Source organism: Somniosus microcephalus, chromosome 6, assembly GCF_052327205.1.
Source record: "Somniosus microcephalus isolate GS21.2 chromosome 6, FLI_Smic_1.0, whole genome shotgun sequence".
NCBI lineage: Eukaryota > Metazoa > Chordata > Chondrichthyes > Squaliformes > Somniosidae > Somniosus > Somniosus microcephalus.
The window spans coordinates 90,749,103-90,803,474 of NC_140992.1; the positions used below are offsets into that span (position 1 = coordinate 90,749,103).

A 54,372-nucleotide genomic window follows, 5' to 3' on the forward strand; every position below is an offset into this window, starting at 1 on the left:
TGGCATCAAACACCTTCCGGCGCCATGCGACTGGCACGATAGGTCGGAGAACGCCCATGGAGACATCGCAAAGGAGCGTGGCACCTGCAGCCTAGAAACTGACGTTTGTCGCTTGGAAACTAGAGGGGACGTTTCTGTATGATTGGACCTCTGGGTCCGAGGCCTGATCCGCAGCCATGAGGGCGTAGTCAATCCCCAGGTAAACCGCATGGACTGTCGCACGGGAGAGGCAATCCGCCACCAGATTGTCCTTACTAGACACATGTTGAATGTACGTGGTAAATTCAGAAATAAACGTCAGGTGACGTTGTTGACGAGCGGACCACGGTTCGGCAGTCTTGGCCATGGCGAACGTTAGAGGCTTGTGGTTGACAAAAGCCGTGAAGGGACGTCCTTCCAATAAGAACCGGAAATGGCAAATGGCTAGGAAAAGGGCCAGTAACTCCCGATCGAAGGTGCTGTATTTTTTTTCATTTTTCCGTAGTTGACGGCTGAAAAACGCCAGCGGTTGCCACGTGCCGTTCACCCACTGCTCCTGCACTGCACCGATGGTGTAGTCTGATGCGTCTGTGTTAAGGGCGATGGTGGCACCTGGAAGTGGGTGCGCCAGCATGATTGCGTTGGCCAAAGCGCTCTTGGTGTTGACGAACGCCTGGTCCATCTCGGCCGTTCAGCTGATTGGATCCTTACCGGACTTGCCCTTGAGGGCCCCGTACAAAGGTTGCATTAGCTGAGCCGCCTTAGGGACGAAACGGCGATAGAAGTTGACCATCCCCAGGAACTCCTGCAGGGCCTTGACGGTTGGCGGGCGCGGGAAAGAGGTAACAGCTTCCACCTTCGTCAGTAAGGGGATGGCGCCATCTGATGTTATGCGGTGTCCCAAGAAATCGATCCGCTGCAGGCCGAACTGGCACTTGGCCGGGTTGATGATTAAACCGTGCTGGCTGAGGCGTGTGAAGAGGGTACGCAAATGGGAGATGTGCTCTTCCTTGCTAGCGCTGGCGATGAGAATGTCGTCAAGGTAGACGAAGATGAAGTTTAGGTCTCGGAGCACGGAGTCCATTAAGCGCTGGAAAGCCTGTGCCACGTTCTTCAAGGCAAACGGCATCTGCAGGAACTCAAAGAGGCCGAAAGGGGTGATGACTGCGGTTTTCGGGACAACTTGCGGGTGCACGGGAACCTGGTGATACCCCCGGACGAGGTTGATTTTAGAAAAGATAGAATTTCCCGTCAAATGGGCCGAGAAATCCTGAATATGCGGGATCGGGTACCGATCAGGAGTAGTGGTGTCGTTCAGGCATCGGTAGTCACTGCATGGCCACCAGCCGCCGCCCGGTTTCGGAACAATGTGGAGAGGCGAAGACCAGGGACTATTCGACCAGCGAATAATCCCAAGCCACTCCATCGTGTCGAACTCCGCTTTCACAGCCGCGAGTTTGCCGGGTTCGAGCCTTCTAGCCCGTGCATAAACCGGGGAGCTAGTAGTGGTGATATGATGTTCAACACCATGCTTCGTGGCCGAGGAGGAGAAAGTGGGCCTTGTCAGCTCCGGGAACTCTCAGAGGAGCCGAATGAAGTCATCCGGAGAAGGGAAAGTGCAGGCGATAGAGCGCGCCACGGTGGTACTGTGGTAGCATGGAATCGAGTGGAAGGTGGCCGCGTTGATCAATCGGTGGTGCCGGACATCGACGAGGAGGCCGTTGGCACACAGAAAATCTGCCCCTAGGATGGCCTGCGAGACTGGGGCCGTGACGAATTCCCAATGGAAGCGCTGACTGCCGAAACAGACTTGGACCCGCTGCTTTCGGAAAGTTCGAATTGCTGCGTCATTAGCCGCCACGAGGGAAAAATCGTGGTTCCCAGCTTGCACATCGAGATTCGACGCAGATAGGATGCTACACTGTGCCCCGGTGTCACAAAGGAAACGTCGACCCGATAGAGAATCGGTGATGTAAAGAAGTTTCCCCGTAGATCCGACGGCCATCGCAACCGCGGAGCGCCCGTTAGACCCGGTCCTCCTTTGCCAGGAACGCTGCAGGAGCTTTGGGTTTTTTTTCGGGCGAAAAACTGCAGGGAGAGCGGCAGCGTCGTGCTTTCGTGCCAAAACGGGCATGGTAGGAGCACCAGCCTGCTGCAGGAGGAGCTGGAACCGCGTCTGTGGGGGATAGGCGCCTCGTGGCCGCGCAGCACTGGTGGGTTACTGTGAAAATCTTATCTGTTTCGGCAGCAAGCTCGGTGCAGTCTGTAATCTCGGATCTGGCTAGGGCAGCCTGCACCTGCTCCGGCAGTTGGCAGAGGAATAGCTCCCAGAAGAGGAAGCATTCCGGTTCGGCACCCAAAAGCGTGAGCATTTGGCTCATGAGCTCGGACGGTTTGGAGTCTCCGAGGCCAGGCCTCATGAGGAGCCGGCGAGCGCGTTCTGACTTTGTGAGCCCGAAGACCTGTAGCAACCGCGCCTTTAACGTATACTTGCTGTCAGTAGGAGGACTACCGAGGAGGCTAACGATCCGCGAGGCAGTTGCGCTATCATGGGCGGAGACCACGTAGTAATAACGGGTCTGATCCGCGACGATGTTACTGATGGCGAACTGGGCTTCAGCCTGGATAAACCAGGCGTCTGGTTGTTGCTCCCAGAACTGTGGCAGTTTCAGAGTCACGGCGTTCGTGTCTATGCTGAAGATCTTCCGCAAAAACTGTTCACGAAAGTCGGGGTCACCAATGTAGGAACGTGGGTTCCTAACTAAAAGACTGAGTTCTACTCAGGCGATCAAACAAAATGAACTTTAATGAAACAAACAGGCTTTAATAAGAAACTGCAGGATAACATCGAATGTAGGTCTGCTCTCTCTGGAGGCTCCACGAGGACTGCCCCTGCAGTTCTGTGGCTGACGTCATGACGTCATCACGTTTTAGCCACGCTGTTAAAGCAACCACACTCTGTACAGTTAAACAGCATGAATAAAGATACAGACTCAGACTGTAGCTAACATGTTGTTAAAGGAATTATGTACAAACGATCTGAGTCCTTTGGTGGCTCCGCCACACCATAACATTGATGCTTAGAGGGAGACAAAGATGGAGTGAGGTACCAAAACCAAGGTGCCTCCCTGTGAGTTGTTTGTTGTTGTCAATGCATAACAGTGAGAGCGAGTGTGAGGGGTGCATAGAGGGATGGTGAAGTGATTCTGTACATAGAGCGAGGGATGGCTAAGGGTGCAAGGGATGTAAGGGTAAGTTGAGATGTACAGGAGTAGGTTGCCAATGCAGAGTGCTGGTGATGAGAAGAGATGGGAAGCAGAAGGTAATTGTGATGTGATACTCACTTTTGCTGAGCGCATCAGGTCATCAAACCTTTTTCTGCACTGCACCCAGGTGCTTGCACACAACGATCGAGCACTCACCTCCACAGCAATTTGCAGCCAGGCTGCCTTTGTCTGCTGAGGGGGCTTCCTCTGGCCATAGAGAGGGAACAGAACCTCCCTGCGCCCTCTTACTCCCTCCACAAGAGAATGGAGGGAGTCATCATCAAATCGAGGAGCAGCCTTTGATCTTACAGCTGTCATTCTCAGAAGATCCGTTTTGAGAAGCAGCATAAACCAAATGAAATCCAAAGGCTACATGGGCTCCTTAAAAGCTCCAGAATGGAAGACATCAGCAGAGACGAGCAGCACACCCAAACCCACTGATTGAAACATAGAAACATAGAAGATAGGAGCAGGAGTAGGCCATTCAGCCTCTCGAGCCTGCTCCGCCACTCAATGAGATTATGGCTGATCATCCAAATTCAGTACCCTGTCCCTGCCTTCTCCCCATATCCCTTGATCCCTTTAGCCTTAAGAAATATATCCAACTCTTTCTTGAATATATTTAATGAATTGGCCTCCACTGCCTTCTGTGGTAGAGAATTCCACAGGTTCACCACTCTCTGGGTGAAGAAATTCGTCCTCATCTCTGTCCTAAACAGCTTACCCCTTATCCTTAGACTGTGACCCCTGGTTCTGGACTCCCCGCCATCGGGAGCATCCTTCCTGCATCTAGTCTGTCTAGTCCTGTTAGAATTTTATAAGTTTCAATGAGATCCCCTCTCATTCTTCTAAACTCCAGCGAGTAGAAGCCCAATCGACCCAATCTCTCCTCATACGTCATTCCTGCCATCCCAGGTGTCAGTCTGGTGAATCTTCGCTGCACTCCCTCCATGGCAAGAACATCCTTCCTCAGATAAGGCGACCAAAACTGCACACAATACTCAAGATGTGGTCTCACCAAGGCCCTGTACAACTGCAGCAAGACATCCTTGTTACTGTACTCGAACCCTCTCGCTATGAAGGCCAACATACCATTTGCCTTCTTAACCACCTGCTGCACCTGCATGCTTACCTTCAGCGACTGGTGCACAAGGACACCCAGGTCTCGTTGCACTTCCCCTTTTCCCAATCTATTGCCGTTCAGATAATAATCTGCCTTCCTGCTTTTGCCACCAAAGTGGATAACCTCATATTTATCCACATTATACTGCATCTGCCATGTTTCTGCCCAATCACCCCACCTGTCCAAATCACACTGGAGTTTCTCGGCATCCTCCTCACAGCACAAACGCCCACCCAGCTTTGTGTCGTCTGCAAACTTGGAGATATTACATCTAGTTCCCTCGACTAGATCATTTATATATATTGTGAATAGCTGGGGTCCTAGGACCGATACCTGCGGTACCCCACTAGTCTCTGCCTGCCACTTGGAAAAAGAGCCATTTATTCCAAGTCTTTGCTTCCTGTCTGCCAACCAGTTCTTTATCCAAGTCAGTACCTTGCCCCCAATCCCATGTGCCTTAACTTTACGTGCTAATCTCTTATGCGGGATATTATCAAAAGCCTTCTGAAAGTCCAAATACACCACATCCACTGGTTCTCCCTTATTTATTCTACCAGTTACATCTTCAAAAAATTCCAGTAGATTAGTCAAGCACGATTTACCTTTTCTAAATCCATGTTGGCTTTGTCCGATCCTGTCACTGTTTTCCAAGTGCTCTGCTATTACATCTTTTATAATGGACTCTAGCATTTTACCCACTACCAATGTCAGGCTTACCGATTGGGCCGGGTGCGCAGTTTTGGTCGCCTTATCTAAGAAAGGATGTTCTTGCCATGGAAGGAGTTCAGCGAAGATTCACCAGGCTGATACCTGGGATGGCAGGAATGACGTATGAGGAGAGATTGGATCAATTGGGCTTGCACTCGCTGGAGTTTAGAAGAATGAGGGGATCTCATTGAAACTTATAAAATTTTGACAGGACTGGATAGACTAGATGCAGGAAGAATGTTCCCGATGGTCGTGGAGTGCAGAACTAGGAGTCACAATCTATGGATAAGGGGTAGGCCATTTAGGACAGAAATTAGGAGGAATTTCTTCACCCAGAGAGTGGTGAACCTGTGGAATTCTCTACCACAGAAGGCAGTTGAGGCCAATTCATTAAATATATTCAAGAAGGAGTTGGATATATTTCTCAAGGCTAAAGGGATCAAGGGGTATGGGGACAAAGCAGGGACAGGGTACTGAATTTGGATGATCAGCCATGATCGCATTGAATGGCGGAGCAAGCTCGAGGGGCCGAATGGCCTACTCCTGCTCCTATCTTCTATGTTTCTATGTTTCTATGTAGCGCGCATAAGCCCAGTTAAATTAAAATCGTGATCTCGGAGCGGCTGAAGCTGGCAGTGGGACCAGAAGCCGTCGACCAGTCAACCTGACTCCAACCCGCCGCTGCTGGGAAAATCATGGTCTACATCTCACAAGTACCATTTATGCATTTCACCTTACCTTGTACATTTTTTCCTCCTTTTCTCATTCCAAGCTTTCTTGTAAGACAAGTCAAATCTCTCTTCAAATTGTGGGCAACAGTCTCTTCTTCAAACCCCCACCCCCCACCTTCCCTAAATTCCCTATGTTAGGAATGATGAATACAAACCTACGGCCAAGTACTTTATGCAATACAGTGGTCGATGCACATTAGCTTTGTCTATTTAAATTAAACAGAGGTTCTCATGGCATGATATCTTCAGTTTACAATATAGAAAGAAAACATAGGCGCTGCAGCATTATCTTGGTGTTATCAGACCTTACACAGATGAACCCATTACATTTCATCTTGTAATTCCAACTGAAATTTCCAAATTCAAATTGTTTTATTATCTGTCTCAAGAAAGTTGCATAATTAAATCCTGTGCTGTTTAGTTCCACTTTAGTCCAATACAATATATTACAAATCTTGCATCTGTGCACACTTCTTGTCAACTTCACCCATAATTAATTATTTTATCCACATATATAATGGAAACTGCCTATGTAAACTTGTCACACTGTAATTACAATCTCCTGTCAATTATCTTGCCTGTGTTTTGTTGACACTTCGAAAAGGTAATTATTGTTAGATCCGTGATTCTTTAAATAGGATGTTTCCCCAAGAACTACACGGAGGCTGTAACTTAACAATCAACAGGTGTTTACTAGAGTAGAGTAGTCTCATGACTGAAGTACAGAAGCTTGCTCCGGCTTTATATACAGGTGTGGTCACTGCCGGTACTATACAGTATACAGGAGCTGTAAAACAGTTCTCTCTTAAAGGTACATACACAACAATTATTGCTTGCACCTGTGAGACAGTATTATTATTTGCTAACATCAGAGAGCAAGAGGGGAGGGAGGAAAGATGGGAGAGGAGGGAGGGAGGACAAATGGGAGTGGTGGAATGGATGGAGAGGTAAGTATGAGATGAGTGACAGCAGAGCAAAGAGGAGTACTGGGGGTTGGGTCAGTAATTCAGAGAAGAGATAGGAATATTAATGGGAGTAAAGGGGTGATAGGAAGGGGAAGGGGGAATGGAAAGATGAAGGGGTATAGGACATGATGAGATCAAGGGAGCAGAGAGAAGCATGAATGATTGGGTGAGGAGATGGGAAGGGAGCCACTGAGAACCACATTTTCCTTTCAACCTCACCCCAAATGTAGCCTGCAGTCATTGGTGACTACTTTCCCCACCACAGCATGTCATCTACCCATCACCTCCCAACCAGAAGGAAAGAAGGAAGGAGAAAAAAAGAGCAGAGAAGTATTATGTCCGTGTATAATTGAGACACGGACTGCAGGAGTTGGTTATAACAGGTCTTTACTGAATGGAGGCAACCTGGAACTACTATGCAAATGTTACTACACAGGCTTATATACAGGGGTGGTCACTACTGGTACTGCAGTATACAGGGGCTGCAGAATATAGTTCCTTCTGCAAAGTACATACACTACAAGAAGAACACAGAAGGAAGCAAAAGGAGTTAGGGAGAGAATAGCAGAGGTGAAAAGAAAGAGAGACATAGAAGCAGAAGAGGAGAGACGGAGAGAAACTGCAACACAAGGACAGCAGAGGCAGGCAAGAAAGGAACATAAGAATTAGAAGCAGGAGTAGGCCATACGGCCCCTCAAGCCTGCTCTGCCATTCAATAAGATCATGGCAGAGCTTGACCTCAACTCTACTTTCCTGCCCGATCTCCATATCCCTTGATTCCTCCAGAGTCCAAAAATCTATCAATTGCAGTCTTGAATATACTCAATGAATCAGCACCCACAGCTCTTTGGGGCAGAGTATTCCAAAGATTCACAACCCTTTGAGTGAAGGAATTCCTCAACTCAGACTTAAAAGGCCAATCCCTGATCCTGAGACTATGATCCCTAGTTCTAGACACTCCAGCCGGGGAAACAACCTCTCAGCATCTACACTGTCAATTCCCCTCAGTATCTTATATGTTTCAATGAGATTACTTTCCATTCTTCTAAACTCCAGAGAGTATAGGCCCATTCTACTCAATCTATCCTCACAGGACTACCCTCTCATCCCAGGAATCAATCTAGTAAACCTTTGTTGCACTGCCTCTAAGGCAATTATATTCATCCTTAGATAAGGAGACCAAAACTGTGCACAGTACTCCAGGTGTGGTCTCACCAAGGCCCTGTACAATTGTAGCAAGACTTCCTTACTCTTGTACTCCACCCCGCCAGCAATAAAGGCCAACATGCCATTTGCCTTCCTAATTGCTTGCTGTACCTGCATGCTAATTCTCTGTGTTTCTTGTACTAGGACACCTAAATCTCTCTGAACACCAACATTTAATAGTTTCTCACCAGTTAAAAATATTCTGCTTTGCTATTCTTCCTAAGCAGAGTGAATAACCTTGCATTTCCCCACACTATACTCCATCTGCCACCTTATTGCCCACTCACTTAAACTGCCTATATCCCTTTGCAGGCTCCTTACATCCTCCTCACAGTTTGCTTTCCACCTAGCTTTGTATCTGTGATGAAATATATGTCTTCATCAGCCCCTGTGTTTTACCTGCATTGTATTGTGTGTACCGCCCCCTTTTCCCCGATTGTGTGTATTGGCTCTGCCCCTGTCTTTTGTCATATAAAGGTCTCAAGAGCTGTATGAGTCATTCTGCCAGACGAATCCGATGTGGAATGACGTGCAATGTTCTTAGCGATTAAAAGCCTTCAGTTGAATCCTTTAACTTCTTGTCCTTGAGTTATTGATGGCACATCAGTATCGTCAGCAAACTTGGATATATTGCACTCAGTCCCATCATCTAAGTCATTAATTGAGGCCCAAGCACTGATCCTTGTGACACCCCGCTAGTTACAGCCTGCCAATCTGAAAATGACCCGTTTATCCCTACTCTCGGTTTTCTGTCCATTAACCAATCCTCTATCCATCCTACTCCGTTACCATTACCATGCTACCATTACCCCCAACCCCATGTGCGCTTATATTGCGTAACAACCTTTTATGTGACACTTTATCGAATGCCTTTTGGAAATCCAAATATACAACATCTACTGGTTCCCCATTATCTACCCTGCTAGTTGCATCCTCAAAAAACTCTAATAAATTTGTCAAACATGACTTCCCTTTCATAACACCACATTGACTCTGCCTAATCATATTATCTGATTTTCTGACTTATGCAATGCCACAGGAGATGAAGTAATGCATATACACACCAAATATCTTAAACATCTTTCATATCTCTCTTTTTATTTAAAAAAACGGTAGTCTAAGTGAAGGGATAAGGACCACAGTACAGGATACCATCTAGATTGAAAAGAGTGGGGGAGAAGGCCAAGTCAGTCATAGCAAGCTTGAGTTGTGAAAGCTGGTAAATTATAGGAAGAAGGGAATACTTGGAGTTAAGAAGTTTTGCAGTATTGAGACCCTGAGATAGAAAGAGTTTTAGTAAGAGATGGTGCAATGCGTATAAATTTCAACATGATGATGGAGCCATATCAAATCAAATATTAAACATTGAGCACAGGTCAGAAGCATCTGGGAAATGGGTAATTTCCTTCAGCTCCAAATATTAATTGTGTTTGTACTGTAGACTTTGGGCACTGAAAAATGTCCCTTTTTTTCACTTAACTGAAAGCGAGGAGCTGGATGTAGCACGACGAGATCACACCAAACATTTTAGCATATTTAATAAAATGAAATCAAAGAAAATAAAATGCCCACATCTTTGACACACTAAGCCTTGAAATCCAAGACCGCAGTTATACTGCCACTTTCATGTTGATAAGAAGTAGCATCAATTGGGCTCCTGAGCACACCAGAGATCAAGATGGGAGGCTACCTCTCATTGTTTGGAGACCACAGTGAGTACAGTAAAACTCCTGTGTGCTGCAAAGGTGCACTTTAAAAGTTCAAGCAGTGCATTAGGCCTACTAGGAAATTTATAAAAACTTATTTTCCCAATCTTTTTAATGTCATAAGAAAGCCCACAGCTCCGTTTGCCGTCAAAGCTTGGTGCCGAGCTCAGTGAGTTTGTGCAGTCAGCAGCATAACCCAAGCTGACCAGCTGTACATTAGACTCCAATGATACCAGTCTTACATTGGTATCTGTAGTATAACTGCATCCTTACTTCTTGCAAAATAGTAAAAGTGTCCTGAAAATCATGTGGCAAACGTATGCTAAAATACAGTATTTATTATTCAAAACATTTGGACCCATACAGACAATGTGGGGTCAAGTTTAACCACCTTTGCCCAGCGAGAATGGTGCTTGGAAGAAGTTAAGTCAGGGCGAGTCCATTTGCCGCACCATTCGCGCCAGCGACATTTTATCTTCACCGATTTTGAATTCGGCCGAAGCTTCCACTGCAGGCAGGCGGGAAGCTAATTCAAATCAAAGTCGCAGCCCGATGATGTTATCGGCGCCGCAACAGCATTTTAACTTCCACATTCGGAAGACCCGCACGAGACAATCTCAGACATCTCAATCATGGTGGAACTCCACGGAGTGCCCAGAAGAGGACAAGGTAAGTTCGGCAAAATAATTTTTCTATGGAATCCTTGTGGGCCAGGAGGTGCAGGATTACTCCTGCAGGCCCCGAAAGGTTACCCTGGGCTTCCCCTGCCACGAGCTTCACCCCCCATCCCCACATCTGTGATCATTCCTAATTCCCCTCCCTCCTGGCTTACCTTGGCGGGGACCATATCCATGGGTCCCCGATGGCGGCCCGATGATCTGCCACTTTCCTCGCTTGCCCTCTGGCATGGACATAATTGACGATGCCTTCAGGTGGGAGGCAGTTTCGGAGTATTCAAATTAAGCCAGAGGGTTAAAATCTTCTGGGCCTCACACTCCAGGCAGCCAGATCGCTGCCACTACACCCTTGATTCCCGCCCCAACTTAAAATTGTCCCCTTCATTTCTGAAAATATTAATGTAGCATTGGACCCCCGAGACTCTGGTAAATTGAACCCTTGGTAAGTCTGAATGCTTTTGCATAACTTTATCAGGGAGTATTTGGCTCCTAAACTAAAAACTTTAAGGAGCAAAGTTAAAAACATTTTCTTTGGAGTTAATGTCAAAGGTAACCATGAGTCAAAGATTCAATGGCAACTAGGTATTTAAAAATGCATTTTTCTGCTCAAAACTTCAGGCACGTTAGTAACTAAAATGGTAGGAAAATTTGAGGCAAGAAAGCCTGAAACCCCAAAATATTCAAATTACTTCAGTGAACCCAAGGGTTATATTTTCAAATAATTTAACTTTTAATTGTTTAGAGTTTACTTGCCTGAGACAAATACAGTATTTTCACACAGAAAAAATCTCACTCTCACTTGTAGTACCAGTCTCGTGATCTCAGAACATTTGACTACAGCAACACTTATGAATAACACCTGTTAACTGCAGCAGGAAGTAGTTTAAAGGTGATCGGTTATTGGCAAGCTTTTGTTACCTCCAGACTTGACTATCCCAGTGCTCTCCTGGCCAGCTTCCCATCTTCCACTCTCCATAAACTTGAATTCATCCAAAGCTCTGCTGCCCATATCCTAACCAGTACCAAATTTTACTCACCCATCACCCCTGTGCTCACTGACCGACATTGGTACCCGGTCCAACAATGCCTCAATTTTAAATTTCTCATCCTCGTGCTCAAATCCCTCCATGGCCACCCCCCTCCCTATCTCTGTAACTTCCTCCAGCCCTAAAATTCTCCACGAACTCTGCGTTCCTCCAACTCTGGCCTCTTATGCATCCCCCCCAACTCCCATCGCCCCATCATTGGCGTTCATACCTTCAACCATATAGGCCCTAAACTCTGAAATTCCCTCCCTAAACCTCTCTACCTCCTTTAAGGCCCTCCTTAAAACCTACCTCTTTGACCTACCTATTATCTTCTTCTTTGGCTTGGTGTCAATTTTTGACCATTTACACTGCTGTGAAGTGCCTTGGGACATTTGCCTACGTTAAAGGCGCTATATAAATGCAAGTTGTTTTTATTGCTGGAAAACGTTTGGACTTAGCGCTAACAATGAAGTTGCTAGTATTACTGTTATTGTAAAACACAACAGCACCACCTAATGTCCTATACTATGTAAAACAAGCAAAGCACATTCACTATATTACAATTTAAAAAGGGGTTATCATCTAATGGACAAGTTCTTGGGCAGGTTTTATTCAGGAAAAATCTCATTCTATAAACACTGTTACCTTGTTGGCAAATTGGCATATTTGGATGATGGGAGCTGTATCTAATGCAGTACAAACTTTCTACTTTTCTCAAAATTTATGGTTAAGTTCTTCAAAGTACTCTCCCTTTTGTACAAGAAAATGACACTGTTACATATGTTTATTCAATATTTTTAAATATGAATTTGAAGCCCAACCTGGTGACCCTTGGGTAGACACCAACTAATTAGCCACTCTGTTGACATCAGTTATGAGGTTGGTCTTAGCGTTGCTCCATTGCAAGCAGCGAGGGTATGTAGCATGGTTTCCTGTGGTCAAGTTGTTCTGGAGTGGTCCGTAGGTAGTTCTGAAGTTGCAAGCCAGCTGTTTGCAATAGAGCTGCTCCAGGGCTCATGGACTGTTCCCTATAATTAATGCGACTGGAGCAACCAAGTGAGGAGGTGAGATCTTTGTTGGCAAGACACTGAACTTTTAAAATTCACATTTAAAAAAAAACATACATTTTTATGTTCAAATGGTCATCGGACTATAAATGTGAACATCTGGTTATGCCTAATTTATAGCTTACCTCTTCCACTCACCCTTCCTAGGAGATGTACAAATGCCTCCAGAGATATATGAAAGGCTCCAAATTGTCTCTAACATTGTTTAATTTTTACAGAACAGATTCATTCCCAACAGTTTCATAGCGCTGCTTGTAAGCGGACCTTGTCCCCTATGATCTGAAGCTGGACTTTATCCGTCCAATGATAAAATACCCCTTAATGTATTTACAATTACACTGAAGTACAAAGCATGTAAGGATGCAAATATTGAATTTAACACAGTAATATAATAGGCAAAGAAATATAAGCGAAGTCTGCAATGGGTTAATTGCGGTTACTTTCTAAGAACTTTTGTTTAAAGGCCAATTATCCCTTTAAATAAAAGATTTTTTGAAAGTATACATTTTTCTGGATTGGCCAATTCTACCCGTCCTCAACCTCTCGTGCCCCTTGTCTTAGTGTCAAATGGACTTCAATTACAGTATACAAGTAGACAGTGCAAGCTTCTTCTAATGGAGACACCGCCCCCTGCTCTCTGATCAAATCTCAGAAATGTAATGAACTGAACTGAAAAAAGCTTGCAGTTTTTAAACTCTTAGCGTATCGGAGTCATTTGTCTTTGGAAATCCCCACCCTAAGCAGTGATGGAATGGTCTGCACCCTTTTTGTTAACTTGCATTTTTTCTGCTACTAGGCCATAGGGCTACTAGAATCTGCTTTGACAGTTTTTCTATGATTCTCTTTCACCTACCTATCTTCTATCCTCTTAGCTATTAACACATTCTCTATGTCCCATATACATCTTTTACTTTTTTGCTTTCTCTCAATATACCTTCTATTGTCTCATACTTATACCACTCCTGCCGGTTAACCAGCTCCTGTTTTCCACACAAGCAGGTCATGCTATTTCGATTCCTGTACGTGTGTGTTTTCCCTTCTCTTTGTCCAGTTCGGATGTAATATCTAGCAGTTCTGACAAAGAGTGCTCACACTCGAAATGTTGTTGTGTTTGTTCTCTCCATAGATACTGCCTGACCTGTTGAGTGTTTCTAGCATTTTCTGTTGTTTCAGATTTCCAGGATCTGCAGTATTTTGCTTTTTGTTCACATTGATTGTTGTGTTTGAATTTTTAGCATATCATCTGGTCACATTAAACATAAAAATATATTGAGAAGACTTATATTTGTGAAGTTAATTGCTCTTTGGATGTCCGAGTCACTGCACAGTAAGGAAAACAGATGCTATTACCCACCCCCTCCATTTAGACAAAAACACTCAGGTGAACATTTTTATAGATCAAGATATATTTTAAAGTATTTCTAAATAGTTTTATCATAAAGTAACAGAATTTACAACACAGAAGGAGGCCATATATCTCATCACACCTGTGTTAAAACTTTCAGCAGCGTGTAACTATTTCAATTATATAGAAATAGATTATCGACTTTGTGAAGTTTTCACTTAATTATCAGCGCAAGAAAAGACATTGGAAAAAGAAACAAGTGATACAAATCAGCACCTTAATAAACATGACTGAAAACTGGATTAATGGAAATATGTTCCTTAAAGTAACTTTATTTAGAATAACTATTATAGCAACCTATCGAGCTGAAATCATTGAAGGGGATTGTTACTGATATTTTTGAGGCTCACTGCACATGGGAACTAAACCCTAGTGAAGAAGTGATGCATTTCACATTACTCCATTTAATTTTGGTGATTCCCTTTCCCTCAATCTTTGGGCATTTTTACTTTAAGAGTACCTGCACATCTAGGTCATCTTTTCCTTGCCAAGAATTATGAATAATCCACTGACTTGTGGAGTGTGTGTAATTCCTGTTGCCTTTGACATCATTGGGATAGGCATTAAAAGAACTATGAGCCTTAATTGCAACATTCTATCCTAATTTTTAATTGATAAAACAGATGCATGTAGATTATATCAAGGGCAGCAGGGAAGGGCATCAGGTTATGAACAAAACATTACGGGCAAAAAACAAATCCCTTACACATCTATAAAGTCTTCAGGAAGTTTGAAATAAGTAAGTTTTTCTCCATAATATTTCAAAATTGAATACTTTGCAAGGAAAATATCATGGAGAAGCACAGCAATTTTCTGCACTAATACACCACACTACAGAACATTAGGATGCATGTGTGTGTCCTTGTGCTCTCATAGCAAGAACGCCCAAACTCATTCAAGCTGTCAAAAGGTGCCAAGCAAATGTGAGGCAATGCTCATAAGGAATAAACGTTTGAGGGAAAGTTTGGCTCATATGCCTTTAATGGGCATGCTCATGATTGGGACAAGCAGATGTCTAGGAATAGGTGATTTCCTCTCACGGTCAGGGAATGGCACATGGTGTTATCAACAGAAACAAATTGGGATTGGGTTAAAACACAGAAATGTCCCTTTTTTGGAAATTATATAACCATGAGTGTGGTTGACCTGATCAATTTTTCCAAAATAAGCACTTATTTATTTTCTGAATTCCTTCATTCTATAGTGCATTAATAAATTGTACTCCAGGAAACAGAAATCATTGGTTGACAATAAAGTACTTTTACAAGTTCCATTTAAAAAAATGTGTTCGCAGGATATGGACAATGCTGGCAAGACCATATTGCCCATTCCTAGTTGTCTCGAGAAGGTGGTAGGCCTGCTCCTTGAACTGCTGCAGCTCATATACGGCCAGTGTCTGGCAACCAACACAAGTCTCTAATTGGTTCTACTAAGTTTTTTGCAGATCAGCTACATCTCCTGAGGAAGTGCCTCAGGGCAAGAATCAGCTACAGAGGATTACAAAGTCAGGCCCTTGCTGCACACAAGTCAAAATAATGGCAGTTAATAACCATCATTCTTAACACAGATAAAGTTGTTCTATGAAGCTGTAATCCAGTTTCTCCTAGTGTTAAAATCCACCAGCAACACTATTTTGACAAGTGCTGCACAGATCAGATAAATGCGTCACCACCATGAAGCTATTTCACATTGAACTAGTACAATAAGACTACCCATTAACCATCACAGGGTCACTGAGAATTAGACAACCAACAAATAAGTAAAACGTAAACTTTACTTTTTTTGACCCGACTGAAGTCATGGATAGCCACTCAGCCAAAGAAAATAACAGCATAATCAAACTTCCAAATAATTATACCAGCTTTTCAAAAGGCAAAGTAACATTTATTGGCACAGACCTTTTAGCAGGATTATCACGACTCCAAGCCTCTATCTTGCAGCTACTGGCTACATTTAGGAGAGCAGACATCAGACATGTTAAAAGACATCAAAAGATTTAGACAATACCGTAAACCACAACAGCAAAGCTTGTGTCATTAATTCTATTTGAAATTCAGCATGTGTTACTGCCTTAAAAAACACACTTTATGTATTTCATTTTAAAAAAGGAATAGAGAGAGAGCACAAGCTGGATAAATGCATTTAGAATGATAAGGAGCTGAATAGTAGGTAACATGCTTTAATCAAAATTGATGTGCAATGTTGTCTGACTAGGAAATGTGTTGTATTATAATTAGACATTAACTAGTGAACTAAGAAAGAACAGTTCAGATAATAGAAGGACAGAGCCACTCACCAACAAAAAGCTATATTGATGTAGTATTAATAGTGCCTTCTATAATTTAATTCAGTGCAAAAGAAAAATACACACATCCAACCATTTGACTTGCTGAACACAAAATGAATGATTTATTCTTTAGAACAAGATTAAAGTGGCCCATGTTTAAAGTGCACTAGTTAGTGATGAAAACCAAATCATGTAATTCGACTGCTAATTTTATTTGTCAAATGGATAATATCAAAGATCACTACACAATGCATTCCAATTACTTAGAATTAGTGATACTGCTAACCTACATACTTAACAATCAATCTTATAAAATTAATATCCTTTCAGTGACATATAGTCTATCAAATTATAAATAGGTCACTTACCAACCAAGAATTACAATAACACCTATTCCTCTTTAGGCAGAACTATGCCGGCCTGCTTTTTTGGTATTAAATAATGATACATTAGGCATCAATTGGATGTTTTTTCCAATTAGTGGAGGCATCTACATCATCAATGAAAGGGCCCAGATCTCATTCGATGGAGGGGATTGAAACGGCAATAAAGTATTTATAGTTTAAACCTGTTTGGCTGAAATGTTATATATAAAACAGATACAAATCGTAACTAATCAGGTAGGGAACAGGCCAATGCACAAGTAGCACCTTAAAAAAATGTATATAGCATTTTATTTACAAACTTATCTGAGCAATAGTAATTAGCCTCTAAGTAACCTCAGGACGTACGATAGAACAAGGGTATGGTAGCATAGTGCTTATGTTACTGGACTAGTAATCCAGAAGCCTGGTCTAATAATCTGGAGATGTGAATTCAAATCTCCACCATGGCAATTAGTAAATTTAAATTCAGTTAATTACATAAATCTGGAATAAAAAGATAATATCAGTAATGGTGAGCATGAAACTATCAGATTGTTGGAAAACCCCAACTGGTTCACTAATATCCTTTAGGGAAGGAAACTTGTCATCCTTACCTAGTCTGGCCTGTGACTCTTAACTGCCCTCTAATAATGGCCACTCAGATGTATCAACCTCTTACAAGAATAAAACCAGACAGACCATCAAGCTTTGACCTAGGTATTGTATTTGGACACGACAAAGTCACATCCAGCTCAATCGACCCTGTGAAGTCCTCCTCACTATTGTGCCAAAATTAGGGGAGCTGTCTGACAGGATCATACATAGCAGGCAATGTCCCTGACTCCTCCATCACCATCACCATCACCAGAGGTGGCAGTGATATACAATCAGGATGGAGTGGGCCTGGGAGTCCTCAACATTGACTCCAAACCCCACAAAATCTCATGGCATCAGGAATCCTCCTGCTGATTACCAACCTCCCTCAGCTAATGAATCAGTACTCCTCCATGTTGAGAAGCACTGAGGGTAGCAAGGGTAACAGAATTTACTCTGGCTGGGGGACTTCAATAGCCATCACTAAGAGTGGCTGGGTAGTACTAATGCTGGCCGAGTCCTGAAGGACATAGCTGCCAGCCTGGGCTTGTGACAGGTGTTGAGAACCAACACGAGGGTAAAACCTACTTGACCTCACCCTCACCAATCTACCTGTCTCAGATGCGTCTGGCCATGACAGTATTGGTAAGAGTGACCACCACACATTCCTGCAGAGATGAAGTCCCATCTTCACACTGAGGACACCCTCCATCATGTTGTGTGGCACTCACTTAGGACCAGTGGTAGGCCATTTAGGCCCTCGAGCCTGTTCTGACATTCAATAAGATCATGGCTGATCTGTGACCTAACTCCATATACTCGCCTTTGCCACCATAGCCCTTAATACCTTTGGTTAACAAAAATCTATCAATCTCAGATTTAAAATTAACAATTGACCTAGCATTAATTGTCGTTTGCAGAAGAGAGTTTCAAACTTCTACCAACCTTTGCGTGTATATATGTTTCCTAACTTCATTCTTGATAGGCCTGGCTCTAATTTTTAGACTATGTCCCCTAGTCCTAGACTCCCCAACCAGCAGAAATGGTTTCTCTCTACAGTAACTACCTTATCAGTTCCCCTTAATATCTTGAAAACTTCAATCATATCACCTCTTAACCTTCTAAATTCTAGGGAATCTCTCTTCGTAATTTAATCCTTGAAGTCCAGGTATCATTCTGGTAAACCTACACTGCACTCCCTCCAAGGCCATTATATCCTTCCTAAGGTGTAGTGCCCAGAACGCCTCACAGTACTCCAGGTGTGGTCTAACCAGGGCTTTGTATAGCTGTAGCATAACTTCTAGTCCTCTAGATATAAAGGCCAGCATTCCATTAGCCTTCTTGATTATTTTCTGTACTTATCCATGACATTTTAATGATCTATGTACATGAACCCCCAAGTCTCTTTGGACCTCCACTATTTCTAGCTTTTCACCATTTAGAAAGTACTCTGTTCTATCCTTTTTAGGTCCAAAGTGGATGACCTCACATTTGCTTACATTGAAATCCATTTGCCAGTTTTGCCCATTCACTTAATCTATCCATATCTCTTTGTAATGTTATGCTTCCATCTACACTGCTTACAATGCCGCCTATCTATGTGTCATCGGCAAACTTGGATATGTGGTTTTCTATCCCATCATCTAAGTCCTTAATAAATACTGTGAATAGTTGAGGCACCAACATAGATCCCTGTGGGACACTGCTAGTCACATCCTGCCAATTAGAGTACCTGCCATTATCCCTACTCTCTGTCTCCTGCAGCTAAGCCAAATTCCTAACCAGGTCAATAATTTGCCCTCCATTCCATGAGCTTCAACTTTCACTAACTGTCTCTTGTTCATGCAAAGCAGTTTCGTTGCAGTTGAAATAGAAATGTAGTCTTAATTCCTCGTCAGGGTTCAACCCTCATATTTGTAAATTATATTCAAATGATGGAAATTCGTAGTCTCTATAATTTGACCCGTAGGCACGCTGGAAACAAGGGACGCCTGTTCATCTCAGGCACCCAGTGTTGCTTATGGGGATGGAATGGGGGGTCAATTTTAAAATACAAAAATCAAGTGCAATCCATGACAAAGCGATCAACTGCACAAGTTATGGCGCCAGATTTTTTTTTAATTAACATTTTCTCTCCAGCATTCGAGGCCTGTCGCAGCAAATCTCCACTTCCATTGCCGGTGTATACCTTGGTGGAGGCTGTGGTGCCAAATGACCCTGAGGCTGGAAGAACAGTCAGCGTGGGGGGCGGGAGCGTCATTGTGGCAGGCAGTACTGGCATACACAAGATGCGCCGCAATTTCTGCAAAAGTGGAAGATCTGGGCCACCGTACGTTTATAAAGCACACTGTTATCCCAATTCTCACTTTTTTAGGTTTTGGGCATTTTATGCTGAGGAATCAGATTTCAGGAAGCTACTTATGGAGTCACAGACACAAGGTTTGGAGTATTTTCTGCAACTATAGTTTATTTGTACTTTCTAATTTAAATTACAAATTAAAATAAAAGCTAAGCCACAGCAACTACCAGTTTAAACCGGAGCCGTGTGGCCACTAGTTATGAATTGCAGTCACATACACACGCACTGTCTGCCTGTGCAAACTCTTTCCAAAAACTCCATCTCCCAGAGTGCTAGGTTGTAGCGCTCCTCCCAGCGGAAGGTCATCTCTGTCCCCGCCCCAGGGCTGAAGGCGAAGATGGCTGCGTTCAGGACGGCGCGGTGTGTCATTCAAAGCGCTCGGCTTGTTGCAAACGCTGAGCACCCGCGTGTGAGCGCAGGCGGCCCGGGTCGGCGCGCCCGCTGCACCCAGATCCCCGGGGAGCCCGGTGAGTCGCCGCTTCTGGTTACACTGGCTTCGCTCCTCCCCTCCCCTGCCCTCAAAGAAGCAAATCTCCCACAATATTGTGCCTGAGTCTGTTGCTGTTTGTCACTTGCAAAGCTGTCAAACGCAAGCAAATGTTATCAAATGAGACTGATCGCAAAAGTCTGTTTAAAATGCGGAGTTCTGTTAAGAGTGAGGTGCATCAAAGTAGATTTGATAACCAAAACAAGGGAGACTTGATATGCCGGATAAGTTATTTAGGTGAGGCAGTTTGAACCTCACTGCTGTGTATCGTCTTGTCTTACCATCTGGTACAATTAACCAACATGATAGGGAGCCTGTGATGCCAGTCCCATCATACGGCTGTTGAGGAAACTGAGACTCAGCATGACTGCTGTTGGATATTGTCTGGCAGCTGGGTTTGAGAAAACATGCTCATCCATCCATTGACTAGGTGCCTACCATGGTTGGGTTGCAGAGAGACAAAGCGCTTCAACTGGTTGAATTCCTGTGCAGTGGGTTATAGTAGTTATACTGTGCAGTGGTCAAGAGGGTGGTGGTGATGCACTCTCAAGTTGTGCTGCTCACCCTAACCACGCATGGGGAACTTCTTGTGCCTGTTGTCCACCCAAAAATGGCTCAAATGGGTCTCTCTTGGGTTGATATGATTTCTATTGAAGTTAATGGAACATAAAATCGGACAGGATGTAAAACAGACAGCCAATCCGCTACTGCCTGTTTTATGCCTGATGGTAAAAGTGATAATTCACTCCAGTACCTAAGGTAGGCAGGTTCATAGTTTTTCACTATAGATGTTTGACCAACCAATCTGGCCCACTAATGGAACCTGGAGGAGTTGACCAGTGACTGGTCCTGGGATTCTTCCCTCTTGGCTCCAGCTAACACTGCAAGCCAATGCACTGACAGATAGGATGGCCCTGGTTGGACAAGCAGAGGGAATCTTGCACGTGCTCTGTGCTGAAAAGCTGTGCTGTTCTAGCTGGTAAACTCCAGCAGCATCCCTGCATAAATTGGGCTTCCCTAAGCCTTGGTTCTGTCAGCCTGTACCTAAGATCCCTGGACTTAGGTGAATGGGGTGTGTCCCTATTGGGAGGAATTGTGTGTTCCATATTAGGTGGAATTGTGTGTTCCATATTAGGCAAACAAACTCTACAGGAGATATCTGTAAGCTTGCTTTGGAGATGTTTGAACAAGGTGGTGGGTTTCCACACCCAGCTGACCCCAAAATAATCCCTATAGGACATGCTCTATGATGAATTAGGGGGACAGGGAGAGGGTGATCATGCTGCAGGTAAAAGAGAATGCACAGATCCGGTAATCCCCCCCCCCTTATTGTTTCATTCAAATAGTGAACCTGATAGAGACGCAGAACGGACTTTCAAAATTTAAATGTAACTTTTTTAATGCCATGCCCTGTCTCTATGTGGATTCCTTTTATTTATCAAGATAATAATGCCAAATACAGATATGGAGAAAGAGTCATAACATCTATGGAGTTTGGAAACTACTTCATTTTAAATACTGGCTGTTGCCAAAGTTAGAAAGTGGTGCTATTCAAAATGTAAAATTATGTGTTTTATGGACTTTGCAAGTGATCAGGTTAATCAAGCCTGCACTGCATGGGCCTAGCTAGCTGGTACTATACGCAGCCTTGGAGTTGAAAGGGATGCTGAGTAGTGTAGAAAAGAGTGAGTCAGAGTGATGGGATGAAAATAAGGAGAAATGCAAGAGATACAGATATTGGAAAAATCAAAGGAAAGGTGAACTACCTCCACTATTAAACACAGGCTGCTTCTAGTTCACACACAGGCATGCCAACAAACCTGTTGTACCGATGTACTTTCTCACATGCACCATGCTGTTAAAATGTACAAAATGTTGTATCTTCACAAAATACATTTATTAAACATTTGATAGTTTAACTTAAAAGTGAGTTGGCAGCTTGTGTGAGAGAAATAAACCTATGAATATTAATTTAATGGATCATTTTTTCCTGAGCCCACAGCTGACAACACCAAGAAAACTTTCTATACTGTTCCCCGAGTCCTTACATGCATATGTTGTTGCCATTAGGATTTAAGTAAGGGATTTCAGAACCCTGTAAATAGAATGTGTAACTATTTTTCAAAAGGAAACTATTTGTGTTTCAGGGTAAATATCCAACATTTGCAATACTTCTCCCATTAGAGTGCTTGCTCCATAATGTTCCTTCCCTTTTCATTCCTCCTTCAGCCTGTACCTTCTCCCAAAGATTCCATTCCTCTAACTCCTGCCTTCTGTGCATTCAGCCCTCACTTGACCCACCATTGGTGGCAGACCCTTAGGCTACCTCAGTCCTACTCTGTAACTCCCTCCCTAAACCTTTCCGCATCTCCATCACTCTCCACCTTTCAAAAATCGCCTCAAAACCCATTTCTTTTTACCAAGCTTCTGGTTACCTCCTAATCTCTCCCTTCCTGGCTTAGTGTCCATTTCTTTATGGCTATTTATGGGGCACCTTGGGGCATTTTCTTGACATTAAAGGCACCAATAAATGCAAGTGATTGATCATTATCTTGGGCTGCAGTTACTGAGTTGCAGGCTGTGATATAATCAGTGGACTCTTGTTATACTGCAGACTGACCACAATCTGACCAGCACAGAGGTACAGTGACCTGCTCCACTCGCAGCTCATTTTTAGCATTAGGAGAGTGGGTTGGAGTAGCCACTTTGTCTTAACATTATAAAGATTACATGTGCAGTTTTAAATGTAAGCTAATTAGTGCTTTCAAACAAAGCTATTTTTATACTTTGTTTAAAGAATACAGTAAATGAAGAAATATGTTGTAATGGCACCTCTTTTAACTTTGTAATATTGATACCTGAACTGGGCACGGCTAAGGTCTGTACAGACTGGTGTATCTAGAGCTATCACTCATGATTTCTTGGTATTTTGCCCCACCCTTTATGCTTTAGAAAGTTGTGGGACATTAATAATTGCATATTACTGTAGATAACGTAAATCAAGGAGCTGCAGTGGAGTCTGATTCCAGAATGTGTCTGAATGCCATTGTTATAACTGATAAGGTTTTGATTAAAACTGGCTAAATTTCAGAAAAGCTTTAAAACATTTGATCCGTGAATGGAGTAGTAGAGATCAAACAAATAGACATGGTTCCAAACATTTCTTGTAAGTGTCTCTGTGGCTATGTTGTGTCCTGCCAAGATATATAAATTGTGATATCCAATAGGAGTTCTGCTTCAAAGTGCTGAGACATCCAATCCATGCCATGGAATTTACAGCACAGATGGGGACCATTCAGCCCATTATGTCGGCACTGACTCTTTTCTAGAGCAATCAAGAACTAACTCCACTGCTCCGTTGTCATAGAGTTATACAGCACAGAAAGAGGCCCATCTTGTCCGCGCCGGCCATCAAGCCCTGTCTATTCTAATCCCATTTTTCAGCTGTTGGTCCGTAGCCTTGTAAGCTATGGCGTTTCAAGTGCTCATCTAAATGCTTCTTGAATGTTGTGAGGGTTCCTGCCTCTACCACCCTTTCAGGCTGTGAATTCCAGATTCCAACCACCCTCTGGGTGAAAGAGTTTTTCCTCAAATCCCCTCTAAATCTCCTGCCCCTTACCTTGAAACTATGCCCTCTGGTTATTGACCCCTCTACTAAGGGGAAAGGTTCCTTTCTATCTACCCTATCTATGCCCCTCATAATTTTGTACACCTCAATCAGGTCCCCCCTCAGCCTTCTCTGCTCTAAGGAAAACAACCCCAGCCTGTCCAGTCTCTCTTCATAGCTGAAGTGCTCCAGCCCAGGTAACATCCTGTTGAATCTCCTCTGCACCCTCTCCAATGCAATCACATCCCTCCTATAGTGTGGTGACCAGAACTGCACACAGTATTCTAACTGTGGCCTAACTAACGTTTGTACAGCTCCATCATAACCTCCCTGTTCTTATATTCTGTGCCTCGGCTAATGAAGGCAAGTATCCCATATGCCTTTTTAACCACCTTATCTACCTGTCCTGCTGCCTTCAGGGATCTATGTACATGCACACCAAGGTCCCTCTGATCCTCTGTCCTTCCTAGGATCCTACCATTCATTGTGTATTCCCTTGCTTTGTTTGTCCTCCCAAAATGCATCACCTCACACTTTTCAGGGTTAAATTCCATTTGCCACTGTTCTGCTCATCTGACCAACCCGTCTATATCGTCCTGTAGCCTGAGGCTTCCCTCCTCGCTATTTACCACTCCACCAACTTTCGTGTCATCTGCGAACTTACTGATCATACCTCCTACATTCATATCTAAATCATTAATGTACACTACAAACAGCAAAAGACCCAGCACCGATCCCTGCGGTACACCACTGGACACAGGCTTCCAGTCACAAAAACAACCTTTGACCATCACCCTCTGCCTCCTGCCACTTAAGCCAATTTTGGATCCAATGTGCCAAATTGCCCTGGATCCCATGGGCTCTTACCTTCTTGACCAGTCTCCCATGTGGGACTTTGTCAAAAGCCTTACTGAAGTCCATGTAGACTACATCAACTGCACTACCCTCATCCACACACCTAGTCACCCTCTTGAAAAATTCAATCAAACTGGTCAGACATGATCTTCCCCCTGACAAAGCCATGCTGACTACCCCTGATTAATGCCTGCCTCTACAAGTGGAGGCTAATTCTGTCCCTCAGAAGTTTTTCCAATAATTTCCCTACCACTGATGTTAGGCTCACTGGCCTGTAATTCCCTGGTTTATCCCTACTATGCTTCTTGAACAATGGTACTACGTTAGCTGTTCTCCAGTCCTCTGGCACCTCCCCTGTGGCCAGAGAGATTCTGAAAATTTGTCAGAGCTCCTGCAATCTTCTCCCTTGCCTCACACAGCAGCCTGGGATACATCCCGTCAGGGCCTGGGGATTTATCCACTTTTAAGCCCGCTAAAACCGCTAGTACCTCCTCCCTCGCAATACTAATTTGTTCAAGTATGTCACAATCCCCCTGCCTGATTTCTATACCTACATCACCCTTCTCCATAGTGAACACAGATGCAAAATATTCATTTAAAACCCCACCTACATCTTCCGGCTCTACACACAGATTGCCACTTTGGTCCCTAATGGGCCCTACTCTTTCCCTGGTTATCCTCTTGCCCTTAATATACTTATAAAACACCATGGGATTTTCCTTTATTTTGCCCACCAGTGTTTTTTCATGCCCCTCTTCGCTCTCCTAATTTCTTTTTTAAGTACTCCTCTGCACTTTCTATATTCCTCTAGGGCTTCCACTGTTTTTAGTCCTTTGTATCTGCCAAAAGCCTCCCTTTTTTTCCTAATCCATTCTTGTATATCCCTTGACATCCAGGGTTCCCTAGGCTTGTGGGTCCCACCCTTGACCTTTACGGGAACATGTTGGCGTTGTACTCTCTCTATTTCCTTTCTGAAAGACTCCCATTGCTCTGATGTGGATTTTCCTACAAGTAGCTGATGCCAGTCCACTTTGGCCAGATCCTGCCTTATCATATTAAAATCGGCCTTCCCCCCAATTTAGAACCTTTATTTCCTGTCCATCTTTGTCCTTTTCCATGACTACCTTATTATGGTCACTCATCAAAATGCTCTCCTACTGACACATCTACCACTTGCCCGGCTACATTCCCTAGAATTAGGTCCAGTAGCGCCCCCACTCTTGTAAGACTTTCTACATGCTGGCTCAAAAAGCTCTCCTGGATGCACTTTAAGAATTCCGCACCCTCTAAGCTTTTCACAATCTAACTATCCCAGTTAATACTGGGGAAGTTGAATTCCCCTACTATTATTACCCTATTATTTCTACACTTCTCTGAGATTTGCCTACATAGCTGTTCCTCCATCTCCCCCTGACTGTTTGGGGGCCTATAGTACACTCCCAGCAAAATGCTTGCCCCCTTTTTGTTTTTAAGTTCTACCCATATGGTCTCATTAGAGGAACCTGCTAAGATATCCCTTCTTACAGCAGTAATTGACTCCTTGATTAATATTGCGACACCCCCTCCTTTTTAACATCCCCTCTGTCTCGCCTGAAGATTCTATACCCCGGAATATTGAGCTGCCAGTCCTGCCCCTCCCTCAACCATGTCTCTGTGATAGCAACAATATCATACTCCCATGTGTTCATCAACACCTTCAATTCATCTGCCTTACTCGCAAGACTCCTTACATTAAAATAAATGCCATCCTGCCTTGCCATACTCCCTTGTGCCGTTACATATTTGCTCTGCCTTCCAGGCTGACTTGTTTTTTCCTCTATATTTGGCTGTGCATCACCCTCTACTATAGCTCCACTCTGTATCCCATGCCCCTGCCAAGTTAGTTTAAACCCCCCCAACAGTACTAGCAAACCTCCCCGCAAGGATGTTGGTCCCGTTCCGGTTCAGGTGCAACCCGTCCGACTTGTACAGTTCGCACCTTCCCCAGAAGCAGACCCAGTGATCCAAGAAACTAAAGCCCTCCTTCCTGCACCAACTCTTTAGCCACGCATTCATCTGCTCTACCCTTCTATTCCTATACTCACTAGCACGTGGCACCGGGAGTAATCCAGAGATTACAACCTTTGAGGTCCTGCTTTTTAATCTGCTACCTAGCTCCCTAAATTCTTGTTGCAGGACCTCATCCCTCTTTCTACCCATGTCATTGATACCAATGTGAACCACAACCTCTGACTGTTCGCCCTCCCCCTTCAGAATGCCCCGCAACCGTTCAGTGACATCCTTGACCCTGGCACCAGGGAGGCAACATACCATCCTGGAGTCACGTCTGCGGCCACACAGAAACGTCTATCTGTTCCCCTTACGATAGAATCCCCCATCACTATTGCTCTCCCACTCTTTTTCCTCCCCTCCTGTGCAGCTGAGCCACTCATAGTGCCACAGACTTGGCTCTTGCTGCATTCCTCTGAGAAACCATCTCCCCCAGCAGCATCCAAAATGGAAAATCTGTTGGAGAGGGAGATGGACCCAGGGGACTCCTGCACTACCTTTCTAGTTCTTTTACTCTGTCTGGCAGTCACCCATTTCCTATCTGCCTGTGCACTCTTTACCTGCGGTGTGACCACCTTGTTAAACGTGCTATCCACGAAGATCTCAGCTTCGCGGATGCTCCACAGTGACTCCAGCTCCAGAACGCAGATTTCGAGTAGCTGCAGCTGGAGACACTTCCTGCACATGTGTTTGCCCTGGACACCTAAAGTGTCCCTGACTTCCCACATAGCACAGGAGGAGCACTCCACGCAGCTGAGCTCCCCTGCCATGTCCTACCCTTAATTTACTCCCTTCCTTTAAATTAAAGAATATTAAATACACTAGGGACCTTACTTCTCTTTAAACACTACTTACTCTAAACTAGAGACCTTACTTTGACTTTAACGACTGGACTGTAGAAATACTCACCAGGTCCTACTTACCAATCAGCTCCTTCCGTGGTTGTGACGTCACTTTAGCGGTTTCGCAGTTGTTGCTGTTTGACTGCTCACAGCCCTGTTGTTTCCTCTTGTTTCAAATGTTTCTTGATTTGGTCTCGGGATTTGAGTGACATTGGCAAGGCTGCATTTATTGCCTATGCCTAGTTGCTTTGAGAAAGTGGTATTAGACCTTCTTGAGCTGCTAATCGTCCTTTTGATATTGTTCACATGATTATGGCCACATGATGGTACTGTATTTGTTAACGAATTCCAGGATTTTAACCCAGCGATGATGAAGGATGGCAATATATGTCCAAGTCAGAATGTTGTGTCTTGGAGGGGAATGTGGAGGTGATGGTGCTCCCATGATGCTGTTTCTTTTGTCCTTCTTGGTGATCCATGTTGGGAGTTGCTGCAGGACAGCTGTAGATTGTAATTACAACTCCAATAACAAAAATCAGGGGGAGGTGAGTGGGCGGGCTGCCTTGCTGGAAATGGTACTTGCCCGGCACTTATGTGGCGCCTGTGTCAACCTGCCATGTGTTAGTGCAAACCTTGATGTTGCCCAGGTCCTGCTGTAGGCTGGCATAGGCTACTTTGTTATTGGAGTTGTGAAAAGCGGCATTGTTGAACTGGGTGTGGATATTGAGTACACTGGGAAGGGTGAAAATCAAATGGACTCCTTTTCCTGGATGGTATCCAGCTTCTCGAGTGTTGTTGTGGCTGCAATCATCCAGGCCAGTGGTGAATATTCCATCACATTTGACATGAGCCTTGTCAATTGTGGAGAGGCTTTGAGGGGTTAGCTACTCTTCACAGAATACCCAGCTTCTAAACTACTTTTGTAGCCACATTTGTTGACATGCTGGTCCAATTAAGCTTCTGGTCAGTGGTGCCTCCTAGGATGTTGATAGTGGGGGACATAGCAATGGTGTTGAAGGTCAGGGGGAGGTGAGTGGGTGGACCGCTTTGCTGGAAATGGCACTTATGTGGCGCCTGTGTCAACCTGCCACTTGTTAGTGCAAGCCTTGATGTTGCCCAGGTCCTGCTGAAGGCTGGCATGGGCTGTTTTGTTATTGGAGTTGTGAATAGAGTTGAACACTAGAATCGTCAGTGAACAGCCTCACTCTGGACCTTACGATGGAGGGAAGGTCACTGATCAGGTAGTTGTAGATGTTGGGCTGAGAACACTGCCCTGAAGGACTCTTGCAGCGATATCCTGGCACTGTGATGATAGATTAGCTTCCGACAACCATGACCAACTTCCTTTTGTGTCAGATATGAGTCCAGCGACTGGTAGGTTTTCCCTTTGACCCCCACTGACCTTAGTTTTGTTAGGGCTCCTTGGTGCTATACTTGGTCGAATGCTGCTTTGATGTGGATGGCAGTCGGATCTTGTGCCCACGCTTTGGCTCAAGGCTGTGACAAGGTGTGGATGTGGTTCTGGCTGAATCTGAACTAAGTTGTCTACTCTTCCCTTAAAAGATGGCGTGGTCTGTGCCTGAGCTACTCCCTGTGGCAAAGCAATTCATACTCCAACAATTCTCTGCTTAAAGAAATTTCTCCAACCTCACTCAGTGACAGTTTTAAATTGATGCATAGGAATTAAAGATTAATCTCCTATACACTGCTGCGAGCAACCCGGGGTGGTATTAAAATAAACTTTTTTCATTGATCACTTTCATTAATGAGTTATTATAAAAATATTGGAGTTGGGTTAAAAAGGATGTTTGACGGTGGGGGTGGGGGGGCAGGAAGGGTTGGAGGTCATGTGATGACACCTTCAAGAATACGTCCAATCAGAGTTAGCAATCCTACTGAGAACCCATTCCCCCAACCAGAGGAAATGGTACTCCCCTGCTCAGCTTATCAAAACCTTTCTGAATGTTAAAAACCTTATTTGTCTTGTTTTCAGTGCTGAGTTTTTGATTTTTTGGGGGGGAAATAAAAAAAGTAAATCATGGAGGGAGGGAATACTCAAAAGTTGCTGTGATTTAAGCTACTGTTACACTTCTTACTACCCCAGCAATGCAAAGTGTTTCAGGTGCACATTGACCTGAAAAGTGGCAGTATTGACACTAAAGTCAAGTAGTTTGAAACATGTCTAAGAGGCTGCCTGAGTTTGCACAGGGTGCAGTATAACTCCAGCGCAACGCAAAGCAACATTTTAAGAATGCATTCCATTTTGTTCAGCGACATTTTTTTTAATGCCATAATGTCGTCTCCATGTGGGTTTAAAAAATTGCAAGCCACATTACCCCTCCCTCATAACATGGTGATGGTGGACTGTCTTCTCGAACTGCTAGAAGCTTTATTTTAATTAAATAATGTAAAGGATTGCTACGCTTTGCTATACATTAACCATGTAGCGAGAGATTGGAGTCACATATAGGTCCGATTGGTTAGGAATGGCAGGCTCCCTTTCCTGAAGGAAGTTAGTAAACCAGTTGGATTTTTATGATATTCTGGCAGCATTCATGGTCATATTTTCATTTAGCAATCTATATAAAATTGTGTGTAGTAGCTGAATCCTGATTAGCATGTACCTAAATTTGCCAAGAAAGTCTATGCTTTGATCATGTACTGTACAAACCATGCATTAATGGGGGCGAATCGCACATTAATAATGTGTATGGGTCAGGTATTTGTTTATCTAGATGTCATGGTGTCTTGCATTAGGAATTTACAGGGTTATTTTTGCAACGTTCTATTGGAATATGATACAGTATTGTATATAAGTAAATCTTATTCTGATTTTAACTCTATATAGAAATATACAAAACATTTCATTTCCCCCCACCCTCCTCCTTGTTTGACAGACACGAAAGCAGCAGCTATCAGAAAACCCCAGTTTATGGATGGTGATGTCCAGAGTATCCTTACCAGAATGACAGGCCTGGATCTAGAGAAGGTCTTCAAGCCTGTTAAACAGCAACTGAAGCCACCTGCATACAAACTAATGACAAATGAGCAGCTTGAGGAGGTACATTTACTGCTGGTTGCCAATTGCATTCTTTCATTGGCTCTTCAATGACCAAGTAAACATATATGTTGTTTTGACAACTAAAGTTGAGGAGAAATTGAGTTCATCCAGTCACTGGCCAGTTGCTTTGTACATAATGGAAAACCCTTTTGCAAGCCAAATTATAGAAATGATTTGTGTTGTTGTTTATTGAAAAAACACTATTCAGAAATAGATATTTGTTGCATCATTTATTCTCACTGGTTTATTCTTTTGCTTTTTGTTTTATTTATTAGTTGTCCTGTCTTGTCAGACTCAGTAATCCAATATCTGAATCTTGTGGGGCAGCAGTACTGCAAAACACTGTTGAGAGTGAAAGTGGCCACGCAGGGTAGATCTATCGCTGCAGGCTGAGCTTCTTCCCACTCAATCCTGCAGGCTAATGCAATGTTCAAATGGGTATGGTGAACCTAGCTAGACGAGCAGTAGGAAGCTTACCACTGCTTTGTGATGATGAGCTGTGTGTTTTCATCTGGTTAAAGTCCTGCAGTACCCCTTCACAGAGTTGGGGTCTCGAAGCCTTGGCTGTTCTCAATCTGTACTTAAGCTCTCCGGACTAAGTAAGTGGATTGTGCCTCTGGGGAGAGTGTGTGCATTCCATATCAGGCAAGCAGAAACTTTATCTGATTGAATTTCTCAGTAGCTTGATTTGGAGAAACTTAAGTCTGGTGGTGGGTTTCCACCCATGTTAGACATCTGATTGGCAAAATAGTTTACAAGCCACATTCACCAGTTTCACATGATGGCACAGATTTGGTATGAGTAGATAATGACTTGTGATTGAAATAAATGTGATACATTTTTCCAGGCTAGACGTAAAGCAGTGGAAGCAGCTAAAGATTATCTCCGAATGCCACCAGTACTGAATGAAAGGGAACCAATTTGTGATGTACTAGCAGAAGATAAGATTCTTGAAGGTTTGGAAACGGCTAAATATGTCTTCACAGATATAACGTATGACATTCCACACAGAGTAAGTACTATTCTAGGGTCTGAATAGCCTCAACACTTCATCACTGTTTGCTAGGATATGTTTCAATTATCTTTTTTAATTTAGCAAGTCAGTGATATTACAACAGGAATAACAACAGAAAATGCTGGAAACACTCAGCAGGTCAGGCAGCATCCGTGGAAAGAGAAACAGAGTTAACGTTTCAGTTCTGACGAAGGGTCACAGACCTGAAACATTGACTCTGTTTCTCTCTCCACAGATGCTGCCTGACCTACTGAGTGTTTCCAGCATTTTCTGTAGTTATTTCAGATTTCCAGCATCCACAGTATTTTGCTATTATATTACAACAGGATTTTATAAGCATGAATGCAATACAAGTTAATTACAAAATTGAGCCAAAGGTACTTTTATAAACATACATTTACAAATATAAACTGACATATGTGTAGTGTCTGTGTACCAGTTACCATTAGTTTTAACTGTAAGCTTTCTTTCCATTCTCGAAGAAGTACGATCCTATTAACTTATGAAGCTATTGCACACTGCTTGTGGCGGAATGTATTGAAACATCTGGGTTTCTTGGCATTACTGTGCTTGCACTAGATGCAATGTAGATATGGGGAATGAGGTAGCTTGTTGGGCCTTTGTTTCCGGATATTAATCCAGAGTTCAGTCAGTGAGAAAGCCACTTCCCGCTGGTGGATGCGTTCATCGGGATTGTTGTCCTTCATATTCAGTAGTTGTATTGCTGTACCGACGGGGGAAGGGAAGAGATCGTTTGTGATGACTGAGCCTCCAGAAATGGGCCCCATACTGGTAGCCTGCTCTCGGGTGGGCTGGCGCTGAGCTGGGTCCTCCTGGGTTTGCAAGACTGACTGTGGCCCTTGTGTTTTCCCAGACAACTGTCCAGAATGGCTGGATGCAAGGCATGATCAGAGTATGTGGAGGAGGGTACCCTTTGCGCCACAACACCTCCCGCAGTCATCTGCTATGGAGGAATAAAAGTTGTGGAGCTTGTGTGAAGTGTGGTACATACAAATACATAGAAGTTCAAACACGGAAAGAGGCCATTTGGCCCAACTAGTCTGCGTTGGCATTTACCCTCTACGAGCAAATAATTCTAATCACATTTACCCGCCCTGTTCCCACATCCCTTCTTCCACCTATCCAATCTAATCTTGAATTTTGACATAGTGTCTGGTTAACCACTAAGTCTGGAAGTGAATTCCACAGTCTTAACTTTGTGTCAAAGTATATATTATATAAAAACAGAATATAGGACTAAAAAGTGGGGGCTGAATTACATTTGCACACCCTGGTCCAATTATCCCCCACCCTCTAATCCCCTTTCACCTGAAGACTACACTTGGCCTTCACTCCAGGTGCAACACAACAGGATATTAACTAGTAATATATTAAAAGTCTTGCAAATAGAAAAAGTCAAACATGGGAAGCAAACAATATACAAATGACAGATAATAGATGAATATTTAATATTTTTAAATTTTGTCCCTAACAGGAGATCAGCTAGTAATTATAGTTCTTGACAGTGGATACTTGAAATGGAAATTGTTCCATTTCCCTGCACTAAGATCCCTTGCTTGATGAGCACAAAAGAAAAATACAATTAGACCACAGCATACATTATTGGTTCTCAATGCCTTTTCATTCTTGTCTGCTTTTTTGAAATAAATAAATGTTGTTCTTTTTCCAAGGAACGATTTATTGTGGTAAGAGAACCTAATGGGGTGTTGCGCAAAGCAACCTGGGAAGAACGGGATAGGATGATCCAGGTCTACTTCCCTCGCGATGGTCGAAGGATCATTCCACCGCCAATTTTTAAGAATGAGAATCTTTCGGTAAAGTTTTTTTCTTTATCTCAAAAAGAAGCTGTAACGTTCTATACCTTTAACAATTGGTGCCCAACTAAAAGTTTTTCTCTTTGGTTTAAGTGTGCTGATTACATAGACTGAATAAAAACAGAAATAACAACAGAAAACGCTGGAAAAACTCAGCAGGCCAACTCAGCATTTTCTGTTGTTATTTCGGATTTCCAGCATTTGCAGTATTTTGCTACCGTCTGAATAAAAACTGGGTGTACTTACCACCGCTTCTGGTCATGCTTGTTTGGGCCACAGCCACCAGAAATCTTAGGCAAAGCACATTTGCTTGCTGTGTTTACACTGCAGCTGTTAGGTAAGTTCTCTGGCTCAGATAACCCAATGAACTTTAGGAATCGGGTCCTTATTTTTTTTTGAATGAGTTTAATAAATTGTGATCTAATGTTATTACTCATTAAATACTGTTAAATAATTGGAATAAATACTGTTAAATAATTGGAATAAATAATTTAGCCTATTCGCTTCTCTATATAACAAACAAACATGGATACAATAATGTAGTGGTTATGTTACTGGACTAGTAAGCGTTGAGTTCAAATCCCACAATGGCAGTTTGAGAGTTTGAATTCAATTTTAAAAATATGGAAATAAAAAGCTGGTATTAGTAAGTGACCACAAAGCTATCAGATTGTCCAACTGGTTCACTAATGTCCTTTAGGGAAGGAAACCTGCTGTCCTTACCTGGTCTGGCCTACATGTGACTTCAGTCCCACACCAATATGGTTGACACTTAACTGCCCTCTGTGTGGAGTTTGCACATTCTCCTTGTGTCTGCGTGGGTTTCCTCCCACAGTCCAAAGATGTGCGGGTTAGGTTGTTTTGGCTATGATAAATTGACCCTTAGTGTTAGGGGATTAAATACGTGGGGTTACAGGGATAGGGTGGGATATGTGTCAGTGCAGGCTCGATGGGCCGAAATGGCCTCTATCTGCACTGTGGGGATTCTGTAATTCTGTGAAGTGGCCTAGCAAACTGCTACACAGCAGCAATTCAAGAAGTGCCGTCACCACCTCCTCAGGGCAACTAGGTATGGTCAATAAATGCTGGGTTTGCCAGTGGCACCCACATCCCACGAATGAATAAAAGGAAAAAAATGAATGCGCAAAAGTGTCTTGTGTGTGTTCAGCAACCATGAGCCATCAGGGTTTCCTGTTTTTAAAGCTCATCTAATTGACTCTTTATGATCAAAATGGATTTGGCTGTAGGCATCTTGCATTGTTACATTTGGCTTAGAAGGAAAATTATTTCCTTCAGAGTTCTGGGCTTAAGTATATTGCTGTGGTGTAGGCATTAGTTTCAGAACTGGAACTTTTTTGGATAGCTTATTACATTCACTCTGGATGTGGATCAATTATTAGCTCTGAAAACGTAAAATGGTAGCAAACTAAACAAAAGCTTTTAGTTCATTTGTCATATCAAGCCACATTTACTTCTCAAATTGCAAATTTCTGTGGCAGTTCCCTTTTGGTATTTAAAGATGCTACACATGAGGAAAGTAATGATGATTAAATACAGCAGGTGTGCCCAGGTTTTGAATGTGGTGTCATTTTTGGCCTCTTGCCAGTACTGTAGCAGTGCACACAAAAGCCTCAGGCGACAGGCTGTTGCCTATCTAGATGTGACTGACCTATACCCTTTGTTCTCCCAGAGACTGGTAGACTACATGAAAACACAGTCTTAGTACAGTACCTGCATATCAACACTTCCATATAAGGATTATCTGATATATAGCCAAATGTCTGACCTCTAGATCTGAAGATGGAACAGCGTCTCCTAAACAATACACCAGTTATCCTTTCGATCACTTAGCTACTGAACTCTTTTGAAAAATGGCCTGAATTTTTCAGGATAAATGAGTAATATGACTTTTCAAAGCTCTCTTCTGAGTGTGTGTATGTGTGTGTTCCTAGATGCTGGTACTTTGAGTGTATCAGAGGTCCATCAACAGCTGTAGCTCTGAGCGAGACCGGTATCCTTTTACAACAAAGATACCAGAGTGCCATCAAGAATTCTGAAGAAAATAGTAAATATGTGACTCATAATAAAGGAGTTAAAACTCACTGTTCTATTCATTCTTAAAAAAAAAAATCATTTTTCTCATTGTTTTATTTATCTAAAATGAAAATGAAATGTACTGTCCCTTTTGTTTGCCAAATCAAGTAGTAACATTATATCATCTCACCCTAATGCAATGTAGTTTCTGAAACAAGGTGACAACAAGTAGAATCAGTAGAACAGTAATTCAGTCAATGCAGTTTGCATGCTGACTTTAAATTATAAGATATATTTAGACTAAATCCTTAGTACAACTTTATTTGTAGCCCTAAAACCTCCATCCTCAAAACAGTAAGTATTGCTTGTATACATTTTCTCTCAATTAAAAAAAATCAATTACAGCAGAACTCCTTCAAATGGTGATATATGCTCAAGATATGGACTGTGAAGGCATTGTGCTTAGACCATGCTGAGAAGCACAAGCACTAACCTATGGTTGTGTGTGTAGGGGCTCTGTTTAAAAAGCAGGATTGAGGTAGAGTCCCTTTCACACCTTGGTAAGATTGATGAATGAAGTAAGTAGACTGAATGTAACTGAAGAGTCTGCCTTTCACCTTTTATAGTTCCTACTCAATGCTGACTTGCACGTTTCAGGATCAAGTGTGAAGCAGCGTTCTGTTTTAAACACCAAGCTTATTTTGAAGAATTGTTTTGTAGGCAGTGTCTCTAGGCCCTAAAAACCTGTTAGGATGTGGATTCACAAGTGTGCTCTTGTGTGGCGCATTAACAATCTCAGCTATGCTGTCATAACAAAGCATTAAACAGAGACTTGCAGCTTCCACGCTGGGAGGGAACTTCATCTTAGCTCAATACTTCCTGGAACAGGTTTCAAAGACTTGACAGATCCCATACCTACCCTCAAAGATGGCGTGGAGACCCAAAACATAGGAAAGGGAAAAGATCATTTTAAAACATAGTCTTTCCCTCAAAAAAGAGGAAATATTAGGGTTGATTTTCTACTACAGGCAGAATTTGGGAGTGCATATACCAGGGAATTGGGCAGCTAGACTTCTACCCTACTGAAAATGGGCCCCACTGGGTTTTCTGCTCAGGCTGTACAGCAGCGTATGGCATTCCTAGTTAATTTAAGTGGCAGCCTAATTAAGCGAGCATTCAGCATGTCTTGTTTGTTTTCCGTTGTTTGGGGAGAATTCAACTCAGTGGCACTTTGGGGAAAAAAGTATTAAAGGCAAGCTGTATAAAGTCCCAATTCAAAGGGGCAAAATTAAACATATTTCCTAAAATCCTAATGTATTTTTTTCCTTAAGCAATGTTTGTAATTATGATGTACTCAAGTCAAGAAAAGGACATCAGGCCCATACATGCTTTCCTCATTTCTTGTTGGACCTCATCACCATGTTTCTTCGTCCCTCTCTCAACTCCTAGAAGAGGCAAAAAGAAAAGACATTAAGCCAATTCAGGAATCATCTTTCAAAATTTATGGGGTATGGTAGCATAGTGGTTATGTTACTGGACTAGTAATCCAGAGGCCTGGACTAATGATCCAGAGACATGAGTTCAAATCCCACCACGGCAGCTGGGGAATTTAAATTCTGGAATAAAAAGCTAGTGACAGTAAAGGTGACCATGAAATTACCAGATTGTTGTAAAAACCCATCTGATTCACTAATGTCCTTTAGGGAGGGAAAGCTGCCGTCCTTACCTGGCCGATATGTCACTCCAGACCCAAAGAAACGTGGTTGACTCTGAACTGCCCTCTGCCACTCAGTTGGTGGCTCACCACCAACTTCTCAAGAGCAATTAGGGATGGGCAATAAATGCAGGCCTTGCCAGCGACGCCCACATCCCATGAATGAATTTTAAAAAAATTCCTTTGACATCCACCCCAAAAAAAAGGTAATCTGGCAAGCTCAAGTGGTTTCAAAACCTCCAAATATGCTGTGACAGGACATATTTCAAAAATGCTTTTTTTTTGTTGCAACTAATATTTAGTATAGAAATTTACTTTGCAGCGTCTGGAATATGATTTTTTTTTAAAGCAAATATGCCGTGTATTTTTCCTGAGCTTTCTGGGATAGGCCTTGGTGCTAATATTTATGTAATAAAAAGCAGCTGTTGTTCCCAATATCACAGAGAAGCTGTACTGGAACTCTTTCCAAGAGTTTGGAAGAATCGAAAGATCCTTAAAGACAATAGCAGCTGTCAGGTATCTCTCACAATACCAATGTTTATAGCACCTCCGAGTGCAGCACAGCATTGAACTCGAAGCGTAGTGTAGTGTCCCTTGGCAAATTACTGTTACTGTACCTGGCTGCTGGGTCTTTTTAAGTGGTACACGCTGAAAGAAGGCATAATGGGGAGATCAGCTGGCACCACAGCTGAATTGGCTACATCCACTATGATACCACCCACACCTCCCTGGCCATGAAGGTGGGCTGATATCAGCAAGAAGCCGCTTAGAGCTGTGCCATTTGCTGAAAACAGCCTTTGAGAAGGCTGAAATAATCATTTAAAATATTTACAGCCTTTTTGAAGAGTGACACTTTTTTTGCCCCGATATACAGCCACATCCCTTAAAATTTTCCCAGCATCTCTTTGTCAACATCCCTCTGGAAAGCTCCCAGTGGCAAGTTAATATGGGCCGGGAGCTTGCTGAAATTATTAAAATGAGGCCGACACTGGAAGTTTCTGAAACGGGCTGATGCAAAACATGCTGCACTCTCCTTTTACCTGGTCCAAACTCAAATCAATCCCACTGATTTTGAAAATGATTGGGGGGCTGTATTGTTAAAGTTTTCATCTCCACATGAATCCCACATGGTGAGCTATCCATAAGGACCATTGCCAAAATAAAAATACACAAGTCCAACAGCATCTGGAAAGATGCATTCTAGCCGTCACACCATTACATTCATCCTCCTGCAATTTGATGATTTAAATTGGGATTCTGCCCCGTGTGCACTCCAAGCTGGTCATTTTGTTTCTGAATTACCAATGTTCACCTTTGATTAGACTGTACTGTTGTATTTTAGTTTTAATGTGATCAATGTTGCCCATTTCAGGTTATTTTTGCTCAGGATCGTTCTGAAGATATTCTTGATCTCTGTCTTATTCAATTTGAGCCAAATTCTGCTGATTACATCAGGGTGAGTATACCTCAAATCCGACTAAATGAGAATAGTCACTGGAATAGTTACTGAAACTGTATTCTGACCATGCAAGTCAAAAGCACTTCAAATTGGTGAACACAACATAGCTTCATCAGAAACAGTGCATGGCTCTGAAAATTAGTGTACTACTCATCTCAGTGTAAAAGTCTCAGCTCTGCTTTCTATTTTATATCCCAGCTCAGTGCTTGAACATTTAAACTCAATGAGGCTGAGCGGTGAGTCACAGATTTGATTGCTGGCCTCCCAAAATCAGCTGTGCTGCTGTGAGGAGGGAATAAATGAGGCAGTTCACCTCCCCGCTGTGAGGTGTGAGAGAGAGACTCGGGCTGCTCTCATTTACCTACACAGTGACTACATTACTGGACGCTTCTAAGCAGACCACCTGCTCAGCTCCAGTTACTTTGTAGCCTGGGACAGAGAGGAAATTCATTCCGCAGGAGATAGACCTTGACATTGTTTCACTATAAAGTCCCTTACCTCTGCAGACATTTTAGCCAGTGTGCTTCAAAAACGATCGGTACAGATTAAGAACTTGATTGTTTTGAAAAACAAATTGACTTTCATAACCTCTATCAGGTCCACCACCAGACATACGAAGATATTGATAAACATGGCAAGTATGATCTTTTGCGTTCAACGAGACACTTTGGCGGGTTGGTGTGGTACCTGGTCAACAGGAAGAAGATTGATGGTTTAATAATAGATATGATTCAAAGAGACCTGTAAGTACATATTTAAATATAATTACATTTTCTACTCCAGACTTATCAAGATTTGCATAGCATGTTTGGAATTAACTTTGTAGGTTTATTTAAAAAATAACTTTTAGTGTCCTCTCCCTGTGATTTAGTGCAAGTATCCAAACTGCAATGCTTGAACTATAGGCAGCCCATAAGCTCCAGCAATCTGGTGCGCAAAGCCTTGGCAACTTGAGTTCTATTTCCATTTTTTGTTTCTTGGAGGATTGTCCTGTTTGAATTTATAGGCCTGGAGATTTGGAAATGGTGCTTTGGGGTACTGTTGCCTCATTAATGGATGAATTCTGCAGAGAAATTATATCCGAGTAAACCGCTTGAGATACATACATATGAATAGAACATTGATTTTAAACTTTACATGTGACACACAAGTCTCCATCATGTGCCTCTCGTGGCCCATGAAGACAAGAATCCAGGAACTGCCTGATGTAGTGGGTAAAGATACTACTAGCGCAGTACTGCAAACCAGAAGGTGCCAGATGTTATTCCTGGTTTGTGCTGAATTAGCTGGTCTCAGCCAAGGGAGGAATGTTTGATCATTCATGTGCCACTTTACAAGGCGCCATGGTATGCACCGCATGACCCATGAAGGCAAGACATCTGTTCCCAGTCACCATTCCCTTTGTCGTCTTTGGTTGACATTGTAACATCCCATAAACACTGGCAAAGAAATGATGCAAGGGTTACCATAAATAAAGTTTTAAATGCTGTCCCCAGAACACCGCAAAGACTATGGTGTAACACAAAATTCACGAGATTTGGAGACTGGAAGCGCCAACTGAAATAAAAACATAAGCATATAAGAAATAGGAGCAGGAGTAGGCCATTCGGCACCTCGAGCCTGCTCTGCCATTCAATAAGATCATGGCTGATCTGATCTTGGCCTCAACTCCACTTCCCTGCCTTTTCCCCATAACCCTTGACTCCCCTGTAGCTCAAATATCTGTCTCGCTCCGCCTTGAATATATTCAGTGACTCCACCTCCACAGCTCTCTCGGGTAGAGAATTCCAAAGATTCACGATCCTCAGAGAACAAATTCCTCCTCATCTCTATCTTAAATGGGCGACCCCTTATCCTGAAATTATGCCCCCTAGTTTTAGGTTCCCCCATGAGGGGAAACATCCTCTCCGCATCTACCTTGTCAAGCTCCCTCAGAATCTTATATGTTTCAATAAGATCACCTCTCATTCTTCTCAACTCTAATGAGTATAGGCTCAACCTTTCCTCATAAGACAACCCTTTCATCTCAGGAAGCAGCCTAGTGAACCTTCTCTGAACACCCTCCAATCCCTCCTTAAATAAGGTGACCAAAACTACACAGTACTCCAGGTGTGGTCTCACCAACGCCCTGTACAGTTGTAACAAGACTTCCCTATTTTTATACTCCATCCCCCTAGCAATAAAGACCAACATTCCATTTGCCTTCTGAATTACTTGCTGTACCTGCATGCTAACTTTTTGTGTTTCATGTACGAGGACACCCAGATCCTTCTGTACTGCAGCATTCTGTAGTCTCTCTCCACTTAAATAATATTTTGCTTTTCTATTCTTCCTACCAAAGTGGATAACCTCACATTTCCCACATTATACTCCATCTGCCAAATTTTTGCCCACTCACTTAACCTATCTATATCCCTTTGCAGACTCTGTGTCCTCCTCACAACTTGCTTTCCTACCTATCTTTGTATTGTCAGCAAATTTGGGTACAGTACACTCGCTCCCTTCATCCAAGTCATTAATATAGATTGTAAATAGTTGAGGCCTCAGCACTGATCCCTGTGACACCCCGCTGTTATAGTTTGCCAACCTGAAAATGACCCATTAATCCCGACTTTGTTTTCTGTTAGTTAGCCAATCCTCTATCGATGATAATATATTACCCCCAACACCCGTGAGCTCTTACCTTGTGCAGTAACCTTTTATGTGGCACCTTATCAAATGCCTTTTGAAAATCCAAATACACTACATACTGGTTCCCCTTGATCCACCCTGCTCGTTAGATCTTCAAAGAATTCTAATAAATTTGTCAAACACGATTTCCCTTTCATAAAACCATGTTGACTCTGCTTGATTGTATTTTGATTTTCTAAATGTCCTGCTACTACTCCCTTAATAATGGATTCCAGCATTTTCCCAGTGACAGATGTTAGGCTAACCGGCCTATAGTTTCCTGCTTTCTGCCTCCCTCCTTTCTTGAATAGGGGTGTTACATTTGCAGTTTTCCAATCCACTGGGACCTTTCCAGAATCTAGGGAATTTTGGAAGATTACAACCAGTGCATCCACTATCTCTGCAGCCACTTCTTTTAAGACCCTAGGATGCAGGCCTGCAGGTCCAGGGGACTTGTCAGCCTTTAGTCCCACTAGTTTGCCTAGTACATTTTCTCTAGTGATAGTGAATGTTTTAAGTTCCTCCCTCCCTTTTGTCCCTTGATTATCCAACTATTATTGGGATGCTTTCAGTGTGTTCTACCGTGAAGACAGATACAAAATATTTATTCAAAGTCTTTGCCATTTCCTTGTTTCCCATTATTAATTCACCAGTCTCATCCTCTAAGGGAGCAACATTTACTTTAGCTACTCTCTTTTTTTATATACTGCCTGGTTTTACATTTCTGGCTATTTTACTCTCATAATCTATTTTCTCCCTCTTTATAATTTTTTTAGTCATCCTTTTCTGGTTTCTAAAAATTTCCCAATCTTCTGGGTGACCACTAATCTTCACAACATTGTATGCCTTTTCTTTCAATTTGACACGATCCTTTGTTAGCCACAGAAGGTTCATCCTTCTCGTAGAGTCTTTCTTACTGGAATATATCTTTGTTGAGAGTTACGAAATATCTCCTTAAATGTCTGCCGCTGCTTATCTACCATCTTACCATTTAATCTATTTTCCCAGTCCACTTTAGCCAACTCTGTCTTCATACCTTTGTAATTGCCTTTATTTAAGTTTAAGACACTAGTTTCAGACCCAAGTTTCTCACCCTCAAGCTGAATGTGAAATTCTATCATGTTATGATCACTCTTCCCCAGAGGATCCTTTACTATGAGATCATTAATTAACCCAGTCTTATTACACATTACCAGATCCAAAATAGCCTGTTCCCTGGTTGCTTCCACAATGTATTGTTCTAAGAAACCGTCCCGAATACACTCCATGAACTCGTCCTCAAGGCTACCTTTGCCAATTTGATTTGTCCAATTGATATGAAGATTAAAATCCCCCATGATTATTGCAGTACCTTTCTTACTGTTAAATCTCAAGAGTTTAATAACCTTACTTGTATAACAATTAAAAGAGTAAGTTTAATAACCTTTGTATAACAATTAAAAGAGTACGCAGGAGACAGAGTTCAGTTAACAGCCCTCCTTTCCAGAGAATCTTCTCAACTTTATGCACTCTATTTCCCATAGTGCATTGCACATCACAACTACGGTAAGCTATGTGGGACAATTCAAATACAACATTCAAAATACACATCTCCCCTCTTACATTAGATGTCCCAATAGAACCACAACATTTTTAAAACACAATAACCTGGGAGTGAGGGTAGACATCCTCCAACCATGGCTATACCCATGGGGATTATTCTGCCCCAGATAAAGGGTAAGCCTTTGAATTATAAGTTCAAACGTATAGGGGCCCGCCGCTCTCTGGTAGGATACCGGTGGTCAACCTGGCTTTCCAGTTCATTGTCTCTCACAGGTGACGTCAACACAGGTGTAGACGGCTGAGGTGCCTGTATACAGGTCTCCCTTGTTGATGAGATAGGGGCTGAAGTGGCTGCTTCCTCAGAAGGTGAGCCTCTCAGTGTAGAAGGTGGATGACCCACAGCGTCACCCAATGGCAGATAAACTGCTGTTGGCGGTTCAGTGGGTGTTGCTGCACTTCGTAGAAGCTGATCGGTGTGTCTCTTCCAGACAGTGTCCTCGGGTGTCTGTACAGTGTAGGATACTGGACCAGTCTGTGCAATGACAGTAGCAGGAACCCACTTAGGTCCACCACTGTAGTTCTGTGTCAACACATGTTCACCTGGACTGAAGACTCTGTCTTTGGAGCGTTGTTCACGTCGCTTGATCTGCTTGTCCTGCTGATGCTGTAACACGTCTTTCACCTTTGGCGGTTTCAGCAGGTCGAAGTTGGTTCGTAGCTCTCTTTTGAGCAGTAGAGTGGCAGGTGATGCTTTAAGGTCGCGTGTGGTGTGTTCCTGTAACTCAACAGGAAACTATTCAGGCGCTGATGAAGCGTTCCCTGGCCTTGCGATGCCTTTAGAGAGTGTTTCATGGTCTGAACAAACCTCTCAGCTAGACCATTGGTCGCAGGATGGTATGGTGCAGCCCTGATATGTTGTACGCCATTCGCCTGCAGGAATGTAGCCATTTCTTGTGACACCCACTGTGGACCGTTGTCTGAGACAAGTTGCATCGGAGATCCAAATCAGCTGAACACCTCACCTAACTTCTCGATGGTCTTCTCAGCGGTGGTGGACCTCATTATAACAACCTCTGGCCACTTACTGTGCGCGTCAACAGCCACCAGGAACATTCCTCGAATGGACCTGCAAAGTCTACATGAATGTGGTGCCATGCTTCCTCCGGAAAGTCCCAGGGGTGAAGAGGTGCAAGCTGTGGCACATTACGAACTCTCTGACATGAGGAACAACTTTGTCCTCAATCTGTCCATCCATACCCGGCCACCAAAAGTAGCTCCTCGCTATTTCTTTCATACGAACCATTCCGCAGTGTCCAGAGTGTAGTTGCTGTAACACTGGTTTCCGTAGCGATGGTGGAATAACCACTCTCCTCCCCCACAACAAACATCCAGACTGCACCGACAGTTCGTTTCTCCTTAAGAGATACGGTTTCAGATTTGGGTCATTGCTGTCAAGCTTGCCCCTGACGATAATGTCCAGCACTGCAGACAACACTGGGTCGTTTCTGGTGTTTCGTCGGACCTGTGTCGAAGTAACAGGCGCGTTCTCCACCTGCCTAAAATAGCAGATGTCCATGCTACGCGTCATAGGCTTGGTGACAGGCAGTGGCAACCTGGAAAGACCGTCGGCGTTGCCGTGCAGGTCAGACTTACGATATCTAATGTCAAATGTGTGTGCAGACAACAGCAGCGCCCACCTTTGCATTCTGCTCGCAGCAAGCGACGGAATCCCTGTATGTGGCCCGAAGATGGTCGTGAGAGGGCGTTGATCTGTTAATAGGGTGAACTGTCTCCCGTACAAATATTGGTGAAACTTGCGAATGCCAAAAACGATGCTCAGTGTTTCTCATTCTATTTGGACGTAGTTAGTTTCAGCTCTGTTCAAAGTCCTAGATGCAAATGCTATCGGTTTCTCTTCTCCGTTTGGCATGATATGAGAAATGACTGCTCCCACACCATATGATGATGCATCGCAAGCTAACTGTATTGGTAATGAAGGGTTAAAATGCATCAAAGCCTCTGACTTCAGGAGCGTGTCCTTTGCTGTCATGAACGCCTCCTGGCACTTGTTAGTCCATTCCCACTTCTTGTCTTTACATAGCAACCAATGCAGCGGCCTCAGCATCGAGGCTAGGTTCGGTATGAACCGTCCATAGTAGTTCAGTAACCCTAGAAAAGAACGCAGCTGGCTGATATTTTCAGGTGCTGGGGCATCCACGATTGCCTTGGTCTTGGACGGTGCCTTGTGAAGGCCTGTGGCATCGATCACATGACCAAGGTACTCAACTGATGCCTGAAAAAAATCGCTGTGAACTCTGAGTCCGTAATCCCTCAGTCTCTGTAGTGTTGCGTCCAAGTTACACAGATGGTCTTGGTCATCACACCCAGTAACTAAGATATCATCTAAGTAGCACTGGACTCCAGGCAATCCACTAAGGATCTGGTCTATAGCACGTTGGAAAAGCGCTGGAGCTGATGTAATTCCGAAAGGAAGTCAACGATACCTAAATAGGCCCTTGTGTGTCACAATAGTCAGCATTTCTCGTGACTGTTCATCCACATGCATTTGCAGGTAGGCTTGACAGAGGTTGATTGTGCTAAACTTCTGGCCCCCAGCAAGTCCCGCAAACAAATCATCAATATGGGGGAGCGGATATTGTTCCACTGACAATACAGGGTTAACAGTTACTTTAAAATCTCCACATATCCTAACTCCACCCCCTTTCTTGAGCACTGGTATGATGGGCGTTGCCCATTCACTCACGCTGACTGGTTCTAGTACTCCGCTTTCAACTAGGGTTTCTAAGTCAGCCTCGACTTTTGGTCTGATGGCATAAGGTACGGGTCATGCCTTCATGAACTTGGGTTTGCTACCCTGCTTAATACGAAGCTTCACAGTAATATCTTTCAATGCTACCCAGTTCTCCATTAAAGACTTCTGCATGTTTCTTTAAGATGGCGGATAAGCCTGGATCATTGTGTGACATCATATAGACTGATGACCAGTCTAATTTTATTCTCTCCATCCACGAACGTCCCAGCAGGGAGGGGTAGTCTCCTTTAACTATGTAGAGTGGTAACTTCTTAGTTTGTCCATTCAACTGAACTGTGACCTCAGTGATACCTCTCACGGTTACTCTTTCACCAGTATATGTCTTTAACGCTATGTTAGCTGGCTGAAGTGGAAGGTGCTTTAATGTCTTTTTGTAGACTGTCTCTGACATAAGAGATACTGCTGCCCCGGTATCCATCTGCATTCGCACAGGCTGCCCCTCTAGCAAGGGTGAGATCCAGTAGCCATGCGAATCCCCAACTATAGTCAGCACGTTCAGTGATAGTTCCTCCTCTGAAGTGTCACTTGCCTCTGTTTTGTCCTGTTCTACAGAGCGGACATGCTTCATCTTTTGTCTGAATGTTTTTTTTCTTCCTTCCGTCTTTGACGTTTTCTCTATGTCCTTTTTATTTCTGCATGCGCGCTGAATATGTCCCTTTTTACCACAGCTGTGGCAATCCATGTCCACACACCAGCATACAGACGCAAGATGCCCCGTTTTGTCACAACGGAAGCATGGCCCTTGGCTCTCTGTTCTTACTTTGTGCACTTTTTCTGTTGCACCCAACTGTTGAGCTTCCTTAGCTGCCAATTCCATGGAAATACTGATTTCAATGGCCTTTTGTAGAGTCAGATTACTCTCCGTTAATAGTCTCTTCTGTATGGCTTCAGTTCTCATACCACACAGTAGCCTCTCTTATAGTATCATTTAGCACATCATTAAACTCACAGTGCTCTAACCATGTTTGTAGCTGCACTAAAAAGACTGTCACTTTTTCTCCTCCTTCCTGGTTACGCCTGTGGAACCTAAACCTCTCAGCTATGACTAGGGGTTTGGGTGAAAAATACCCTTTTAGTATCTCCACAATTTCGCTATATTGTTTAGTCCCTGGTTTATCTGGATGCACTAAAGTACGCAAAAGATTGAAAGTCTTTGGTCCCATCACACTTAACAATGTAGGTACTACTTTGTTCCCTCCAATGTCATTTGCTTGTGTGAAGTATTCAAATCGTTCTGTGTATGAGCTCCATTGTTCGACATTCTCATCAAACGGTCCAATGTTACCGATAATTCCAGCCATTTTCCTTCTCTCAGGCTCCTAATTATCATTCACTAAGGATCCTTCCAATGTTGAACTCAACTAAAATCACTATCAGTTATTTAGTGCTTCAATTCACATCGTTTCACAGTTGAATAAATGTCCTTCCCGATTTACTCACTGCTTTTCCTCCCCTTCCTCAAGTCGTTAGTACCTTATACGCCATCTCGTCTTCCCGCCATTGCGAGCTCCTTTAGCCTCGAGCCAGCCTCACTTTAATTAACTGTCCACGGCACAAATAACAGTTTTAAACACGTAAAACCCGACTATCTTCCGCACTGCAGAGCCACGTAAGTTCAGACGTCCTTGTCGCCACTTTTGTTAAATCTCAAGAGTTTAATAACCTTACTTGTATAACAATTAAGAGTAAGTTTAATAACCTTACTTGTATAACAATTAAAAGAGTATGCAGGAGACAGAGTTCAGTTAACAGCCCTCCTTTCCAGAGAATATTCTCAACTTTATGCACTCTATTTACCATAGTGCATTGCACATCACAACTACGGTAAGCTATGTGGGACAATTCAAATACAACATTCAAAATACACAACACTTACAAGCCCCCATTATTTCTTGATTTATACTTTGTCCTACAGTGTAGCTACTGTTAGGGGGAAATGGGTAAATTCAATCCCCTCATGACACTTTCCATGTTCGTCAGTTTGTCCTTCAAAAATGTACAACCAGTGGCCTTGTCTTTACAATATCGCTCACCACCCTTCTCGCAGTTTCACTGAATCGGTTATAGTTATGACATATACAGAGTTGGTCTACTTAAGTTTTGTACTTAACTATTATGAATGGAGATGGCTAAAAGTGTAAGCAAATAAATTATATGTTTGGCTTTGTGAACAAGTTCATCAAAATCTATAGCCAACATACACAGATGTGGGCTGGTGAAACTAAAATGCAGCAATAATGTGTCCACAAATTATCCCATTCTGAAGGGGTGCAGTAACTTTGACATAAAATGATTTTAAAGTAACAGCACCATCTACTGGGAGGAACATACTTCTTAAAATGAAGGTTAGGCCATAAATATTTGCCAAATGGAATTGCACCAATACATTGGCCTGGATTTTGCGGTCAGCGGCAAACTAACAGCGGTCGCCGTTTATTACGCTTACAGCTACCCAGACTTTTCGTGGGCTTTTGCACAGCAACTTGCGGTCATCAGGAGTCCAATACAGCCCGGCACCCTCTACAGGGGATCTGGGGCCTGTGTAAACAAGGCAAGCAACAGCGTGTCTCTTCAATCAATCCGATTGAAGAATCCTTACTGAGGCACGCAGAGTCTAAACCAGGAAGTATAAATTAGAATATTTAACTTAATGTAAAATCATGTACAGAAAGCAAAATGAGAGGGAAAGAAAGATGGGATTGAGATATAAGAAACAGAAAGAAAAAGTAAAAAAACTTGAATTAAAAAAAAAAATCTCCAACAATAATTAAAATCTGATGGAATGAGACTCCACATTTGTAAAAGTAAATTTTCAGGGCCAGAGGGTTGTTTGGCAGTCATTAAGACTTATCACGCCGTTAAAAATTCACTTACACTTGAATGCACAAGCCCTAACTTTTTCTGGTGTGTTTAGTGGGTATCTAGTGGGTAAATACTGCAACTTCACGCCCTTCATGCATTTTAATGCCAAAACTCTCGGCGATGTACCGGTGTAGTGAAGCTTGTGGAGGAGCAGGGCAAATCGGACAGCAACTTGCTGATTTCCAGATTTAACTACACATGTGCAGACGCCGGAAGTTGCTGTCCGATTTACTCCTTAGTAACAGTGAGCGCTGATAGCCTCACCTTTATTCCTACTGTGAAATCCAGGCCATTAAGAATTTTTACCATCACTTGTTTTGGGATAGGGGGAGGAGAGGGAGGTGGTGGAAATAAGAGGATGAGAAACAAAATCATTTCTAGTAACTTATTTGAGTTTGGATCTATAAAATACAATTGCTGCAGTTCTCACAAACTTGATATACTGGTCTGTTATTGGGAATATTGCTAAGTTTATTTTGTAGTTAGCATTTTAAAGCACTGAATTTGTAATTTTTTGCAGAATGGATGATGCCGTAAGTGTGCTTCATCTGTATCACATGCTGCACCGAGAGTGTCAATCATCAAAAGAGGCAAACGAACAGCAAGCCCAGGGTATTGACCTGATAAAGGTAACATTTACAGATCTTTCTTTAAGATGAATGCATACATGGTTTTCAAATTCTTCCTGCATAATCATTGAATTCTGCCATTTGAGTGGCAATCTAACTCTTGCATGTAGAAATTTAGGACAGGGAGGTCAGCGCTCCTGGACCTGACTGATGGAGTGAAAGTCTTCTCTCCTTGCTAGTGCTTAAGAGACCTACGTAAAATTATATTTTGATAATTTTATTCAGAACATCCACAAGGGTAAGGATCTGGGAAATGGAATGTCATACTGGTGCAGGAGGCAGTGCACTTGGGGGTTGGTTTTAAGGCATATTGTTAGGGTTTTAGAAAAGAAATGTTAATCTGCATTTAACTGTTGCTAGATTGGATCTAGAAACAGGGATCAAAACCTAAAAATGTAACCATTTTTTGGAGTTGATTCAGAACAATATTGCAGATTACACAAGTTATTTGCAGAGATCAAAGTAGCCAGGGAAATTACACATGTGCTCACCTTTTGAAAATTCTAAGTGCAACACTGATTTTGAATTCAGTTTTTAAATTGTAAGATAATTACAGCAACAATTTATTGAAAAACAGATTAGTGGAACTTCACACAACTTGTTCAGTGGACAAAAAACCCTGCTATTGAAGCTTGGAAACAAGTGTTTCGACCTGAGATTTTGGTGCTGCATTTCTGGAATTTTTTTAAATAATTAAAGCAGACTGTTTTTACAGAAGGACAGTTATTTCCATCTTATTCTCAATGAGGTATTTACAAAACAGAACCATTAATGCAAAATCTCAAACTTGACCTTTGTCTATCAGTAATCAAAGGAAGATGGAACTTTGTTAAATTAAGCCACAACATTAAGCAATGTTTATTTTTCTAGATATTTTCTCGTACTGATTCCAAGAAGGGAGGCTACATTGAATTAGCTTTGCAAGTTTATCAGGAAGCACTCAACAGCTCTGCTAATCAGGATCTACATAGGAATGAAGAACAAAATTAATCCGTCAGTCCAATCCAACAGTTCTGAATTTGGCTTGTGCAAGAACTTAACAGATGGTCGAATCAAAACTTTATCTCTTTGGAAAAAAAGCATTTACTGGAACCATCACATCATTGTGACCAAACTTGTACAAACAACATTTTCTTCAGGGAGTGTGGAAATAAAATTCCAGGTCTTCTATTGCAAGAAGTCATTTAATTAAAAAAATATTCAACCTAGAATGTAAGCGGATGGGTAAGACATGTTATCTTTGGACTTTTACCACAAGGTTATGGTGTAGAACTGGAGTATGGTTCCATGGGTGATGATTGCCCAAGTGATTCTTGTTGGTGTAAGCCTCGGCACACTGTGTCAGTGGCCTGTTTTGACTGTGGGGGACATAATTGCTGAACCCATTCCTGTCTTGATGCCCACAAATGTAGGCTATAATAATAAAGAAAGTTCAACCGTCTAGCCAGATGGATTTTGCTAAGAGTTGACAGATAGCACTCCAGCTCCATATTGTGATTTGGCATTTGAATGGATTACCTTGTAATTTAATGGCATAGATAAATCATACATTATGAAGACCTAGGGAATATGGCCAATATACTGTGAAGGGGCTGCCACATTTCCCATTTAAATTATTATTAAGTAAAGTTGTGGATTGAAACTGTAAAATTGTATACTCTCTATTTGATTGGATTGCCTCCATCCACTGTGGAAACAAATACTGAGGTTATTGAAATGAGTTGACAATGCTTTGAATGGTGCTTAATTTAATGAGTTACAGTAGTATACCATCTGTGTGTGTGTGTGGGAGAAATTGTTGAGCGTAAAGTCACCCAAGAAAACTTGGTCTTCGGAGTAACCATTTTCAGTGCTTTAGATCAGTAGACATGCCCTACCGTTGCAATAAAATCACTGGAGAAGCGAGCAATTGTCCTCGAAAGTGACAAAGTGGTAGAGTTTGTCTGAGGAACTGCGTAGAGCAGTAATGTAACTGGCCAATAAAATTGTTCAAATTTATTTTTCATCAAATTTGCAGTAGTCTTTTGTGAAATACTTATGGAACATTTGAATATGGTTGTTTTATTGCAAAATATTAAACATGAATAGTTTCCCATTTTATTTGTCACTGCTTTGAAGGTATTCCCAATATAACACAAATCTTCATTGACTTACAAAAGTGCAGTTTGGTGTCGAAAATACTGTTTGTTATATCCATAGATTTCCTTTTCTCTGTAAATACTTTGGGGGAGAAATTCATTATAGACCAGGAATGGGCGGTAACCAGGCGCGAATGAATCTCGCTGCACGCAAAATTCAGTCGCATTGCACAAAGAAAGGATTGGAGCGCTAAAGGCCTAGCTCAGTAGCGCTACACTCAAAGCACTGACCAAGATCAGGTGCCATCTAATCACAAGTCATCATTGCCACAGGCTCTTTCCAGTTCTTAAAGGGGTTGCTGCAGAACCTCATTCTCAGCATTTCTGGCTGTGAACCTGCGTCAGCAAGCAGGAGCAGGCTAAGGCTAAGCCCAAGGAGCAGGACGACTCAAGCAGGTGTCATGGTGGCAGATCTACGCCCCAGGGAGAGAGACCACAAATTTTCAGACCAAGCATTGGAGGAGTTGGTGTCTGCTGTGGAGACGGAGGGCTCTACCCAGCAAATGGCAGGAAGCCCTCGCCGCAAGTCTTCTGTGCCATGTGGAGGGAGGTTGCCCAGTATGTCTCGGGCAGCGCTGTGGTCCCCAGGACCAACACACAGTGCAGGAAGAAATTTAACGACCTCACTTGGGTGGTCAGGGTGAGTCAATGCCTCGGAAAATGCTACATACCACCCTTTGAACCACAATCTGCACACACTGGCCAAAGCACCACACCCCCAGCAGTCGCCCACCAACAATCGCTACCAACACTCTCACCCACATCTCACACCTTGCACACAATGACAGCTATTCAACTATGGCAGGCACAAGCTCCACACTCATTCACGCACTTTCTCTTGCAGGCCAAGGAGTCTCACAACAGGAGGGAGCAGGTGGGGACAAGCCGACACCCAACCACTGTCTGCGTTGGAAAATAGAGTGCTGCAGATTATTGGGCGCTGTGGCCACCAGTGACATTGACTCCCTTGGAGACAACAGTATGTTCATCCCTACTCCTTCTCACTTCCCCTTCACCCCACAAACTTTTCGCACTTTCCAGTTAATCATGCTGTATGCATGCATTTCTCCCTGCCTCCCTCCCCTTACCTTAACTTGACTCTTGTGCTTCTATGCTATGAGATAATGAACAAGCACCTGAGCAGCTTGTTGTGGAGGACACCATTGAGAGCAAGGCAGAAGAAGACACTGCATCACTGCATATCTCACCCGTAGGCGCCAGCTCAGATACTGGCACTATACGTTCTTTAGAGGCTAGTATAGTAGTGGGATCTGCACAGGGTGATGCACCGGGAACGAGCGGGCTACAGCAAGTCCAGGGGGAAAGGGTAGCTTGGGAGCCAGCTCCCTGGAGCGCGAGTTCTGCTGCACAGGACTCAGATGAGGACCTCGATGGGGAGGCCTTTAGAAGAAGGGTGATAGGCATGCAACAGATGATGGATGCAATGAAAAGGGTGCCTGAGAGCCTCTCGGTAATGGTAAGAAGCGTGGACGAGTCCACCTCCAACATTGCACAAAGCTCTGCGCACACCATGGAGCCCATCATTTCCTATCTGGAAAGGATGGTCAATTGCCAGAGAGATCATGATGACCCAGACCTGATGCAGTGTGTGATGGGTGATCTGGCAGCTTCCATTGCGGCACAAGCGGAAGCGACGCAATGTCTTAGTGCTGTAATGCAGTCTATGGTTGGTGCCATTCAATCTCTGACTGCTCCCATGTAGTCTCAGCTTGATGCCACGCAAGCTCTGACTGCTACCATTGTGGCTGGGTCTAGCACCGTCGACCGGGGCTTTCACGGTGTCGTAGCAGGCCAGCAATCTGTACTACAACAGATTACGAGGGATGCTGAGGTGTTGCCCCAGGGGAGTGGCAGTGGGTCAGTGGAGCAGGAACCTGCTATCCTCTCTCAGGCTGACAACCTTCCTGTTCCCACCGCTGACACTCCGCTTGACGCTGCCCGTCATCCAGCTAGCCCAGACTGCTGCCGCCTTTGCTGAGATGGTGTCGTCTACAGCCGGGCCTTCCAGGCCATCTGACGTCTCCTGCACAGACACTCAGCAGCCTTCTACCCGCTGTGCTGCAGCCACTGGGCCAACACTTCGTCAGAGCACTAAAGTAGGCAAAGGCACAGTAATGACAGGCACTATGGGATTGCACAAGGGTGAATAGTTAATGTAAATATGTGCTAACTTATTGATAAATTTATTAATTCAGTTTGGATTATTTTGTGGTGTCTCATTTCAGCTTTGCGCTGTGAAATGGCTTGTGATAGGGATGGAATGATGGAGATGTGGTGAGCAATGGGGATCTGGGATTTAATTTATTGGAACTGTAGTCTGATGAGGCGGTCACAGTCCCTTCCCGAAGGCCGATTGAGTGGCTGCCTCCTCCTCCTGAGGTGGTCCTGCAAACCTTGGTGTCAAGGGCTGGGTCCTCATGAAGGCCAAGTTGTGGAGCACGCAGCATATGACGACGAAATGGGACACCCACTCCGCCGAATAATTGAGGGCTCCTCCCGAGCAGTCAAGGCAGCGGAACCGTTGCTCGAGTACTCTGATGGTCTGCTCAATGATGTTCCTGGTGGTGGCATAGCTCTAATTATGAGTGCTAGGCAGTAGTGTTGGGGTTGCGGGAAGGGAGTCATGAGCCAGGTGGAGAGCCGATAGCCCTCGTCTCCGACCAGCCAGCCTCGAGCTTGGTGTGGTGGCCGGAAGAATGCTGGCGCAGGATGAAGGCATCGTGGCTGCTGCTAGGATAGCAGGCATTTACATTGAGAATTCGCTGTGTGTGGTAGCATACCAAATGCCCATTGAGTGGTAGCCTTTGCGGTTACGGAAGATGTTGGGATTGTTATGCGGTGCCCACAAAGCCACATGGGTGCAGTCAATGGCGCCCTGCACCAAGTGGAATCCCGCTATCCTGGCAAAGTCACATGCACGCTCGTCCTGCTTCTCTATGGTGATAGGGAAGGAAATGTAGTCCCTTTTACTGTAGAGAGCCTCTGACATCCCAGGTGCAGCGATGGACGGCGAACTGCGAGATGTTACCTATATCTCTTGTTGCAGACTGGAAGGATCCGCTGGCGAAGAAATTGAGGGTGACAGTGACCTTGACTACCACTGAGAGCTGTCCTCGTCAAAGGCTCGAGGTCTGGTTGCAGAAGGTGGCAGAGCTCTGTGACTACCTCCTTGGTAAAGCCTTCTCATATACTGCTCCTCATTTAATTGAAGATAGGAGAAGTGATGTCAGAATACCCTCGGAGGGCAAGTCCT

At 43.4% G+C, this 54,372-nt stretch overlaps 1 protein-coding gene across 3 annotated transcripts; it reads left to right on the top strand.

Annotated features, from left to right (window-relative positions):
* Window positions 1–10,203: 10,203 nt before the first annotated feature.
* On the top strand, window positions 10,204–51,055 carry mrps22 (mitochondrial ribosomal protein S22). 3 transcript variants are annotated; one of them, XM_085990515.1, is made up of 8 exons: window positions 10,204–10,353; window positions 30,204–30,367; window positions 31,215–31,379; window positions 33,074–33,217; window positions 38,338–38,421; window positions 39,022–39,167; window positions 48,852–48,960; window positions 49,831–51,055. In XM_085990515.1, exons 1-8 carry the CDS (start codon window positions 10,317–10,319, stop codon window positions 49,948–49,950), a joined length of 969 nt encoding a protein of 322 aa, XP_085846641.1. In that variant the 5' UTR covers window positions 10,204–10,316; the 3' UTR covers window positions 49,951–51,055. The 3 variants fall into 3 exon arrangements, with proteins under 3 accessions (XP_085846641.1, XP_085846638.1, XP_085846639.1); XM_085990512.1 differs by lacking the exon at window positions 10,204–10,353 and adding an exon at window positions 19,440–19,546; XM_085990513.1 differs by lacking the exon at window positions 10,204–10,353 and adding an exon at window positions 19,758–19,933.
* The last annotated feature ends 3,317 nt before the right edge of the window (window positions 51,056–54,372 follow it).

Excerpts from the sequence above, each read along its gene's own strand:
- mrps22 (XM_085990513.1), top strand. The coding sequence starts at position 19,804 with ATGGCTGCGTTCAGGACGGCGCGGTGTGTCATTCAAAGCGCTCGGCTT. Across the intron at positions 19,934-30,203 it reads CCAGATCCCCGGGGAGCCCG|ACACGAAAGCAGCAGCTATC; the intron begins GTGAGTCGCCGC and ends CTTGTTTGACAG. Across the intron at positions 31,380-33,073 it reads CGTATGACATTCCACACAGA|GAACGATTTATTGTGGTAAG; the intron begins GTAAGTACTATT and ends TCTTTTTCCAAG.